This window comes from Erythranthe guttata, chromosome 11, assembly GCF_056151865.1.
Source record: "Erythranthe guttata isolate IM_541 chromosome 11, IM_541, whole genome shotgun sequence".
Lineage (NCBI taxonomy): Eukaryota > Viridiplantae > Streptophyta > Magnoliopsida > Lamiales > Phrymaceae > Erythranthe > Erythranthe guttata.
Genome location: NC_142543.1, coordinates 6,648,189 through 6,709,511, shown reverse-complemented (window position 1 = coordinate 6,709,511; position 61,323 = coordinate 6,648,189). Strand labels below are relative to the sequence as shown.

The following is a 61,323-nucleotide window of genomic DNA, read 5'->3' as shown; positions in this document are numbered from 1 at the left end:
TTATGTCTTACATGATCTCCTTATGGTGTGATTTTTATGGAATCTTTTTTATTCCATGTAATATCCTAGAAAATGTGGATTCTACCCCTGCAACGTGACATTTCTTTTATCCTATTGTTTAAATAAAAAAATTACCCACATGTAGGGGTGAGCAAGTCGAACCCATCAACCCGCTACACCCGTCAAACCCGTGAAAAACCGCCCCGTTGGGACCGGACGGATAGATTCATCCAAAGGATTGGGTCCTAAAATGGTGAAGAACCGTGGGTTTTGGTCTTAGATGGGTTCAATTTTTTTTAATACCCGTGAAACCCGTCCCGCCCCGCCATACAAAACGACGTCGTTTTGCTTACATTTTATAGTATAATAAATTAATAGTATTAATGAATAAATAAAGTATCTCTAGTGTATCAAATACATAAATCAACTAAACTATAATTGTGGAAGTAATAGCTTTAAAGATTAGGCTTTTGAGATCCTACACCGGGCGAAATACACCGGGTAGATCTCTACCATTCATATACACACAAATACACACACACACACCCACATTGGTATGAGTAGATCAACGGTAAAAAATCACCGGTGTAACCTTCACCGGGTGTAGGATAGATAAAACCTAAAGATTATGAAAATCCCTAAGAAAATGTTGGAAAAACGATATATACAACGGTCAACACACGGCAGAAAAAAAAGGAAGAAAATGGTGTTGAATGGAGCTGAATAGCGTTGGTTATGCTTGAAAATGCTGTATTTATTTTATTAAATTTTATCTTTTAAGTTATGAATTAGTTACTTTTAGTTTTATAGTATTTTTTTATTTTCTCTTGACATTTACATTATTTATGTTTGGTTTGAATTTAAGATTTTAGGTTATTCATTTTAGTTTCTAATTATTCTCTCATAAAACTTATAAATTATATATATAAAAAAAAATAGTTTAGACGATAACGGGTTTCGACACCTGAAGGTTGGGTCCTACTACAAACCCGCCATGGACCCGTCTATCGTAAACCCGTTAAAAACCCACAAGTTTGGTTCTTCAAAATCAAGAACCGTTGTTTGACGGGACGAGGGCGGGTTTTGATAGAACCCGCGGGTTTATGTCCCGCGCACACCCCTACCCACATGGGAGGTAATAGTAATACTAAAAAATTGTGAATGTGTTATTTAAGAAGAATAAATATTTCGTGTAAAGTCCCCGAAAAGATAAATATCAAAATTAAATATTAAATATCAAATAAATATTTGCAAACTCATTTTGATACTTTTGGGGATGAAATTGCTCTAAATATGTACCTAATAATATATATATCGGTGTTATAGTGGAATATAGTATATAGTACATACGATTATTATATATCTTAAACATACCAATTGATATTTTTAATCTTTGGTATTAAATAAAGCGAATAAACTAATTTAATACCAAAAATTTAAAATAACATTGTTATGTTTTGAAATATATAAAATAGGTTTGTTTATTTCTTATGAGTTGATTAAACTTAACTTTTATTATTCAATTTATTAGTATTATGAGAAGTTTTTTTTAATTAGTATATAATTAGAAGTGTCAAAACAGTTATAAATTATTACTTTTATTATTCAATTTATTAGTATTGTGAGAAGTTTTTTTTTAATTAGTATATAATTAGAAGTGTCAAATCAGTTATAAAAGTTATTGTCACTGCATCAATGAATAGAATAGAAAAATTAAAACATTAACATGAAATTCATTTTCAATATGGTAAAAAAATTGGTAGTTTATTGTACACATCGCGGGAGAAAAAGACAGTGTGTGGATTCCCGCAATATAGTAAATTCAAACATGTACTTTTTTTATATACATATAATACTAATATATAATAAATTAGGAAAAAAGAAAAGACATATTCTTTCATCATGGTCATATATATAAAATATATAAAACCAAATTATTTAACCTACAATATTTTTTAAAATCCATATCCAACTTTATGAATTAACATACAAAATTTCTGTTACAACACAGTCATGCAATTATAATGACTGCCATTTAAAATTTTAAAATAAATAGACAACGACCATATAAGAAATGTGAATTTAAATTTCACGAATCACAGCAGTAATAATGGACACAAATCATGTCATGCAATTCACATAACATTGTTTATATTAATTGTAGATAATTAAATAAGTGTTATATATATATATATATATATATATATATATATATATATATATATATATATATATATATATATATATATATATATATATATATATATATATATATATATATATATATATATATATATATATATATATATATATATATATATGCATATATATATATATATATATGCAAGTAAACATAAATTTAAGGATTACACTTATATATTCAAATGACGAAAATGACCTATTAAAACATCGTTCACTAAAATAAAGTGAAATAAAATAATTCAAAATTAACACAGAATGTTACTATTTATAAATACAAAAGGATACACAAAAATTAAAAACATGTTATGAATCAAATGTGAATGAATGTAAAAACTGAAATTGGAAAAAAATAAGTAAAACAAATTACGATAATCATTAAAAAAAAAAATTCAAGCAATAGAACAATGAAACGATATAGGTAAGAAAAAAGAAAAGAAGCACTCACTCATACATTTATTTTGAATAAAATAGGATAATGTGATGATTGATGGTATTGTACAGTTTATTTATATAGTCCTGTTTGCACGATGAAAAAAGAAACTACAAATTGAATATGGTAATGCTATCAATAACATTAAAAGAAATATATATGGACACATTTTTTAATTTGAAATTATTGGAAAATAATTAAAAATCCGGTGAAAAAAAAAGAGAGGAATAAAATGGAACAAAAAATCCGGAAAATAATATGGTAAATAAAAGTCAATAAAGTCTATTATGAGAAATGGACATATGACTTCCTTATTGGTAAGATTTGATGATCATTTTTATAATTAATGAGAGGTGGATTAATGGTAATACTACCTAATTATGTAAATGACGTGGAATGTAAATAATAGAAATTGATGACATGTTTTTTGATATTTATTTCCACCAATCAAATTGACACATAGGATGAAATTGGGGACATGTCACATAATGAAGTTGACAAATGTCAATCAATTAGGCATGGAATTCAACTTTTATATATTATATAGATACTTTCAAATTTTCTTTTTTATTGAAAGGAGTGACTAAAAATAATAATTATATTATATTATAAAATAATTATTAAAAAACATAATATTTTAAATTTTAAAAAGGATCTTGATTTTGGCACATATTTAATAAATGACATCTCATTGTTGATGGACCAATTAATTAAATATAGCCATATCAATAAATTTTAAGAACTCGATATTTATCAACTGTAATCTTAAGTATTTTAATTTATTTTAGTTCACTAATTTCCTATAATATATTTTCATGCATTGTTATAATTATATGTTATTTTGGAAAAAAATTCAATAATTTAATTTTAGTTATTTTTCAATTTTATACGACCCAATAATTATTTGTTTGTTATGTTATTTATTTTATCAAAGAAATACATTTTTTAAAATTTAAAATATTGCACTCACTTTTAATTATTTAAATTATTCTATCCAATGAATGTAGAAATATATTAAGATAATTATTATGTTTTAAATTTTAGAATACAAAATAATTAATGTTGAGGGGTAAGTGTTACAAATGACACTTGAATGTATAAACAATACATAGGATTCGAAAGCTCGTATTTGGACACAATACACTCTAGAAGTTGTCGCTTCGAGTTTTTCAGAAACAATTCTTTTGTTCATAATATATGATGTGATGCATAGACACTCCACTGTATTTTCAACAAGTGTCTCTAAATGATATCCATTGCGTCGCAAATCTTTAAAACTCAGTAGATTCTTATTTGATATACCCGATATCAATGCATTTTCAATATGCAAAGTGATACCATTAGGCAACACAATTGTTGCGTTCCCGGAGCCATATATTATTTCTGCGTAACCTGCTATGGTTTTAACTTGTTACTTGCACAATGTCACACTCGAGAAATATATTTTATTATTGAATATTGAGTGTATAGTTGTACTGTCAAGTATGCAATTTTCTCTTTTGTTAAGGTTCTCCATGTTTGCTTGAATTAAATAACATAAAATTAATAATTATTTGGAAATGATATATGATACTAAACTCATAATTTTATATATTATCAAAATATCAGCTCGACCTTGGGAATAAAATCCAAGGAAGATATGTACATGGATACATCAAAAGACAAAATAGTTCAAACTCGGGAATTATATCATCCAAGAGAGGTATGTACAAAATATATACAACGAGTAGGGCTGGGACTTTGGGATCGGGATTCGGGATCCCGTCCCGTCCCGAATGGAATTTTACTATTTGGGACTAAAACTTTGGGAATTCGGGATTACGGGATTCGGGATCGGGATTAGGAACAAATACAGGATCGGGATCGGGAATTGGTTCAATCCCGATTGGGATATTTTAATCCCGAATTAGGAATCAAGCAAAAAAAACTAATAAAACCCCACACACACACACACACACACACACACACACACATATATATATATATATATATATATATATATATATATATATATATATATATATATATATATATATATATATATATATATATATATATATATATATATATATATATATAAACTAATAAAACCCCACACACACACACACACACACATATATATATATATATATATATATATATATATATATATATATATATATATATATATATATATGTATATATATATATATATATATATGAGAAATACAATATAATATATCGTTTCAACTTATTTTTAAAATTTTAAAATTTTATTTGTTCCAAGTTTTGTGGTAAAACTAAATAGTGCAAGAACAATAGTATGTATATAATATATTCAAATTGGTTTAGTGTATAAAATAATACTAATGGAAAAAAAAAAACAATATTTCTTAGTGTTTTAGGCAAAATATGGGATTCCCGATCCCAATCCCAAATTCCCGAAATAATTAGGGATACCGATATTATCGGAATTTAATAGTATGGGACGGGATTGGGATTTAAAATTTCTATCCCGAATCCCGAAATCCCGATCCCGAAAATCCCGATCCCGAAAATCCCGAATTCCCGAAATCTCGTCCCGAACTCACCCCTAACAACGAGTACGAAATAATCCCAAAACCTATATGTTTGGGTGTGCCATCATTTGGCAATTTACACAAGAGGATCAATATCTAAAAAGAAATCTAACAACCCAAGAAATGTTTTATCTTGAATAGGATTTTCATCAAGCATGCTTCCATATGTTCTAGCTTCAAGAGCAGCAAATGGCATTTTTGCCTCAGTGACATGTGCCTGGACATTTTTTCCTTTGTCTCTTTTTGAGTCATGATACAGGTTTACCAGGTGTTGGGAAGTTCTGCAAACTTTGGCCCAGTGTCCAATCATTCCACATCTAATATACATATTTTTTGGAATTCTTTCAACGGAAATCTTGCCTTTATCGCGATTTTCCTGAAATGGTTGTCTCTGTCTGACCGTATTATTATTTCGACGGGGATATTCATATCCACCTCGGTCATTATTTCGGGCATCTTGAGGGGGACCACGTCCACCACCTCTGCGGGCACCACGCCCACATCTACGTCTGCAGCCTCTAAATCGGCTCATATTTCTATTTTGAGTAGCATATGCTTCAGGCACAGCTTGGGACCCACATGGTCTCAAATCATGATTTTTCAGTTCATTTATTTTTCTGCTGTGAGGAGTAAAAGATCAACTCCGAATATGCTTTAAATTAGCGCTGCCTATATTTCTGTTGGAGCACCAAGTTCGAGGCATGCATATTGCATACAATTTTCTCCAATTTATCATATTCAGATATTTTAACTCCACACAAGGCTAATCGGAACTCAAGTTTAAACAATGTCAAATAATAGTCGGCAACATATTTGAAGTCCTGCAGCCTTAGGTGCTGCCAGTTATATTGAGCATGTGGGAGGATCACAATCTTTGTGTGATCAAACCTCTCCTTGAGTTTTTTAGCATATTTTTTATGGCCTTTCCGATTGTAGAGATGATACGCGTAAAACCTACGTATAAATAACCGCAACAGTATCGCGTTTTGCAGAATAGTGAATTCCGGATATCGATCCACAGGGAATTAAGTTCCTAAATCTACCAAGTACCGTAATTATACTATCCTAAACTTTATGTAGACGATCGAAAGGGATGGGAAAAATGAAACCAAAAAGAAACAATAAATAAAAACAACGGTCCGCCAGTATAAGCGAGGAATTCCGACGTGTGATGGCTTCTAGGGTAAAATCCACCAATGTACTATCGATAAAGATCTACAAATCCGAATCTATTGTCAATTCTATGTTCGCTAACCCATACACTAAAATACCCTAACCCCCGTCTCCAGTGTAGTTAGAGTCTACCCACAGGTCCGACGTCTCCGTTCAGAACCTGATATTAAGAGAGCATTTAGGTCAAGTCCTTAAGGGCTACCCGAGGTACATCACGTCTCCGTTTCCACAACCCGAGCTATGTTTTCCTAAAATCAAACGAGAAATCCTCTCTCGAGTTCATCCCCATTTATAATCAATTCAACTGTTGGCCAAACAATCGAAAACATTTAATACAGGAAAACATAAACATAATCAAAGAACGACAAATAGATCACAGATCTAGAAATCAAAATCAATATATACAAGGTTTCATTTCCCTAAAAGAAAATGCTCAGTTCATTACAAACATAGCATCCAAATGAAGAACACGAGAAATTATAAACTAAACGTAAAGAAAAGCTTATGAAAAACCCGAGTCGAAACCCTCGTCGAAGCTTCCCGCGAAGAACCCTCGAAAACCGTCAAAAGTCGAAGAGGCATGAAGAATGAAAGGACATTTCTATTTATAGTGAAATGCAAAGCTTCCTCAAGAAGCTTTGCAAAACAAAATATCTTTCTCAAAAAACGTGCCCAGATCGCGATCCGGGTTGTTTGGATCGCGATCTGGCAGCTTCGGGGAACTGCCCACCGCCATGCCAGATCGCGATCCAGGAATGTGGATCGCGATCTGGATATTGACCCATTTCAGCTCTGTCGGACCCCCCAGATCGCGATCCGACTTCCTGGATCGCGATCTGGATCTTCAATCATTTCAGCTCTGTCGGACCCCCCAGATCGCGATCCGGAATGCTGGATCGCGATCTGGGCTTCTGCGCCATCTTCAAACACTGTTTTGACCCTTTTTTAGCCCGAATTTGACAATTTTGCATTTCACAAAAGTTGTAGATATTGAAGTTAGCTTTCTAAGGCCACTTGAATTAGCTCAATCGGAGGTCGTATGAAAGAGTTATTCTGGAAATACGAAACAGTGCCACAATCCGCGAGAATGCACTTTTGCACGTGTTTGGTTTGATTTTCGGCTTCGCTTCCAAAATCGTTTCGAATCGGCAAAAATAGCTTCTCTTTACCTAAAATATAAATAAAACAAAAACAACATAATATATACAAATAAAGCCGAAAACTCGGACGAACGAAGACCAAAACTCGAAGAATTGATAAGTGAAAATCATGCAAAATGAACACTTATCAAGAGACTCGTCTTTTAAATCCCCAGAAAAGATGATAACAATAAAAACATAGCATTTGCCTCATCTTTCCCGTTTGCCTCCTTGATATCTACACAATCCAAGGTTTTCACAAGATCTAATACTTGAAGGTGTAATTTGATGTCTAAGCACCAAAAAAGTTATTGCCGGCAACATCAAGGATTTTTCGATTCCGGCCATCTTAAAGTAAAATAAGTAGAAAGCAGTACAAAAATAAACTTGATTTTTATAAACCTGTACTTTTGTAGAGCGAAAGCTTTGTATTTATAACGTGTTATAAATAAATCTAAAATATATAGTGTATTATATATATAGACGAAATATAGAATATATCTATTGTGATTATTCAAACTGTAAAAGAAAGATATTGAACTAGCTAGTACATAATTGAAATTAAAGAAATACGAAACTTTCTGGTGAAAGTTAATATTTCATTTCACAGGAGTGGTCTATTTATACAAGAAATCAACAATTTTAAAGAGGACACGGAGCATCATGCATTGGATAGTCATTAGCTGACATTATTACACGTACTAATTCTAATAGGTTACAAGGCATGCATATGAAAGTCACGTGACGATCTCTTGTGGCACATGTATACAACTATTCTCATTGGTTGAGTCCATTTGTCACAATAGTCCACCCATTTTTTTTTTCATTAATTTTTTTCCCCTTTTCACTTTAAAAGATCCTTTTTCAAAATTAATATTCCCGAAATTATCCCTCAAGTTTCATTTAACATAAGTCTATTTCAAAACAAACAAAAAATCAAAACAAAAACAAAAACAAAAAAGGGAAAATAAAGAAACAAAAATAAAAGGAAAACAACCAATACACCTCTCGTCCATCGTCGGAGCTCCTTTCCCGCCGTAGTTGTAGCTCCATCGTCGTCGTTGCAGCACATTCACTGGTGGCGCAACATAATCAATTCATATTAGGAATATGCCAAACCTAGGTTTGTACAGTGATAGACACTATTCTACGATTAGAGCAATGTTGTTTGTTGTTATAACTAAAATATTATGTTTATTAATATTAACTAAATCAAATCAAGTCAACTAATCATAGCTCCGCTAACCCGCCGGTCATTGAAAAATTTTAGGCAACTAAATCAAGTTAATTTAATCAACTCAATCGCTTGGAACTCTGACAAATCAGTGTCCCAAGAAAAAATCAACCAAATAATCAAGCTGGCTAAATCGGAGCTCCAACGCCCCTCCGCCTTCGTGCCACTGTGTTAACTTATCAAAAGTGAACTAATTGAAAGGCACCTGATAGGAGCTTCGCTTATTCGCTGCCGTGCCGCCACTTTGTTGCTAATGCTAAACTGTTGGTACCTAAACCTTTTTTGAGTTTGAAAAGAGTAAATAATTTATAACACAATAACTTGGGTTCGTGTCAAATGAACCTCAGAACTAATGGAATTTGTTAAAATAAAAAAGAATGAATGGATCAATCCTATATCAACCATGTTAGAGTAGGTGACCAACAAGCCAAGTTGTGGTTGTGGTCTTTCGTATTTAATAGTAAACAATCTATTTTCGTAATTATTTTTTATTTTTATTTTTGACAAGCTATATCTATTGTCCTATTTTATTATGCATAGATATTATTAAAATGAAAGGAGGAAATTTATTAATCTGACTATTTAGAACCTCAGTCACCTATGGATATATATACACGATGATTAGAGATCTTAATTACACATCCAACTAATCAACTAACTAACTACTTAATTACATTTAATTTTCTATCAACAACTACTAATTCCAAAACTCCCCTCAAGTTGTAGTAGATAAATCAAATACTCCGAACTTGCAACAAATATAATGACTTCGATGTCCTCTAAGGGGTTTTGTGAAGATGTCAGCCAATTGATCATTTGAAGTGACGAATTGGTGATGATTTCGTTTGAAATGATTTTCTCTCGAATGAAGTGACTGTCAATCTCAATTTGATTAATTCTTTCATGGAATACGGAATTTGAGGCTATGTGAAGAGCTGCTTGGCTATCACAACATAACTTATGTGGAACTTCTTCAAACGTCAATAATTGAAGAAGATGTTTGATCCATACTAACTCACAAGTAGCCGTCGCCATAGCTCTGTATTACTCTTCAGCACCAGATCTTCCAACAAAATTTTGTTTCTTACTTTTCCATGAGATACGATATCCTCCAAGGGAGAAACGATATCCTGAGGTGCAACGTCTATCCGTAGGAGAACCAGCCCAATGTGTATCTCAATATCCAACAACTTCAGTGTTTTCTTTATTTTCACATAGTGGCCTTGTCCAGGTGCCTTCTTTATGTAGCTTAAAATTATCGTCACCGCATTCCAATGATCAACTTGTGGAGCTTGCATAAATTGACTTACAACTGCAACTGAAAAGGAAATGTTTGGTCTTGTTTGTGAGATAGATGAGTTTTCCAACCAATCTTATATATTTCTTGGCATCGGAGTAAGGCTATCCCTGATTTGGTAATAACTTGTGATTTGGATCCATCAGACTATCGATTGGTCTGCAACTCAACAATCCCATTCATCGATTGAGCAACCTCATTCCCAAGAAAATATCGCAACATTTCCATATCTTTGGTCTGAAAGCGACCAACCAAGTATTTCTTCAATTCAGAAATTTTCTTGTGATCATTCCCTCTGATGACAATATTGTCAACATATATCACAAGGTAGATACAAGTATATGAGGAATAGTGATAATAAAATACCAAATGATAAACTTCATTGCGTCGTAACCCAAAATTTTTCACAACGGAACCGAATTTTCCCAACCATGCTCGTAGAGATTGTTTTAATCCATAGAGAGAGCGTCGGTGTTTGCAAACTAACCCAGACTCCCCCTAGGCAACAAATTTTGGCAGTTGCTCCATGTAAATTTATTGTTCTAACTCACCATGAAGGAAATCATTTTTTATATCCAATTGATATAGCGGCCAATGGCAAATGGCAGCCATGGCAAGAAGCAAACGAATAGATGTAATTTTTGCCACTAGAGAGAAAGTGTCCCCGTAGTCAAGCCCATAAATTTGGGTATATCCTTTAGCCACAAGACGGGCTTTAAGGCGATAATACGTCCATCGGGACCAACTTTCACAGTATATATCCATCGGCATCCGACGGGTGTTTTTCCTGTAGGAAGAGGGACCAACTCCCATGTACCACTTTTTTCAAAGGCTTGCATTTCTTCAATCATGGCTTGTCGCATCCTGGGTGATCAAGGGCCTCTCGAATATTTTTTGGAAGTGAAACATATGATAAAGATGATACAAAGGGAAAATAGGGAGTAGATAAACGATGAGAAGACCGAGTACCTTTCCGTAGAGCAGTATAAAACTCATCAGTATTCAAAGAGAGATCCATAGCATGTGTAGTTGGGGGAGTAAGACATGGTCTTTGGGTTGAGTTACTTTCCCAACTGCTTGGTCGGATATTCGTGCGCGACGTTGATACGTAAGGAGAGGTGGTGGAGAAGACTTGATTTCAGCGAGACTATATTCATTAACTATAGAGGACATTGGTCGTTGTATAGTAGAATATAGACTAGAATAGGGAACTGGTAAAACTTTAAAGATAGTGTCACTCTCAGTTGGAGAAGAGAAGTGTAAAGTTTCCCCAGAAAATGTAACATCTGCAGAAATATAGTATCGTTTATTATATGGAGAATAGCAACATACCCTTTATGTACTCTCGAATACCCAAAGAAAACACGCTTGATAGCTCGGGCAGAGAGTTTGTCTAAGCCCGTGGAAAGATTATGGACAAAACAAGTACATACAAATACGAGGATCAACATGAAATAATGGCTCATTAGGAAATAAAATAGAATAAAGAACTTTAAGATCGAGAGAAGAAGAAGGCATTCAATTTAGTAAGAACACGCGGTTAAAATTGCATCACCCCAAAAATAAACATGCATTTTTGCGTGAAGTAACAATGTTCGTGTAGTTTCAACTAGATGACTTTTTTTTCTTTCTGCTATACCATTTTGTTGGAGCGTGTGAGGACATGTTGATTAATGCACGACGCCTTTTGATGATAAAAAGGAGGAGAAAGCTGAAGAAAAATACTCTTTGGCATTAGCACTTCGCAAAACTTCTATTTTCTTGTTAAATTGAGTTTCGATTTCGTGATAGAAAAAGGTAAAAATGGAAAAAAAATTCAGAACGCTCTTTCATTAGAAAAATCCAAATACATCTTGAGAATTCATCAATAAAAGTTACAAAATACTTAAAACTAAGAGTAGTGGATACACGACTTAGACCTCATATACATCGGTATGAATAATAGAAAAGAGAGAATCATCATAACTTCTTACCTTTCCATGAAAAGAAGATCGATAATGCTTACCTAATTGACATGACTCGCAAGAGAAAGACTCTGACTTTTGAAGACTTGGGATCATTTTCTTCATCTTTAATAAACTTGGGTGATCTAAACGCTCATGAAGAATATTGGGAGATGTATTTGCAGCACCTGTTAGCGAAACAGCTGATTGGAAGTAGTAAAGACTTGAAGATTCAAGTCCTACACCAATCATCCATCCCATTCCACATTCTTGTATGAAAAATGAGTTCGCATCAAATGCAACGGAAGAGTTAAGAGAACAATTGAGTTTGCTGAGAGATATTAAATTAAAGGGACAACCATGTATATGGATTTTAAGGGTATAGAAGTAGGTGAAGTATGACTAATTCCTTTGGCAATAACCTTCGATCCATCTGCTAGAGTAATAAAATGGGAAACTTAGGTTGAGAAATGGAAGAAAACAAGAAATTATTACCAGCAATATGAACGGAGGCACCTGAATCAAATATCCATGAACTTAGACTGAGAAATGCATGATGTTGAATTAAGAATATTGGTGGCAGTAGAAGTCTCAAGTTTCTTTGCAATGTTCAACTGAATATATTCTTGGTATTTTGTTTCTGAAAATGACAATTCAGTCTTGGAGACGTTCACTGATCTTTTCGGAAAATTATGTAGTATATAACAAGTATCCTGAGTACGACACATTCTCTTACAATGTGAGCACTGTGGACAACTACTTATTCCACCACGCCCTCCACAGTGAACTCCTCGTCCTCCATGATTAGAGACCATGACAAAAATTTCACTTGAAGTGTTAGAGCTGCTCCCATCTTTTGATGAAGGGACCCGAAGAAGTCTAGTAATTAAATTTTCCATTGATGGGATGTCTTGACTAGTTAATATTTTATCTGGTACATGGTCAAAGTTTGAATGCAGCCCACAATGAGTCAGCACCATATACAGGTTATTCAAAATTTCTTTTATACATGCAAGGCTATCAACTTCCAATAAGTTCTTGAGTTCCACAACAACAGATTGGGCATTGGACAAATAAGAAATCATGTCATGATCGGACTGTTCAAGATTCCTCAATCTTTGCACTGAGTCGTATAATCTCTGAATATCATTCGCAAAATCGATTTCTGTCTTTTTTCAAAAGGTAAAATAGGTTTTAACAGATCTAAAGTTGGCCAAAAATCGTCACCTTCTTGATTGCGGTTATCTTCCACGGTCATATTATGAAGAATTATACAACATTTCATAATTTGACCAATTTGTGCATTGTGCCATAATCGACAAGGTCCTGTAATGAACTCAAATTGAGATTGAAGAATGCCAAAAGTTCTTTCAACATCCTTTCAATATGCCTCTTGCAACCTCATAAATAATTATTTATCGCGTCCTTGTGGATCATGAATTGCTTGAACAATAGTGGACCAACGTGGATATATACCATCTACTAGATAATATGTTTGCTTGTATACTATACCATTTATAGTAAATCGAATATTTGTGGCTCGCCTTCGACAACATCATTGAAAATAGGTGAGTTCTATAATACATTAAGATCAGTTTATGCACCTGGTGGTCCAAGTCCAAGTATCATATGATGCTATGGCTTTTAGTATTATTGTAGGTTTACCACAGCGTCCAAAATATGTACTAGTCCACGAGGTTGGACAATTTTTCCATTCTCAATGCATACAACCCACACTTACTAGCATTCATAGGATTCCCTGTTGCCCCGTTTTTCTAAGTAGTCTAACAATGTCTGCATTGTTAGATCATCTAAGATACTCATTTCCATACACTGCATTGACAACACGACAAAAATGCTTCAAAGCATATGAAGATGTGGTCGCTGCTATTTTTAGATACTCGTCAGTTGCATCTGCAAGGTGTAAGCGAGTATACGAAGTGCAACGGTCATTTTGACATGGGGTGAGAAACCTTGCTTTCTCGAGGCATCCGGCTTTTGCTTAAAGTAATCGTCAATAATGCATGATATCATTCATAATTCGTAAAAATAATCATCCATAAGTTTGTAATGCGCACTTACTCAGTCCCTACTTATTGAATTCTGGCGTGATAATGTTCATCCATGTTGTGTTTTGCATTTCCCCTGTGAAGCCAACATGAGTGACTGATATTCCACGTACATCGTCGTCATCATTGTGTGGCTTTGGTTGTTGTCGTCGGAAGATGAGTTATCGCTTCCTTGTTGTGCCATTGTTTTTTATAAATATGTAGCTAGTTTGTATATAGAATGTGTGGTGATTGTGTAAGAGTTAGGGGTAACATTATATAAGAAAATGAATAGATAGTAGATAAGAATTGAATGGCCGAGATTGAACATGAAAATCCAATCTAATGGATTATAGTTGGATAGATGACGAAGATCTGGATAAGATGATGAAGATCTAGATAAGATGGTTATATAAAATTTTAATGGATAAGACCAACTAAAATCATATTAAAATCATATCCAATGGTTGTAGTTCAAAATTTCATATCTTCTCAGAATTTTTCATTTTTTGGATCGAAATGTAAATTAAAAATAATTAAGATTGTTCAAATAAAATTTAATTGTCAACAACCTCGTATATGAATAAAATTTGACCCGTAATATGATTTAGAGACTCAAAATTATAGAGCCCTCCATTGTGGAATTTTATTTTTTAGAGACTATAAAATTCTACTTGGTCTCCATATGGGTCTCCAAAACAGAATTTGGAGACCCGATTTTCTTACTCCATTAGAGATGCCCTAAGCAAAAAAATGGGAGACCTTATTCGATTCTGACTATTGGGGAACAACGGGCAGACTTTGGCGAACTAAACGGCGTTGACGACGGACACAATGGTGGTGCGTGCGGTATATGCTCTGGATTAGAAGTGGCGCGTGACTGATGTTCCGTTGACTTCATGATATTTATGACTATGAGAACATCACTAGAAGGCACATACAACCTTGAAGACTTAAGCGGCGACCAAATCCGGTGATTGGAGGTGGCGCGTGAGATCCACGCATTGTCACTGTTCGTGCGTGTGGCAGCGCGTGGCTGATTTCCTAGTGGCTAGGCTCCAGGTAATGGGTCGTCGGTAAATCCCGGATGCTTGAGAGTGATTGATTTGTTATGGATAGGCTTGGAAAGTCCTGATGTGTGAAGAACACTAGGGTTTTAAGAGCCTATGAGTTGGCTCTGATGCCATATTAAAAGGAAATGATGAATTCTATTAATCTGACTACTTAGAACCTCAGTCATCCGTGGATATATATATATATATATATATATATATATATATATATATATATATATATATATATATATATATATATATATATATATATATATATATATATATATATATATATATATATATATATATATATATATATATATATATATATATATATATAATGATTAGGGATCTTAATTACACATCCATCTAATCATGTAACAACTAACTACTTAATTACATTTAATTTTTTATCTAACTATTAATTCCTGTAAACATTTTGGTTATTATCAAATTACTATGAATTGATCTAGGAGAATCATGAGATAACTCATTAAGTAAGATAACTATAGTAGAACCTCGATAAATTAATATCCTCGCTTAAATAATAATTTCTTCCAGTTTCGAGTTGGTAAAAATGTATTAAATTATTAACTCGATAATTTAATATATTTCGCTAAATTAATAGAATTTTACTGGTCCCTACTGTATTAATTTATATATGTTTAATTGTATTAAACACGTTCCTAGTCGATAAGTTACGCCAATAATTTGGAAAGTGGCCTTTCGCGTTTAAGACTAGCACTTAGTGTACGTGAGTTGAGTCTCATCCGCTACAATGTACATTGGCATACATAAGTCGGTACTCATAGTCGATGAGTTCCCTAAACTTTCTCGTCCTATAATCTCTAAGGGATTTTTATTAATCGAGTAGATGTTCTATGATTATATTTGTACACTAATAATTCTTAGCACATTATACATCATTGCGACTTTATTAGAGGACCAACTGTGTTGTGACATATCCCTGAGTCTCCTCGAAGACCGCTCCAAGGGCCAACGTTACACGGTCCGAAATCTAGAGGGAACATGTGTGTAGTTAGGGATTTGACCTCTTGCTTAACTGCATAGATGTCCTATATGTTCTTTAAATATGTTGTCCAAGGAATCTTTGGCTGAAGTAGAAAGTGTAATGATTAGAGAAAATGATTTTTCTAAGTCACTCACGAATGTACTTTATAGTTTTGTAACGATCGCATACTTATCGAATAATATTAGAGGTCTCGGCGAAACAATGCCTTTAGTTCGATCGGGACATATATCTTGTCAAAGGGACCGTACTGTACGCAAATTATAATTTAAGGTTCTTACAGGCATGGTTGTCAAAATCGAACGATTCACGATTTTGAATCGTCCAATTCGATTCGATTCAGACTCAACTTGATTCAAATCGGTGAGTAAATCGAAAAATTAAAAAAATCGTAACCAAATCGTTTAAATCGTTGGTAAATCGCCCAAATCGTGCAATTTGTACGAGTTGGGCGATTTTCTCAGATTTGCTTTATCTTGTTAATATATTATATATTATTAAATTAGGAAGAGATTTCTAGAAGACCCACTTTCCAACCACAAAAGTTGTCTTTTGCCATTCTCCTCGATTCTCTCTTCTCTCAACAAATTCAAGAAAGAAAAATCATACCACTCCCACCGTCTGCCGTCAAAGATGCTAGGATAGGACTTCTTCTTGTTTTGGTCTTCAACCAAGTTACACATGTAATTATTTATTTTACACTTTGCACATTCTTCTAGATACATGTATTTAAATTTTGTGTATTATCACTATTTTGCAAATTTCTTATGGGGAAATCAAAGGGGAAGAAAAGCAAGAGCAGTGATGATCCAGGATGGAAACACTGGCAAAAAATTGATGAAGGAAACATGTGAGTAAGATGTGTACACTGTCAAGTTATCTATTGGGGAGATGTTTATCGCATAAAACATCATTTAGCAAGAACTAGAAAAGATGTTGAACCATGTACAAACTGTTCTGAAGAAATTCAATTTTTTTTTTAAATTATCTGGAAAGTCAAAAAACGAAAGGAGATTATGGGGATGATGGAAATTTTGTTGAAGATGATGTTGGTGAAACTCCGGGAAAAAAAAACGAACAATGAAGTTTTTAAAAAAATCTGAAAAAGAGACAGACTCTTCTAAGACTACTTTGAATACGTTATAGAAGACGAAGGACAGAGATTCCATGTGTAATGATATATGTAGATGTCTTTATGCAAAGGCTCTCCTCTTTAATTTGGTGAAAGATCCATTTTTAAAATCAATGTTGCAGTCAGTTGCAGAGTATGAAAAGAGGTTAATACCTCATTCCTATCATGAGGCAAGGGTAACTTTTTTGGAAAATGAAGTTAAGTCAATCCAAGAAATTATCGAAAGGTACAGAGATGAGTGGAAAATGACAGGGTGTACTCTTATGTCAGATGGATGGACATATAATATGAATCACTCTATCACGAATTTCTTAGTTAATAGTCCAAAGGGAACCGTGTTTCTAACAAGCATCGACACTTCTGATGTTTTTAAGAATGCTACTGAATTGTTCAAACTTCTTGACAAGTTTGTTAGACAAATTGGGCCGGAAATTATTGTTCAATTTGTTACCGACAGTAATTGTTCAAACTTCTTGACAAGTTTGTAAAAGCTGGAGAGATGTTGATCGAATCTAGAAATAATATGTTTTGGAATCCTTGCGGTGCACATTGTATGGATCTCATTCCAAAGGATATTGGAGATATGCCAATTCATAGAGACACCATGGCCAAGGCAAGAAAGATTACAGTGTACATCTATAGGTAATTCTTTTTATTTGGTTCTTAAGCTATATACTTAATGTGTAACTTATATTATTACTTTATATCCCTTTAATTTTTACCATGTTTATTTTCAGACATGCTTGGGTTTTGAACTTAATGAGAAAATTCACGCGGCACAAGGAGTTAACAATACCTGCTGTTACAAGATTTGCAACATCGTATTTAACTTTGAGACGTTTGCATGGGTCAAAGATGGCACTTACGGCAATGTATGGATCTGAAATCTGGCAAAAAAGTTCATATGCGAAGAAAGCGGATGGACAAGCTATTGGTGAGATAATTTTAGCTGACAAGAACTTCTGGTCGGCCATTCAATACTGCTTGATGTGCACACTCCCACTAGTAAAGGTGTTAAGACTTGTAGATGGGGATTCTAAGCCTGCCATGGGATATATTTATGAAGTAATGGGTCATGCAAAAGAACAAATAAAGAAATTTTTTAAAGATGTTAAAAAAATGTATGAGCCGATTTGGGAAATCATTGATCTAAGATGGGATTTACAATTGCATAGACCCCTTCATGCGGCTGCTTACTATCTTAATCCGAGGTGATAATGATTCTTACTTACTCATTATTATTATTTTATTTATTTATTTTTACAATTATTTGATACTAACTGCTTGTTTGCCTAGTCTTGTGATTATAAAGTTTGAGTTATAAATATGTGTAGCTTTCATTATTCTCCTGATTTCGAAGTGGATTATGGAATAAAGAATGGACTTTATAAGACAATCGAGCGGATGTGTCCCACTCCAGAATTACGAGAACAAATAGACAGACAACTAGAGACTTTCCATAGAGCAAAACTGATGTTTGGAATGTCCACGCCTGTTCAAATGAGGAACAAGAAACAACTAGGTAAATGTTTAAGCATGAAAATATTTTTAATTTTATATGTAGTCTTTCTAAATTGATTGATATTTGATTGCAATTGATAGCTTTATGGTGGGGATCTTATGGAGATGCTTGCCGAGAACTTCAGAAACTTGCCATTTGTATTCTTAGCCAACCATATAGTGCCACGGGATGCGAGAGAAATTGGAGCTTATTTGATCAAATATGAGGTAAACTTTATTTCCGAGTCTTAGAATGAATATATTATTGAATGCCAAATCAAAATTATAAGTTCTTTGACAGGTGCATACTAAAAGGAGAAATCGATTGGAGCAAAAAAGACTTAATGCACTTGTTTACACGAAGTACAATCTAAGGCTTGAAGCGCGACATCAAAAGAGGGTTAAAGATGGTGAGTTCTATGATCCTATTTCTCTATCTGATATGGAATCTGATAATGAATGGATAACGGAAAGAGAAGATCCAACTCTACCGGAGAATACATATTGGTTAGATATTAACAAGTGTTTTCAATTGGAAAACGGTGAATCAAGCAAAAGAAAGAAAAGAGGTAATTTATAATCATGCATTATATCCTTGGTGTACGGTCATACAATTTATTATTTGAGTTGTCTAAATACATGACATGTATTTTTTATAGGACGTAGAGATATTAATAAGAAAAAAGAAAAGAAAAAACCATTGAAGAGGAACAAGAAGAAGTAGCTCTCGAACAAATGAATGAAGTAAATGTCAGTGAAGAAAATGTTGAAAGTGAAGAGCTGCTGAATTTAAATAATGATATTACTTTCTATTTCAGTGATTAAAGACATTAGCAACAGTGCAATACTATTTTTGTATTATACTTTTTGTGGTTTTGTGTGTTGAAAAAGTGATTAATGACATTAGCAATACTATGTTTGTATTACACTTTTTGTGGTTTTGTTGTGTTGAAAAGTCCATGTTTAAAGAAACACATGATATGGATTTTTATTATATGCTACATGATTTTTGTTGAAAAATAGTATGTTATGGATATATTAATATTTATAATATTTTTTTAAAATCTTACGATTTACGATTCGATTCGATTTACGATTCACATTTTTTTATAAAACGATTTTCGATTCGATTTACGATTTAACAACCATGCTTGCAGGCACTTCATTTGTATCTAAGGAATCATGAAATGTAGTTGCTAGATGTCAATCATGATTTGTTGCGCATTAAACGATATATTCGGCGATGAAGATTAAATATTAATCGGGACGAGTCCATAATCGAATAAATGATTATTCGAATCACAAAGGGTTGTGAACCCACAATAGCTTACATCTGAACCATTGAGGGTCGCACTTCTTGTGGGGAGGATTGATTCATATGGTGAACTTAAATTAATTAGTTGATCTTAGCTAAATCGGAGTTCAGTATGATTGAATCTAAAATTTGTAATGGTTGATTATGAATTAGAAGAAGAAGAAGAAGAATGCCTTTTCATAGATTTTAAGTGAACTTTCTAAATTGGGATTTTCTCAATTTGGCAGGTACCACAGGAATAAAAGTTTCCAAAAGTGGAAATTTGAAAATTGAAATATGGTACTCGAAATGACGAGGAGATTATAATCGTCACGAATATATGATGGTTGTATTTTACGGAGTTGCCATATGAGAGTTTAGGAAACTAAGAATGAGTTCAGAAAATTTTTAATGGGCCTGAGCTATTTGAATCTAGTTTAAGTAGGAGACTTGTTCTACAAGCCAAATAACTCAATAAATAAGAGGCTTACAGTAGAGAATTAACACACAATAACAAGCTCTCTTATCTATGTCTCGGTCTCCCCTCTTTCGCCGCGTGCGTCGTTGTCGCTGGAAAATTATGTTTCCTCATTTTCTTCTTCCGTTTAATTCTTTCATTTATTAAACCTATACTTTTCTAGTGCAATCTAATCTATTTGGTGGATTAATCTTTTCAAGGTGAAATCCAATTTCGACATAAGAATTGGCGTGAAATTGTTCAACTTAGGCTTCAATGAGATCATGGGTAAAATTATGTTTGCTCATTTTCTTCTTCCGTTTCTTTCATTTATTAAACCTATACTTTTCTAGTGCAATCTAATCTATTTGGTGGATTAATCTTTTCAAGGTGAAATCCAATTCCGACAGAAGAATTGGCGTGAAATTATTCAATTTAGAACTTCAATGAGACCACGGGTAAGTAATCGAATCTAGTTTAATTAATTAGACTAATTTATTTGATTACTTGACTACTTGATTTCCCATGCTATTATATTCAATTTTTTTTAAAGACATGAATTATGCACGCTAATTAATTATGCTTATAGATGAATTTATTATTTATAAAATTCGCATCATAGAAAAAATTTAATCTTCCACTGCGTATAAACGGGGATTCTCAACAAACCTTGTATAGGTAAATTAGGGAGAGGCTATCTACAATAACTCTAAAAATAATTAAAAATAAGAATATGATGTGATTTATAAAGACAAGGCAAATATCAAATCCTCACAAAAGATAACAAATGCGCAGTTAACGGATTAAAAGTGTGTATGTGCCAAAATTTGAAATATCAAGATTTATTTTTCAGCGTATGTGGGTAGATCATAGCTCTTTTCTAGAGACAGTTAAGAAGGCATGGACTATTCCTGTATTTGGGTCTCCGTCGTATATTTTTCAGCAGAAATTGCATAATGTCAGGCGTGTTCTTAAGCGGTGGAATTGGGAAGTGTTTGGTGACCTACAAAGTAATATCAAAGCTTCTCAACAAACAATTCAAGCGCTTGAAAATGAGCTTCAACAGGGCTGGAATGACGAGATTTTGGAGCAGCTTGTGGAGACTAAGAAACATCTTAATCGTCTCGAAGACTGGGAAGCGGAGATGTTAAGTGCCAAGGCTCGACTTGCATGGGAGAAGGATGGGGATCGCAACACCGCTCTTTACCATGCGTGCATCAAAGATCGGTGTAAGCGTTTGGCCATTCAAATTAAGAGAGAAGATGGATCCATTACGACTGATCCTAATGAAATAGGTGCTATAGCGGAATCTTTTTTCGCTAATCTTTTCAAGGCGTCAGACTATCATATGGACGAGACTTTATTCCATGAGGTTACTACTGTGGTGAGTAACTCATTAAATGAATTTTTTTGCAGAGTTCCGGATCTAGAAGAAATTCTCAACGCTATTAAGGGAATGAAGGCGTCTAGTTCTCCCGGCAATGACGGATTCACAGGGCACTTTTATATAGCATGTTGGGAAATTATTAAAGATGAGCTGGCAAATTTTATTGTTGATTTCTTTCGTGGGGGTTATTTACTGAAGGAAATGTGTCTATCCACAATTGTTTTGTTGCCAAAAGTCGAGAATGCAAGGAGTATGAGCGATTTCAGACCCATTAGTTTGGGTAATTTCTCGGGAAAGATTGTTTCTAAAATTCTAGCGAACCGATTAGGCAAGATTCTTCCTTTTATTATCTCTGAGGAGCAAGCTGGATTTGTACAGGGAAGGGATATGACTACTCACATTGTTATGGCACAAGAGTTGACGCGAGATATTGATCGAAAGTGTTCGGGTGGGAACATCATTATTAAACTGGATATGGCGAAGGCTTATGACCGATTGGAGTGGAGGTTTCTCTTAAAGGCCATGCGCTCGTTTGGCTTCTCCCACAAATCATGTGATTTGATTTATCGAAATATTTGCAACATCTCTTATTCTTTTAACATCAACGGACTCCTGACCGGAAACTTCAAATCTTCTCGCGGGGTTAGGCAAGGCGATCCCCTCTCTCCTCTTTTATTCATCTTGGCACAACAAATTTTGACCATCAATCTTAATCGGAAAATGGTGACGAAACAGATTATTCCATTCAAGGTTGGTCGAAATGAAGAGGTGGTATCTCATCTCTTGTATGCGGACGACATACTTATTTTCTCGAACGGAGGGCAACAATCTATGCAAGCTCTTATGGAGGTTTTAAAATCTTACGAACGCTCTTCAGGGCAATTGGTGAATGGTTCTAAAAGCCACGTGTATGTGGGTAAGTGGGCTGAATCTGTGGGTCAGTCTATTGAACAATTGACAGGCTTTCGTCGTAAATCTCTGCCCTTTCGATATCTTGGCATACCGATTTATTCTGGTCGTACCAAGGCTGAATACTTCGAATATCTAGTACAAAAAGTGCGTGGTAAACTTCAGGGGTGGCACGGTAAACTTCTTTCATTTGCGGCAAACTAACGTTGATTAAATCAGTTATGGCAAGCATCCTGATTTATTCGCTAGCGTGCTCCAAAGTCCCGGCCTCTGTTCTTGTTCGCATAGAACAACTTATGTCTTCCTTCTTGTGGAGCTCGGGTGGAGAATCGCGGACCCAGTGGGTGAGGTGGAAAACGGTTTGTACCCCTATTGACGAAGGGGGTTTGGGTATTCGAGATCTCAAACAAGTCATGCGGTGCTTACATGGTAAACGTCTGGAAGGTGCTGCAAAATTCCTCATTATGGTCCAAATTTGCTCGGGCGAAGTATTGTGATAAACGAGTTCATATTACAAGGAGATCCGCCTCTCCATTGTGGATGTCGAGTTGTAGTCATGCGGAGAGCTTAGCGGACTGTACTCAATGGTTGGTGGGCCGTGGTGCTATTAAATTTTGGACAGATAATTGGCTAGGAGAGGTGTTAGTCGGACCTTTACCGAGCGATAATAACTTGACAATTGCGGAAGCCTGGCCCCAATTTGCAGATCTGCTGCAAATTATACCACAAGAATGGCATGAGAAGATGAAGAAGATTACTTTAGAGATGAATAAACCGGATCGTTTGATTTTTACCCTCACTCAATCTGGTGAATTTTCGAGTAAGGAATATTGGCGTCATATTAATATGCCACGTTTGCGCGTCTCGTGGACAACTCGTATTTGGCAGCCTTACTTACCTCATCGAACTAGTGGATTTTTATGGAAGTTAATTCATCATGCATTGCCGGTTGATCAACGAATAATTTCTCGGGGTATTCCATTGGCTTCAAGATGTGTTTGTTGCCAATCGCCTTGCCCGGAAGATATTGCTCACCTATTTTTGCACTCAGAGATTGCGGTACGGGTTTGGAAGCACTTCGGCTCCCTTTTCCAAGTCCAAGATCGGTTTGAGTCGCCCAAACATGCTTTGTGCGTTTGGGTCCCGCGGCCATCCGATCTCTCTCTTTATGCCATGATTAGGAATTCGGTGGTATGTCACATTTTTCGTGAAATTTGGAATGCTCGGTGCCGGGTGGTATATGCTGATGGGGATATGTCAAGTGCTGAAATTATTCGTAAGGTTTACTACCACACGCAGAGCATGGTGGCTTTGCATCGTCCCAGGCAATTTTCTACCAAGATTCAAAGCCTTCGTATTCAAGCCGCTGGTCTCCCGGTGGTGCAGCCGCCTCATAAACGGGGGGCATGGCACAAATGGGAATTTCCTCTGGCAGGAAAGTATACGCTTAATACAGATGGTTCGGCAAAAGGTGGGATGAGTTCAGGAGGCGGTATTATTAGAGATTCGAGGGGGAATATTGTTGCTGCATATTCTTCGTTTTTCGGGCATGGTACGAACAACTCTGCAGAATTTTTGGCTATAGTTTATGGATTAAGAATGTGTAGGCACATGGGGATCCTTCATGTTACGATGGAGAGTGACTCGTTGTTGGCTATTAATGCAATTAAAACCAAGGTCGTTACATGGGAGTTAGAATATATTCTTCGGCTGTGCTTGCAGGAAGTGGATTCTTCTTTTCAATTCAAGCACGTAGTTCGTCAAAAGAATACGGTGGCGGATCGATTAGCTAATTGGGCGTATAATCACCAATCAAGTCAAGAATATTTTACCGAAATTAGTCTTCCGGTGGAGGTTCGAGCTGCTTTGATCAGTGATAGGTTGGGGATTGCTAATTTCCGCCCCTAAATTGATTTGGACCAATGATGACATGTGGGTTTCTCAATTTAATAAGGGGTCGAATTGCAATTTTTGTATTGGTGAGCAGGAATATCTACTTACACATGGTTCTTATGCGTATTTGCACTTTCATCCACACATGGGGTTCTTGAGCAATTTCCGAAAATTTTCCATATTAGACATAGTAATTTTTGTTTATGTCTTTTTTAACCTGTTTTTTGGGCTTTTTTGTAATCGATTGTATAGGACTTTAATTGTCCCGTTTTTATTCCGTTCCAATTGTAGGGGTACTCTTTTCCTTGTGTAGGCCCATAAGGTTTTTAACGAGGCCCCCTTGTACTTTCACAAGTATTTAATGGAATAAAAACATTTTGGCAAAAAAAAAAAAAAAAAAAAAAAAGAAATATCAAGAGTGCTGTTGCTAAATGACCAAAATGTAGAAGATATTGATGCAAATTACCCATATATCATATAATTTAGTGTCCCTTTCAGTATATATATATATATATATATATAAATTTAATGGCTTAATGACAGTTGGGTAGATTATAAATTCAGCTCCAAAACAAAAGATGGTCACATGGCAGCACAACTAAAAGTATATACTAATACATCAGCCACTAATAATATTAAACAATTTTTTGATAGAGAAAACAGTGGACAACTCCAATTGGTGGGCGTGCGTGGGGAGCCGGGAGGGGGGTAAGGGGCTGCACTCGGGTAGGGAAGGGCTGGACTAAGAGAGCTCATCCATGGGAAACGCGCCTACTCGCGTGTGCAACCACGTTTTTCTTTTTCTTTTTCTTTTTTTTCTTTTTGGCCTTTTGTCTTTTGTTATCAAGTATTAGTGGTGATAAAGCTAGAGATACTGAAGTTTTTTACTATTATCGTGTATCAACCACAACTTATAGTAATATGTATTTAATAGTATGTCTGCATGGGTGTAGCTCAACCGGTTACGGGGTAGTAAGTTGGAGCTAAATAAAAATATTATTTATTTTTAATTAATTCGATACTAATTGTAATTAAATATTCAACGTTGTTAACATTAGCAATTAAAATTTCAATTTGCCTAGAATCGTATAAATATAGACAATTCATACAAATATAATTTTTTGTATTTGTTGTGATTATAATGTTCTACCAATATAATTTATGTGTTTAATTATATAAATTCGATATTAAAATTTTAATTAAAATACTATGTTTTAAATTTATGTGTCGTCTTCATCACCTCTCACCATATAAAAAGAATAATGTTTTATTTTTTTTACCAATATAACTTATTTGTTTAATTATATAAAGCCGATAACCTTATTTTTCTAATTTAAAGTACTATGTTATAAATTTTTATGTAAATTTTCATTTTAATTTATCTAAAAATTATTTTTTTAATAAAATTACATTTAAAAAAAAAGGAGGGGGGGACACGCTCCATGAAACGCGTCGGCAGGGTGTATCCCAGCCCAGCTGGAAACCACCCCCGGCAGCCCCCAGTTCAATGGGAGATGATCTTGGCCCACTGTTTGATTCACAAAACTCCATCACACCCAGCTCAACATTTTATTTTTCTCCTTTTATTTTTTTTATTCCTTTAATATTTAATTAATTAGTGTAAATTACAACCACCTAGGGTTGAAAGTCGGATGGATCGGATCGGAATTAGCCTTTTCGGAAAATTTCCAAAAAAAATCGGAAGTACAAAATCAATTCCAATTCCAATTCCAAAAATTTCGGAATCTAAAAATTCATTCCAATTCCAAAAGACCCGGAAATTTCGGAATTTCGGAAAAAAATCGGAAATCACATAAGCTTTAAAATTTCAAAACTTAGCCCAAATTTTCTAGGATGCTCATATTTTTTAAAAAATAAGAACATCCACATCGATAAAAGTAAAACTAATAATTACTAAATTTCAGTTCAAAAAAATAAATAAATATAAACACAACATAATATCCAATAAAACTTTTAACAACAATTCATTATGTCAAAATCCTAAAACAAAACTTATAGGCGTATTGTTTTGGAAAATAAGTATAATATAAAATATATTATTTATAGGTGTATTTTTCGGAAAAAAATCGGAAATAATATCGGAATTAAATCGGATCGGAAATCGGAAATTCCAAATATATTTTCTATAATTCCAATTCCAATCCAAAAAAATCGGAAAAATTCGGAAATCGGAATTTCGGAAGTTGGAATGAAAAAAGTTGTTCCAAAATCGGAACTTTTCGGATCGGAACTGGCGGAAATTGGAAATTCCGTTCCAACTTGCACCCCTACAACCACCCCTTAGTTGTGGTTAAATAACAAAAACCCCTCTCATGTTTGGGTAATTACAACCACCCCTCAACTATAAATCTTCTTATACGTCCACCCTTGCGGTTTCAAATTTAGTGGAATCTTCGAGATTATATAGATTATTATCACATTTGTACCCGTTTTATCCCATTCGATCTCCACATTTAGAAGCAAGATGATCATAAAATGTGTTTTTTACCCTGTATATATATATCAAATTATGGTGCATCAGAAACTGTATTTTTACACAAAACGAGTACAAACTAGAGCACATTCCACGAAATCTACATGATTATGTTGAATTTGACACCATAATGGTGGAAGTGTAAGAAAAAATCATAGTTGAGGGATAGATGTAATTATCAAAACAAGAGGGGTTTTTTCTTAATTTGACCATATTTATGGTTCCTTCGATGCTACACCCGGTGAAAAATACCAGGTGGGTTTTCTGCTGCCACGTGTTCTTTTTTTTATTTTTCTAAAACCCCTAAAGGTAAACTCTAGCGGAGAATTTATTATAAAATACAAAAAAGAGACACGTGGCAGCAGAAGACCCACCCGGTGTTTTTCACCAGGTGTAGGGTCGAACAAATCCATATTTATTATTTTAATCATCAGCTCCATCTAAGCAAAGCCAGATCTTTAAGCCGATCCGATCCTCTTTTGCAAATATAAATAATCACCTCTACTTAGTGCCTAACCACAATCTCTCTCTCTCTCTCTCTCTCTACCCTTAATCATAATTATTAATCATAATTAATATCTCCTGCTGTCACTGTCAATGTCTCTCCACTACTGAGTTCCACCACCCCTCTTCTCATCGTCATCAGTCAGGTAGGTACACAATTCCCCCTCCTCACATCTCTCAATTTTGAGTAATTTCTAATTTTCAATCAGATCACAATTTTAATTTCAGATCTAAGATTCGTTTCTGTCAAATTTCAGTTTTTTCTCCGGCGAACAGAATCGCCAGCAGCCATGGAAGCGGCGGAATCAACCGACGGCGGCTCGAAAGTAATGAACGTGGGCCTTCTACTGCTCGCCACGCTCGTGGTGGCGAAGCTGATATCCGCATTGATAATGCCCAGATCCAGCAAGCGTTTGCCCCCGGTTGTGAACACGTGGCCGGTTCTCGGCGGTCTGCTCCGGTTCCTGAAAGGACCGATCGTGATGCTGAGGGCGGAGTACCCTAAGCTCGGAAGCGTGTTCACGCTGAATTTGCTGAATAAGAAGATAACTTTTCTGATTGGTCCAGAGGTTTCGCCACATTTCTTCAAGGCCCCTGAATCTGATCTCAGCCAACAAGAGGTTTACCAATTCAATGTCCCCACTTTTGGCCCTGGTGTTGTTTTTGATGTTGATTATACCATTAGGCAGGAGCAGTTCAGGTTCTTCACTGAGGCACTTAGGGTTAATAAGCTCAAAGGTTATGTTGATCAGATGGTTATGGAAGCCGAGGTATTTATCGATTTACTGATATTTTTAACTCTCATGATTCTGATTTCTAAATTGCACTATGTGTTTTGGGGTAGTTACTGTTTTCTTTCTTTAGCTGCATTATATTTTGCTTGTTTGTTTATGCATGTCTTTAACTTGTAAATCGGAGTGAGTATATGTGAGATCGTTTAATGTTGAAAAAAAAACTATAAATAAATCATTTTTTTCGATTCTTTTCAGTTTGAATCTTGTTCTATTTGAAGGAATTGCTTGGATCTTCGATTAGTTTTAGGATGAGCAGAATAAAAGATCGTAGACCTAACGTATTAGCTGCATAACTTGTGATTGCCGACTTCTTATCGTTTTATTCATCCCGGTTTATGTTTTCTCTGTTTTCCTTGATGTGATTATCTTACGTATCCGTTCTATAACTTAGTTAAAGTGTATATTGGTTTTGATGGTTATTGGTTACTATTATGTGCTTGACTCAAGAGTCGAACTTCTCAGCATATAGTGGGTTTATTAATTTACCTACTCATTCCATGGCTGGATTTCGTACGCTATCTATATTATTACTTTAGAAAAATAGAGACGAGAATTATGAGATTGCATGTTCAGTGTGTGCATGCAATCTACAAGTGCAATTCACAGCAGCATTTTGTGGCAAATCAGCTGTTATGGACAATTGCAATTTTAGTGACTACTTTTGAACAGTCTGCATCTATGCTCCTTTTCCCTATTTATTTACCCTCCCGGTTTTACTGAGAAGTTACTGTCACCTATTAGGTAGGGGCCTTCCATTTCTTACTTTATTTATCTACTTATATAATGGACTGTGCAACTGGTTTATGTTTGAGAAACCACAAATGCACTTCTTTAATATATCCTATTCTACAAACATATGAAACCATTTCTCGATTCGTATTCTGATCAAAACATGTTTCCCTCTCTCATTCGGCAGGAATATTTCTCGAAATGGGGAGACAGCGGTGAAGTGGACCTAAAATACGAATTAGAGCACCTAATCATACTAACAGCAAGTAGATGCCTTTTGGGCGAAGAAGTGCGCAATAACCTATTTGAAGACGTGTCAGCACTCTTCCACGACCTCGATAACGGAATGCTTCCAATCAGCGTCATATTCCCATACCTTCCAATCCCAGCACATCGCCGTAGAGACCAAGCCCGCAAAAAGCTCTCCCACATCTTCTCCACCATAATAGCCTCTCGCAAAAATGCAGGCGTATCACAGCACGATTTGCTACAGTGCTTCATCGATTCCAAGTACAAGGACGGTCGCCAAACGACCGAATCAGAGGTCACCGGTTTATTAATCGCCGCCTTATTCGCCGGTCAGCACACCAGCTCCATTACCTCCACATGGACCGGTGCATACCTTCTCTGCAACCCTAAATTCATGTCCGCTGTTGTGAATGAGCAGACGGATTTGGTCCAAAAGCACGGTGACAAAGTTGACTACGACGTGTTGTCAGAAATGGAAGTTCTTTACCGGTGCATTAAAGAATCATTGAGGCTGCATCCTCCATTGATAATGCTTCTTCGAAGCTCGCACAGCGATTTCAGCGTGAAGACTAAAGAAGGGGTCGAGTACGATATTCCGAAGGGGCATATTGTTGCCACATCACCCGCCTTTGCGAATCGGCTGCCCCATATTTATAAAGAGCCGGATAGTTACGACCCGGATAGGTTTGCACCGGGGAGAGATGAGGATAAGGCGGCAGGAGCTTTCTCGTATATATCTTTTGGTGGCGGCAGGCATGGGTGTCTTGGGGAGCCGTTTGCTTATCTGCAGATTAAAGCGATTTGGAGCCATTTGCTTAGGAATTTTGAAATGGAGCTTCTTTCTCCTTTCCCCGAGACTGACTGGAATGCTATGGTTGTGGGTGTGAAGGGGAGTGTTATGGTGCGGTACAAACGCAAAGTTCTTCCGCTCAACTAGCTTCCTTCGCCACGTAATTTGCCGAAAAAGTAGATCTTGTGGCATTTTTTTAACTTAAGCATGTCTTTTAGGTTTGATTTTTACTTGGTGTTTTGAATGTTGACTTCGTCAGACTACGCTGCTTTGTTTTTTTTTTTTTTTTTCCTTCGATTAGTTTTTTGTTCCTTTCAATTTTCTGTTGTGCTGAAGACTCTTTATTGCAGTTTTGTGATTGAATTTTGAAGTATGTGTAGGGTTTTTGTTGCTTTCTTGTGGCTTTTTGGTCGCCTGTTTGATTTTAAATTCTTTTATGGATACAAGTTTAATAATTCAGAGTGATGGTAAAAGCATTAAAATGGTTTAATATGATGATCAGTAGCATTATTCCTACTGATTTCTAACAGCAAATGTACATTTCTGCATTGCTTTTGGGCACTACTTTTAACTGGACATATATTTTTTTTGTTCTCAATAACATTTAGCTCTGATGTTTTTTTTTTTAATAGCCGGCAACTGATACAACACGCATAATAACACAAAAATGAAAACACCGTTTCACAATAGCATTTACAAATTCATAATGCGTTGCAATTTACAATCGGATGCTTCGGACTGCATAAAATTTGAGCACTGGTAAGAGTGACATTGTAAAATCTCATCATGTGTTAAGCTTTTAACCTCTTCCGTTAGGCACGATTTTGATGAGCTCGATATCAAAGAGGAGAGTTTTATCAATCAAACCTTGGTTCCTTAACACGAAATCCAGTGCTCTTTGGCCCTGTCAGTAAGAAGACAACTTTCCATTCGATGATGACCAAACAAATAAATCGACTACAATTAGTAGCAACATTAGAGAGACTAAAATAGTAGAATGAATACCGAAAATGTAGTTGGCCTTGGACCTTTCTTGTTGTAGTCAGAATCGGGATATCCTAGTTCTGGCGGAACAATAATCCTGTACAAACAAACATTTATTGTGTTATTAACATTTCAAGACTCAGATTGTACTACAACATTGTTCCACAAGTATATGTATTTTGCACATGTATTATATTTCTAGGTGAACATCAATAAATTGTGGGAAAGGGTACCTTCTTATACTACCAAGAGCCATGCCTGATACAGCTTCCTCGAATGCGGGTATGACCTGAACAACATATCATCCATAACCCAACAGTGCATTACAAATCATCGTATCACCTATTTTGATATTCACAACTTACATGCTTACAACACTACAGTATATTGATGCTAAAACCACGTTTCTATTGCAAACTGCGTACCAGCACACTTACCTTGGTGAATAATATTACAACTTTACAAGATACAAATACAACTATACAAGTATGTTACCATGATATACATGTAAACATAAAGCTTCAAAGAAAGCGTTAAAAACAATATATTTTAGTTAAGAGTGATGACCAACCTCTTGTGATCCTAATCTGAATTTGAAAAATTCTTTATCTTCGCCCTGCATACTTAAAACAACACATAATAAATAAAACGAAGAGCAAAAAATCCACCAAGTTTAGAATGGCAGTCTGATTATAATATAATGACAAGAAGATAGAATACCTCGAACGAGCCACCCTTTGTCTTGTTACGAGCTTCAAATATCCGTCCATAATATCCAATTGTATAACCATCCCAATCAACCTAATATGGATGAATTTCAGTTGTCATCTCATTTTTATTTTATTTTTACCTAAATAGTGTCCCATCAAATAAACGAATACCGCTCCATCATTTTTATTTGGGATTTGAACAACTCGCAAAATAAACAAATTTAGTGAAACGATTTTAAACTTTTTAAGCCTAATGCATTGATCACATACTGTTATTATTGAAAAAAAAAGTCATATACAATGGGCTTACCACTACAATTTCTCCTGTTTTCGGAATGGGCCCACTACCTTGTCGCAAGTCCTGCAAATGTTACATGTTACATGTTATATGTGAAGGAAAATGTACAAAGTATTAATAGAAATATGCTTGTAAAAAGAGTTGACCTTATATTGGAGACCTGAATTAGTTTCGGTATAATCAGGATAGCGCATCTTTGTCTTGCCGTAATCCTTTCCACGCAAAGCTGGCACTGAATGCCCAAACAGTCAGCCTACAATTAGTCTTCAAAGCTACTAGGCTTAGGCTGCACATTATAATCATACGTACAATTATTCAAAGAACCGACCAAAACTCGTTCCACTGCCACTAGAATAAGTACGTAGCACATCAATAATCGAAACATGGAAATGACCACACCCAACTCTTAAAACCACCTTACCTACATTATATTTTCATCCACTATGTTTACTATTATTCAACGTTACCGAAACCTTATGCATAACATTCTAAAAGGAGATAAGGATAATGTCTACGTACACTTTTTATTTATACATAAGCCTGTAAATGGTGGTGATGTTTTGTTATGCAGTTACCCCACTTGTATTTATTCTAATTCATCTTTATACGTGTTGATTAGATATATCGACCAACTTATTCTCCGAGACCCCGACAACAATTAAAGACTATTTTGTCGATGCGGATGCAGATAACCCTAACAGAAAATTAATGACTTCTCCTAATTCAAAGCAAGCTTTGCTAATTTTTTTATTCGAAAAACATGCCATACAATTGTTACAAATACAGATTACAATCAAACAACAATTGGATAAAAATGTATAAAATAACAAAAAAAAAAAATTAAGTAAAAAGAAAAGGTTAAGGAGATTACTATCAGCATATTCAGATGCAATGGAATCTGGATTCCTTTGAGAATCCAAGGTTGCCGCAGCCAATAATCCAATGGATGACATCAAAATATGTCTCCGATCGATCAGTGCCCTATGCTCCAATCTTTCACTTGCCACTTCAATTCAGTGACAGAATAATAATAAAAAAAAAAATTAGATGATTATACATCTAGAAGAGGAGAATCTGTGAAAAGAAAATAAAGTGGTGGGGCTAACCAAAATAATTTGATGAGTCATCCGAACTTCGGCGGCAGATAACACGCAGCAGGTCTGGAATTATCGGCGGCGGTGGTGGTGGACCTGCGGCGGACGATTTAACACGAAAATACTTAGAAAGAGATCCGACGGCCGAAATTGACGCCATAATTTTCAGAGAGAGAGAGAAGTTTCTAGTGTCTGATTACAAACAAGCGGAGGAGGAGGAGAAAAGGAAATGCTTCGCGGGAAGATAGCGGCCTCAGATTTTCCTTTAAGCGATTGATTACTTCCAAAAGTTCCAATTCTACCCTTTTCTTTGCATATCTGTCAACTATTTTTTCTTTTGTTTTTTTTTTTTCTTTCAAACTTTATTTGTTTTAAAATCTTTTTATTTATTCTTGGGTCCATTTGATATACACCCCTAGAATGGAAAATATATAGCGATAGGTCCACCCCTAAAATTCTTCCTTTAAGATACCCCTGGAGAGGCAAAAGTACTATTGTGCCCTTAAGTGCAATTTTCGCCCAACTGCATTCATTATTTTTGCCCCTGCATTCAGCATAATGCCCAACTGCATTTAGCATTTTGGGCCTGCATTTATCATTTTTATAGATTTTTTAATAAAAAAATAAATTTTTATTAAAAATTTATATCCTATTTTGTATTTTTTTAATTTTTTAATTTTTTAATTTTTAATTTTTTTAATTTTTTTAATTTTTTAATTTTTTTAATTTTTTTTAACTTTTTATAACTTTTTTAATTTTTTTTTAATTTTTTTAATTCTTAATTTTTATTTTATTTTTATGTTTTTGATAAATTTACTGTACATAAATTGACTACATGTGACTATACAGTCATGTATAGTTATATGTAATCATGTACTGTTCTTTTATCCCTCTTTTGTCCTAAAATTAATCTACACCAATAACAAAATTCACAATTTTAATCTTGATATTATAAATCAACTAAACAAAAAAAAAAACATAATTACATGCATATAATCTTCAAAACATGAACACACATTACTATACATTAAAAAACACATAACATACATATAAATATATGCTACTACACGTGACTATAGTTATATATAATTATGTATAGTTATATAAGTGACACATAAGTCTGGAGTACTGTAGCATGAATGCAACTTCACATGGCACTTCCCTGCATCTTATTCTTTGCATCTCATAATGTTATACAAAGCAAAACCTGTGGCAAAAAAAATTCAAGTTAAAGAAAACGAAGAACAAAATGGAACAAATGAATTACATCACATGAAAAAATACCAAAAAACAATGAAAGACATTTTTGTGATAAATTTACTTTGGTGAACTATAGTTACAAGTAATTATGTGCATTATTGTTACTGCATATGACTAGATATGACTATATGTAGTCAACTATAGTCACATGTAGTTAGGTTCATTCTTATTACTACATGTGACTATATATGACTACACGTACCTGACCATATGTGACTATATATGTATATAAATAAAATTCATCTACACCACAAAAAAGTTCACTATTGAATCTATATATAAATATATAAAGGTGATGAATAGAACAATGTGGTTGAAAAAAAAATATTTACTTACTGTAGTGAAATTCTATCACAGAAAATCATTTGATTTGTTGTATGTTCTTGAAACTGAATTAATGAGATGACAAATAAACTCAGATAATAAAATGTGAAAATTAATGAGGTATGTACACATATAATTTAAATTATGAATTGTAGGTATGTATATGGAGAGTAGAATTTTAATTACAAAAAAGAAAACAAAGCAAAATCTTTTATATAACTATAAATAACAATTTTTATTACAAATATCGATTGAAAATACACGGTTATATGCGTATGTTACTATATATTACTATATGTTACTACGTATAATTATGGTTATGTATATATAATTTAAGTCAACACTACAATATAAGAAAACAATTTATATCATCAATCGACTCTTATCCCGATTACATATACAGTAATTAATTGCAAGCCAAAGACAACAAACTTTGCATCAAATCAAGCATCAACACCTAATGTCAGAACAAACAGTAAAATCTGGGAAATAACCACACAATCATTCAATCAAAATCCCAAAATTACAAATAAAAAAAAATCAAGAGATGCTCGTCAAATTACCTGACTGAATTTGAGTAATTCCACCATCACCAGATCCACAACTCAAACGATGAGCAAATTGAGACCAGCGGCACCCTCAACATCAGCGGCCAGAAGAGCAACCGTGACGAGGACGGCAGGAGCGATCTCGACGGCGGCAACAACGGAACCCCGCCGGGGGCGGTGGTGGAGGCTCTGGAGAAGGAGGATGATATATGTACACCAACAAGAGGCCGAGGGGTCGCCTAGATCTGTCGGCACCAGATCTGGCGAGAGAGAATCAGAGAGAGGGAGATATGAAGACAGAGAGGGAGAGATTAAACGACAGGCGGCGCAAGATGGTGGGGGAGCAGTGGGGGAGTAGTGGCGGCGGGCGGCGCAAGACGGTGGGACGGTGGGGAGCAGCGAGACAGAGTAAGAAAGAGAGAGAGATGAAGAGAGAGGGTGAGAATGGCGGTGTGGTTGAAACGTGTGTGAGAAGAGATAAGATTAGGGTATATATTGTATTAAAATTAAAAGGTAAAACATGTACTTCAAGTTGTTCAGAGGGAACTCACTAATTAAGATCAGAAGTTGGGTTTTTGACTAGAGTAGAAATATTTATTGGGCCTCCTCATATCTTATTAATAAAAGGAAGGTTGTTCTGGTGAAACCTTAGGGTTTTTTTTCCCGCTCATTTTATGGCTACATTTGTCATTTAATTATTTTTTACTTTTATTATTTATTATTTTAATTTTCATTTAAACTAATTACGTATCTTTTAATGATATATTATTGTGTGATGAATTCTTTTATACCATTTATTTATTTTTTTTTTTTTTTATTTCAATTTTCATTTAAACTAATTTTAATGATATTTTTATTCTAAACTAATTACGTTTTTCAAGGAATTATCCTGATTTTCTGGCTACATTTGTCATTTAATTATTTTTTACTTTTATTATTTATTTCTTACTTTTATTATTTTATTATTTCAATTTTCATTTAAACTAATTACGTATCTTTTAATGATATATTATTGTGTGATGAATTCTTTGATACCATTTATTTATTTTATTATTTTTTTATTTCAATTTTCATTTAAACTAATTTTAATGATATTTTAATTCTAAACTAATTACGTTTTTTTCAAGGAATTATCTAGATTTTTCTCCCACACCAAATCTACGTATCTTTTATTATTTTATTATTTTCATTTTATTAATCTTATTAATAAAAGGAATTTTATTAATAAAAGGAAGGTTGCATTGGTAAACCCTAGGGCAATTTTTTCCGCTTATTTGAATTTTACAATTATCAATTACTTTTATTATTTTATTTTATTTTATTTAGTAAATTAAGAATCAAGATCAAATTTTTAAATCAATCCCCTCCTTTTATCATTACGTATTCTACCTCATCCTCCTTTTTTTTTTTTGGAAATGTCTTCAATCTCAAATTTTCCGTATTTAATTTGATCCGATAAGATCCATTCGTGATTTGGTATTTTTGGTAATCACATTATCCGATTTGTGTGATTTGTTGATTAATCGCAAAAGAAACGGGATATGATGAGTTTGTTCACATTATCCGATTCAATGGTAGATAATAATTTATCAAACTTTAAAGGCAAACCTGTAATTCTATAAATTTTTTTATTTATTTTCCATTTTCTCCAACTGTCCGACTACTAAATGTCCGTTTATTGAAATATAAAATATGTCATTTTATTGTCGATTACCACTCCTTTGCACTTCTATTCAATGTTTATTTTTTGTTCTTATTCTATTATCATGTTCTTCATTCTTTCTTCATTCTTAGTAGAGCATTTTGAAAGACAAAAACTTGTACAATAACATCCCTACATACGTAAAGAAAAATATCGACCACAAGGTACGTATTGTTTTCTTAGTTTATTGTTTGTTAAACTCTCTCAAATCTAATTTTATACCCTCTTGGAATTTAAATTTAAATGTGAAATTGTCGGTATTTTTCCAATTAAGGATTTATTTGTTTCACTATTATTATTTGTTGATGGATTAAACTATTTAAGTGCTTGCAAATCAAAATTTGGGGGATAGAGATTTTAGGGAATCAAAACTTTTTCAGTTGGTTATGTTTATTCGCATGAAATTTAACCAATATTTGTATCCTTTATGAACAATGTTCTTCTGAAAATTCTTTTATTTATGTATTGAGAGTTTCCTTCAAAGAAAAGATGTGTATCGTTTCATTTGTAATTTCTTAACAACTAAACGTAAAAATTAATCTAATTTCGTCATTTGCATCATTAATGTCTACCTATACTAAATATTTTTTTCATGCGTTTGTGTTTTTTTTTTATAAAAGATTGATGAAGATTAAAGAATGCTAGCTAGCTGACAGCAGTTTGTAAGGTTCCCACAACTAGCAAGTGTTAGGGTTATACACTCAATGTATTACTCCAAAGTTGTGGCGTATAACCAAGCATCTCAGTCAAATGGTAATATGTTTTCAATATATTTATGTATCTTTTATTCTGGACATCTAATATGTTTACAAAAATTACATTTCAGTTTTATGAATAAGAATATTTTTAATTCATTTTTTTTTGTATTCTTAAGTTTTCTGGCCTGGTTGACATAATAATAATATCACTGCACTAAGTCATATACAAAATATTTAAAGAAACTTTGAAAATCTCGAATCGTGTACATTTTTCATTAATTATATTAAATATTTTTTTTTCCATATATTTTTATTTTTATGTGTTTCTTTTTAAATAATCTCTAAAAATACAAAAATTTCGTGCATCACAAATCTAAAGTTAGTTTTGTGTTTACAGTTAAGCATCTCATTTAAATGGTCATATGCTAAGTCTATAAAGCTAACTTAGGTCAACTCCCATACTCCAATCCAGTAGCATTTGAAACTGTACAACATTTTGTTATTAATATTTTGAATGTTGACTAGGTTTATGAGATTCTACACCCGGTTAAATACACCATATAGTTTTAAACCGTACATCTACATAAATAACTATCCACTAAGCGCACATACATATGGACGTGTGTGTTATTATATGTAGATCTACGGTTAAAAACTACATGGTGTAATTCACTAGGTGTAGGTTCTACAAAAATTCAACCCCTAAAAATTATATTGGTAGTGATAGGGACTACAAGTGTACAACCAAGTGATTGTTACTGTGTTAATTTTATTAGATGCATTGAATTGTTCGTTGCATGCTGGGAAAATAATCGACAATATAATTATGCAATATTTTTTTTGCTTATTATGATGTATCATGAAATTTTGACTAGAAAAGTTCTTTATTTCCATTTTTTTATGGTCTTTCTGCAATTAATAATATAAACTATTCTAATTTTGACACCTTAAATTTATGATATAAACGAAATATTATTTTGCATTAATTTTATTCTAATCCCGTGCATCGCACGGGTAAAATTACTAGTATATTTTCAAAAGTAGGGGTGTATCACTAATTTCCCCTTTATTCTTTCACTATTTTGGTATGTTTCATTTCTATATATTTTATTTACTTGTGTTTATTTTTTTGCCGATTTTTATATAAGTAAACCTCTACTTTCATACAATAGTTCCCAAATCACACGATTTATTCAAGTAATTCATAATATATGTTTTAGTTGGTATGCCTTGACGAAAAGTACAATTTCATAGAAAGTTTTGGAACCTCAAGTACACTTTAACTATATTTACTTTTTTGGATGAGATAGTATTTATAAAGGCAAAGTACAGTTTATACCCCTGAACTATAGGGGTTGTATCTGTTTGCCTCTTGAATTACAAAACGTCACAAATACCCTCTCAAGTTTATGGTTAACCATTAAATTATTAACATCTTTAATTTAAATGTGTAATTACTTCTCTGCCCTTGGGGATTTGTTGTAAGAAACTTAATAATTATATAATTAATATGTGTTGTATTTGTCGATTTTGTTATGAATTTGTGATTGAAGTGAATTAATAGTTTACATGATTTTCTTAATTGTGTTTAATTTTTGGATTCAATATATTTATTTATTGTCCTTTTGTTCAATTTTGTGTATTTTTTGTTTATGCCCTTCACTAAATGCATAACTTTTGGGGTGATTTTCGTGTATTATAAGATGTCTTGTAACACGAAGTACAAGAATTTTGTGTATTTGAGTTGTTACCTAATAAATTTTTGAAGAAAAAAACAGTGGCCTTTTAATGGTTAAATAAGGAGAAGAAAAGCGGAAATACGAGAAAAAGAAACCCAAAAATATGAAGCAAAATAACTCGAAAAAAAAAAGCAAAAAAAAGTCGATGAAAGAGCTTTAATACATATATATATATATATATATATATATATATATATATATATATATATATATATATATATATATATATATATATATATATATATATAAATAATTGAATAGAGGGGCAAAGTAGTCAGAAAATGTCCAAAGGTGAAAAAATGGCTAGAAATCATCAAGTTAAAGTGCCACATCAGCATTTACAAATAAAATTTAAATGAAGGGGGGTATTTGAGACGTTTTGTAGTTCAAGGGGGCAAACTGGTACAACCCCCATAGTTCAGGGGTGTAAACTGTACTGTGCCCTATTTATAACCTTATGCCTCGTTTGCTTAGTGTTATTAAGCTATATTAACTAAGAGGTTATTAAGATGTTTGGTTAATAAGATTTGTGTTTAGTCAATTCAACTACTATTCCTAAAGTACGCAATTAAATGCTACTATTTGATTAAATTACTAGTACCCTTCGCTTTGAGATTAATTTTATAGAGGGTGATTAGAAAAGGAAAAGACAATTTTGTCCTTAAAACATTAATTTTGTTAATTAAAAGACTTTTTTATACAATTCACATGTAGTACCAAAATTTAACAAATTTAGTATAGGGTTTAATCTAACAAATCAAATATCTTACAGACTAAATAATTAATTAATCAGTGAGGATATTAATCCAATCTCACTTAATCCAATGTGACTGATATGGGCAAGCAAACGAGGCCTTAAAGTCTTGTTCGGTTACCATTGTTAGGTTCTCTTGATTAAATAATAAGGGTTAGTAAGACGTTCGATTGACAAGTAGCATATTTAGTTAAAATTCATTACAAAAGTTAAAGCCCGCAATTAAATATTATTATTTTATTAAATTAGTAGCACCTTCTTGCAGTAAGCAATTCCGCGTTCGAGTTATCAAAAGAGCTTCATGACTCTACGAGGAATCTCCGATGCTATGTGAAGGATTTTGTGAAGAATGAGGTGGAGAAGAAGACTGATTTTATTTAGTTGTTGGGAATATTGCAATTCAATCCCCTAACTTAAGTTTTCTAAGTTTAGTAAAATTGTAATTTTTGCCCCAATTTTATGTTATCTGATGTTATTCTATTTTATTGAAGTGAATAACTAAAATCATAATGGGTGCATTGAATGATTTAAAATTTTACACAGGGTTTTTTTGCTAGTTGTTTTATCACATGGGGGGTTTTGGCACGTATGGATTACACACGGGTACTTTTTGCATATTACTCCAGAAATTAAATACTTATAACCTTGATACTCAATTGATCAGTAGGAAATTAATTATCTAATCCATGCTAGTCCAATATATGTAACCGAATGAGCTATAAATCTTACTTCATCCGTCCCATATATTATATGTTGTTTTGGGTAGTTGCGCGCATATTAAGAAATTCAATAAAATGCATAGATTATACCAAAAACAACATGGTAAATACTAACATACACTTATCATTAATTATTTTTCAATTAACTAATTGAGAGTGATAAGGGGTAAAAATGAAGCGAAAAAATAAATAAAAAATAATGCTCTATTGGAACTCTAAAATGGCAAATAATTTGAGAAAAAAATACTCCAAAAAAGAACACAAATAATATAGGACAAATGGAGTAATTATTTGTAGGATACATATATTAGTAGTATCATATGTATGAGGTTATTGCATTGGATAAAAACATAAGATTATAAAATCTCATGTTTACTAGACGTAGTGGTGTTTGCAGACGCTTTTTGAAAGTGATTATGAGTTTTTTTTTGCTCATAATTTGTTTTCAGGTGTTTGTAAAATCAACTTTTGTTTTTGCTTCTCTTAAAATAATCTGCTTAAAGCTATTTTTTTTAAAAACATCCGTTTTTTCTATTTAAGTTCATTTTCCAGAATATTTGCAAACACCCCCAACTTTTAGAAATAACCACTTAAAATTGACTTAACTCACAATCAATAACTTCTACTTTAAAATAATCATTTGCAAACACCACAATAATACAATTGACAAAAATATGGTTCATGTTTCAGTTGTTGGACATATTTCCCATTTCACTAATTCAAGTTGCATTGTAAAGCCAACAAATATATCAACTTCCATATTTTGCATTGTAAAAATCAGTCCCTCCAGGAAAATAGCACACTAAAAACATTGAATGTACTCATAGATAATAGTGAAATTGTTAAATCATTACACCAAAAACATTCTTACAATAAATACTCACCACAAACTGAACTGGTAAGGGAAGCCCAGTCACTTTATTATTATTCTAGCAATAAAATAAGAAAGATTGATCAAGAAACACTTCACAAGCTGACAAGCTTAAGAGTATTAGCCTTCTCTTGCAGACTGTCGAGCAAGCTATCGAAACTCTTCTTGAAAGAATCGACTCCTTCTAGCTCAAGCTGTGACCCCACATAACCCCAGTCGATGCCCAACTTCTCAAGTGCGCTGTAAATTCCTTCAGCCTCCGACACATTCGAGTCGATAGTCCTTGCAACCGAGCCATGGTCAAGGAATGCCAGCAGTGCTTGATCAGGCATCGTCGATACCTATAATATTAATACAGCTAATACATTAATACAGTTGCGACCAACAAAATTCTATTAATTTAGCAGAACATTAAATTACCGATTAATTAATAATTACTAATTAAGTTGAAAATGATAGTTGTACTACCACAAGTTCTTACCATGTTAAGAAAAGTACCGAGGGATGAGATTAAAAAAAAGACAATTGAATCATATTTTGCTAAGCCTTTATAAATTTATCATAAATGTATTTATTTACGTATTTAAAGAGTTATTTTCGTGCATTATTAATTAATACACAAGATGGGGCATATCGATTATCTTACAAATTTAGCGAATTATTTGTTGTCCCCGAGTCGGGGCGGAGAAAATTATCGAGGTTCTCTACTGTATTACGTAAGGAATGTTTCAAGTCATCTCATAATTTAATTTTATTGAAAAATCAAAAAAGTCTACTAAATAAGACAAACAAAAAAAAAAAAAAAAACAAGAGAGAGAGAGAGAGAAAAAGATAAGATGGGGGTGGCTTACAGTGTCAGGTCCAATAAGAGGAGCCACATAAAGAGTGTCTGGATAAGCAGGATTCTTGACACTAGTTGATGCCCAAAGTAGCCTTTGCTTCTTTGCTCCTTTCTTCACCAGAGCTTCCCATCTCGGACCCGAGAATTTCTTCTGGTACAGCTGGTAAGCCAATCCTGCTTGCGCATTTGCAGCCTGTCCAACATAATTACCATTATTACCCTCGATTTCTTCTTTTATTACTACTCTTTACAACTTTTGCAGCTAACACAAACAATTGTGACTGACGGATTTGAATTTTTTACCTTTCCTCGGAGATCGAGTGCTTCTGGTGTACCAATCTTCTCAAGCATCTTGTCGACCAGTGAATCTACTCGACTAACAAAGAACGAAGCAACACTTGTCACTCGTGACAGGTCATCGAGCCCAGATGCCTCGAGACCGTCCAGGTAAGCATCAATCACTGCTTCGTATCTCGCAAGAGAGAAGATGAGCTGCATGTATATATATAGCCCGTAACAAATACTTTTCAGTATCAAAAGATAAAAAGGAGTACTATGTTCATATTGGTTTGTCGAATAATATGAAGAATGAACTGACCGTGACATTAACGCTAATTCCTAGTGCAATGACTTCCTTGATTGAGGGAATGCAAGGAGCTGTAGCGGGAATTTTGATGTAGACATTTGAGCGATTAACCCATTTATGAAGCCATTTAGCAGCCTCTATTGTGTTTTCGGTATCATCCGCGAGTCGTGGTGAAACTTCGACAGAGACGTATCCATCAGCCCCATCTGTTTCGTCGTAAATCGCCTCGAAAAGTTTGCATGCATCTTGGATATCTTTCACCACAAGTTCCCAGTACGCACTTTCTATGTCTTTTCCGGATTGCACTAGTTCCCTGCATTTATTTATTCACATATATATGATACTGTAATTAAGCTGCAAGCCCCTTTCTCAAAAAACCAACAAAATCGATGGTAAATTTATATCAGGAAAATCGAAATAAAAAGGGTCCAAAGTTTTTTTTAATGGAATAGGGTTATTTACTCTCGATCTTATTTATGTTGTTATTTTTGGCCCACCCTGTTTTCCAGCTAAATATACATAGAGCAGAAATATAGCTACAACAATGAACTTGGAACATTTTGAAGAAACTCCGACAACTTGAAAACAAATCGAAACATGCATTTTTTTTACCTGAATTGATCATTGTATGCACTTGAAGTTGATATTGCTTTCTGGAATATCTGTATTCATACAAAACAAGAATTGTTCGATTAGTGAAAGCCAACAGAAGGTTGGTACATGCAGCATTTTTCTCTATTCAATTTCAACATTTATTTATCAGAATAAAAAGTTTACCGCAGGGTTGCTGGTAACACCTCTGACTCCACTTTCGATCAACGGAATAAGATCGGTGACGGGGCGGCATAGATTGTCGTACCACGGGCTTTGCCCTTCCTTCTCATAAAGATCATGAAGTGTTGTTTTCTTCACAGTGCTTCCATTTCCATCATTTTTTGAGCATCTTACACTGACCAAATTTAACTTCTAAATTAGAATCATCTTCATAAAATCAACCAAATTTACAAGCACCAAAATCATACATCTTCATAAAATAAATTACCTCTTTCATAGCCACTTAAAGTATAGATAGATACTAACGAGAGAGAGAGAGAGAGAGAGAGAGAGAGAGAGAGAGAGAGAGAGAGAGAGAGAGAGAGAGAGAGAAACAAGCTCCAATAAAATCAATCCCTCATAAACCATAAAAATTGAATCTTTAAAGAAAAAAACATAAGTGGACTTACACCAAAGAAGCCTTGATGGGGTGATTGGTGCCGACGGTGAGCTTTGAAGATGAAATCGGGTTACCGAAACCGGCGGTTCGTTTGCGCAGATCAACACAGCACATGGGCTGCTGCGAAGATCTGGTTGTGGGCCTTGAATTAGTAGCGGAATTAGCAAAACCTGATGCTGAGAGCTTAGAAATGGAAGACATGGTGGTGGCTGATTGATTTCGATTGCTGTGAATGACAACTGTGATCAGTTGATGCTTTTTATTATGATTATTATTATTATTGGTAGAGAGAGAGAGAGGAGAGAGAGAGAGATGAAGGTATTACTTATTAGGGCTAATTGTGGTAGAAAGAGGCAAAGATGTAATTAAAGAAAGAGATGAAGGGCTGTTTTGTGTTGACTTGGCTGTAGATGGTTGGAAAGAGCCGGTGAGGGGTAATTCTGTAAATTGTTGTACAGCCAATTTTGTTTGGTGGGTTTGGTAGGTAACTTTTTCACGCTTTCCAATAACTCTGCTGCCCTTTTCATTTAATTTTTTTTTTAATTTTTTTTTTTAATAATTATTGGTAATTTTGGTTTTCTCCCTCTCGAGTAAATGACAATTATAAGGACATTTCTAAAAGCATATTCAACAGACTTCTCATAAATAATTATGTATACGGCAAAACCTTCTCTAAAAGCATCTATTTCAATATACAACTATATCCCTCAATTATGTATTTGTATACGAAAGAATATTTCATTACACTAAGTAAATTTGACATCGTAAATGTGGACATATAAAATAATATATATTGATGATGTGATTGTAATTACCCAAACATAAGGGTGATTTTCGTGATCGTAATTTGCCCTTGTTTATAACGAAAAATATTGTTTGAATTTCGAAACGTAATTTTTAAATTCTGCAAAGTTCTGTTTATGATTTTGTTTAAGAATTACAAAAAAACCTTGTTAAATAAATAGCCTTAGGACATAAAAAACATATATTCGTTTAGTGAGGTTATATAGTTTATATCTCATTTAGATTAGGGATGGCAATTTGACCCGCCCCGATGGATCCCCGCCTCGACCCGCCCCGAATTTTTTGGGTATTACCCGCCCCAAAAAAAAATGGGGCGGGTATGGGAATTGAATTTTTTTTTACCGGGTACGGGTACGGGGATGGGTTTACCTATACCCGCCCCGTACCCGTCCCCGTACCCGCTCCACATTATTTATATATATAATATATATTTATTAATTATTATATTAAATATAAATAATTAAATAATAGTAATATATTAAATATTAGCTACAAATGAGGATTTTTAGATTTCGATTATATAATTAAATATTGGTTTATTTATTGAAATAAGCCTTTAAACTATAAGTATATTGCATATTTATTTATTAAAAAAAAAACAATGGACGGGAATTTTTACCCGTCTCGATACCTGTGGGGATTTTATTAGGTGGGTATGGGGATTCTTTTAATACCCGTGGGGATTTTGACGGGGATGGGGATGAGGATTTCCACAGCGGGGCGGGGGTGAGGATTGCAAAACCCACCCCATACCCACCCCATTGCCATCCGTAATTTAAATAGTATTCTTTTTTTTCATTTAAAAAAAAATCTTATGATTTGTATCTATATAATATATAAAGACAAGGTACACAATTGATGTTTTCACATCTCCAATTTTGACCCCACATTTATTTCATTTATTTCATTTTTTGACTTCTTCCCTTAATTAATCCTTATTACATTGTATTTTTTATTTGTTTACCTTATTTCAAAACATTTATGTATAAAATAAAATTATTTACATTTATGATTTACATGGAAATTAATATGATAACAATATAATTATTTATTTTAATATAATTTATTACAATATTGTTATTTCTAATATTTTACATTTACAAAATATAAATATTAGTTTATGTTAAAAATTGGATATTTTTACTAATATTTATAATATGTTATTTTGAATTTCAAAATTTACATTTTAATTTATTTTATATTTAAATACACGTGTTTAAAGATTATACTTCAACCAAATCTGCATTTTTCACTTTTTAAAATTTCTGATTTTATGTTTTTTTATGATTTTATTTCAATAATTTTGGAACATATTTATTTGTTTTTTTTCATTATTTTGAAAAGAAAACTAGAAAAGTCAATAATTTATCAGTTTTATTTTTGAAAAGAAAACTCGATATATATATATATTCTACACACTATTTTTTATAGTGGAATAATCATAATTATATTTATATACGGTTCATTAATTGTTTTTTTATCTCACGTTTTAATTTATTTTTCCGAAATATATTTTTCGAATGTCTTTTTGAAAAAAAAATAGAAAAGTCACTTTTTTATGATATATATTTTCAAATATAGTTTTTTTTAATAATTCTATTCAAAAATAATAATAATTGTTTTTACAAATCATTAATAGTCCAAATGATTCTATCAATAAATTAATTTATCAATATACATGGATTTTTTTTATATATTTTGCCAACTTAATATATATTTATTAATTTAATTTTAAAAATATTAATATAACAACATTTCAATTTTGAAATTTAAAGTTTAAGATTCCAAATTTTGAATTTCAAATATTTTTTTTTTACTATAAATTGTCAATCAATTTCCCAATTTTATGTCATATAATTTGATTTCTTACCTATTTAAGTTGATTGGTTAAGATTCATATGAATAAGTTATGGAAAATATCTCATCAACAATAATTAATTAAGATTATGACATTAAATGTGTATTTCCATAATAAACTTTTATTATATAAAACACAAGTATAAATACCCCTCATTCCAATCCATTTCACTCACTCATACTCTCCACCCGAATTTTACACTCACAAAAAAATAAAAATAAGTTCATATGGCTGCGAAGAGGAAAAGTTTTATTTTTTTTAACTTTTTTTTGATATATTCATAGTTTTGTATGTACTTTATTTCATTATTTTGATATAATGAATTTGTCCAATTGTTATTTACACATATACATGTATTTAGTCTAACGTGTTATTTGTTGTTTGTTTATGTTATTTTTGTAGATATTATGGATAATATCGACGTATGTGCTATGTGTGACGACATCGGTTGCATCAAAGCAGTAGAAACAATTTCGTGAATCTCATATGAATTGTGCGAGAAAAAAATACTCATTTTCTTCATTCCTTAAAAGAACGTCAACGAAGTGATAAATGTAAATAATAATATGTGCAATTTCACTATTTAAAATCTTATATATTACATTTTTTAATTGGCGGCGGTTATATGCAAGCCCATTTTTTTATTAGTTCAAAACCACGTAAAGAAGTTTATTAGTTCAAGCCCGTAAATTAATCTAATTTTATTACATCAAGACCAAAGATGACAAATATACCCTTATCCACAAATAATACTCAAATACAAATAAATCTTATTTTTAATTTGTTCAAGACCAAAAAAAAAAAAAAAATATCACGACTGCCAACCAGCGAGACTTTCACTGCACCGGTGATGACCAGCGACCAACCCACCGCACCATTACCACCACCGCACCACCACCAACAAGGAAATCCATTTTACTAAACTTTTGTTTGTAAATTTGAAAACATTAATCGAGCATCGATGTCCTTTTTACTAAATTTTTATTTGTAAATTCGAAAACATTAATCGAACATCGATTCTTGATAAATATGTATGAATGAACATTAATCTATGCTTATTTCTTGTTGGGTTGCAATGATTTGGCCGATTTTGGAAAAAAAATTGAGATTGAAATTTGTTTTTTTTTATTTTTTTTCGTTGGTTTCCGAAATCGGTTTATCCACACCGATTTTGTACACGAAAATCGGCGTCATAATACCGATTTCTGTTAACCAAATCGGCGACACAACGCCGACTTTACAAGTCAAAATTGGCGTTCTAATGTCGATTATTGAGTACAAAATCGGTTTTCGAATACCGATATTTTTTTAATTTTTTTTTAAATAATACATTATATATTTGGTTAATTGATATTTTTTAAATATTTGAAACGAAAATGTTTATCACCATTCGGTGGCGTCTACCTCTCATTTAACTCAATTGAGTAGAGCTTTCCGTATCTCAAATATTTATTCGTTAGATAATTCATTTGAATAATCCACCATCAATCCACTAGGTTGATGCACGAAAGTATGAGAAAATGGGCTTAAAAAAACAAAGATAATAAAATCGGTATTTAAAAACCGATTTTTGTAGTACAAGTCGGCATGACAATACCGATAATACAAAAACAAATCGGTGTTGTCATGCCGATTTTTACTACAAAAATCGGTTTTTAAGTACCGATTTTTATTAAAATAATCGGAATGTGGTTACCGACTTTAGTAACAAAAATCGGTATTTGCAGACCGATTTTTGGTATCGTCGAATTTTGTTCTCAAAAAAAAAAAAAAATGACCCAAAAGCAAAAATAAACGGTTAAAACATATTTCATTGTGTTCTCCACCCTCGTAAACTACCATGTCATTGTTTTTCTGGTTCCATCGTGAATGTTTGGTATGTATTTGATAATTTTGGTGTGTAGGATTTCTTTGTGGGTTTGTGAAGAAGAAGGAAAAGAAGAAGGAGAGTTTTAAGTCGTGAAATAAGGAATAGGGGTTTCTGGATCTATGTATTTTATTTGGTCTTGCACAAAAGAAATGATTTTTTTTTTTTAATGTTTTGTCTTTTTTATTTGATTTTAAATTTCATTAAGGGTAAATTTGTATTTTTATGTTGGAGGTCTTGAACTAATAAAAAAATGGGCTTGTATATAACCGCCGCCTTTTTAATTTGTGTAAAGTTGCATCACCAAAGTACACAATTGAGGTTTTCACATCTCCAATTTTGGCCCCACATTTCTTTCTTTATTTTCAATTCAGTTTACTTACCTTATATTAAACATATTCCACAAATTTGACAATTTGAATAGAAATCCATTTCACACATTCTCATTAAAAAAAAATCGTTTTGATTTATAAATATTCTAAATTGCATCATTTTATGGTAAAATGGGTCGCACCCTACCGCCATTGATCGAATCAAGATTTAAGGATATATTTCAATTGAGTTTAATTGCTTTTTGTAATGCAATTTCCACATTTAATCCATTAATGATTGCAATATTATCAAGCAATAATATTAAAATATTTGATTGTGATATTAATGACTTAATCTTTGAATCCAAATATTATAATGTTACCATAAATTAAGCAAAAATTATGCAAGTTTGAAAATTAAAAAATGTGAATGATAATTTGCTTAATTTTTGCTTGATATTATTGCAATCATTAATTACTATTTTCCTTTTTTCGATCATTCACAAAATACTATAAAATCTCTTATGCTTCACCGCAATCTCTCATTTTTTTGTAAACCATTGTTGTTCTTTTAGTAGTGTTATGTTTTTCGTTATTTACTCACCATATGTGTCTTATAATCACTCCTATTTTATTGTTATTTACGATTGATTGCTTTCAATCGGATAAATTCTTTCTAATCTATTAAATTTTTTGTGTTTTTTGTTTGCCAGGTCAATATGATGTCAAACTATGAATCTGAGAAATCTACAAGAAGTCGTTCATTGATTAATGGTTTCAAGGTGATCGAATCATGTAGTTTGTTCAAGATTTATGTCACGAAATTTCTATAGGAATGGCAAATGGGATATTGTATCTGATTTGGAAAAACAAATTATTTTCATTTTTTTGTGTTATTATTTTGTTAATTATTTAAATGTGTATACTTATTTTAATAATATTACTTTCATTACCATCACTACACACAAGATTTATAAAATAGATAAATGATAGTTTATTATATAACTCAATAATTCGTTCATTTTTTAAATTATTGTTTGGTGAATTATGTATGATGAACAGTTTATCAGCATTAGGATTATCATTAGAATTAGCATTATAGTTAGAATTATTAGGGGTATGATTAGCATTAGTATTGATATTAGCATTAGCTTTAGTATTACCATTACAATTTAGCATTAGTGTATAATTAGTATTAATATTAATCTTAGTATTAATATTAATCTTAGTATTAATATTAATATTAGGATTAGTATTAGTATTGATATTAGTATTAATTATTTTCGTTTTTAAGTTATTGTTAGGTGAATTATGGGCATAGAACAATTTAATGCTCTGACGAAAATAAAAACCACTTAAATGTTGATAAATACTTTTTAAAATATTTATATCATTATCATTAGTAGATAAAATATTTAATAGATGGATACATGACATGTATGATTTGTAAATAATAATTTTCATTTTTCATGTTATTATTTGGTTATTGTGTACGTTTATTATGTGCGTCGAATGATTTTAATTGTTTTCACTAACCTAAATCCACTTAAATGTGGATAAACAATTTCAAAATCTTACTTTCATTACCGTCACTATTCACAAGATTTATAAAATAGATAAACGATAATATATTATAACTCAATAATTCGTTCATTTTTTAAGTTATTGTTTGGGGAATTATGTACGATTAATAATTTCGCAGCATTATTAGCATTTCATTAGGATTAGTTTTAGAGTTAGAATTATTAGGAATATGATTAGCATTAGTATTAGTATTAGCATTAGTTTTAGCATTACCATTACAATTAGCGTTAGTGTATTAGTACATTATTATAAGTTTTAATATTAGTATTAAGATTATTATTATATTAGTATTAGTAATAATTATTTTCTTTTTTAAATTATTGTTATGTGAATTATGTGCGTTGAACGATTTACATTGTTCTGGCGAACATAAACCCACTTAAATGTTGATAAATAATTTTTACATTACTTATTTCGTTACCATTAGTAGATAAAATGTTTAATAGATGGATAAATGACAATTATAATTTGCGAATAATTATTTTCATTTATTGTGTATTATTATGTGCGTTGAATGATTTTTTAATTGTTTTGACTATTCTAAACCCACTTAATCGTGGATAATTATTTTCAAATATCAATTTCATTACCATCACTACACACAACATTTATAAAATAGATAAACGATAATTTATTATAACTCAATAATTCGTTTCATGTTTTATGTTATTGGTTGGTGAATTATGTACGATGAACAATTTGTCAGCATTACAATTATCATTAGGAATAATATTAGAATAAGAATTATTAGGAGTATAATTAGCATTAGTATTAGTATTATCATTAACTTTAGCTTTAGCATTACCATGAAATTAGTATTAGTATTAGTATTAGTATTAGTATTAATACTAATTATTTTCTTTTTTAAGACATTTTTAGGTGAATTATGGGCATAAAACGATTTAAATTGCTTTGACCAACGTAAACCAACTTAAATGTTGATAAATACTTTTTAAAATATTTATATCATTACCATTAATAGATAAAATATTTAATAGATGGATACATGACAATTATAATTTGTAAATAGTTATTTTCATTTTTTGTGTTATTATGTGCGTTGAAAAATTTTAATTGTTTCGACTAATCTAAACCCACTTAAATGTGTATAATTATTTTCAAAATCTTGCTTTCATTACCATCACTAGACACATGATTTATAACATAGATAAACGATAGTTTATTATAACTCAATAATTCATTCGTTGTTTATGTTATTGTTTGGTGAATTATGTACGATGAACAATTTGTCACCATTAGCAGTATTATTAGGATTAATATTAGAGTTAGAATAATTAGGGGTATGATTTGCATTAGTATTAGCATTGGTTTTAGTATTACCATGACAATTAGCATTAGCTTATTAGTATTAGTATTTGTACTAGTATTAGTATATATTAGTATTATTATTAGTTTAGTTTTAGTATAGTATTAGTATTAGTATATTATTAGTATTAGTATATTATTAGTATTAGTATTAGTATAGTATTTAGTATAAATATTAGTATTGGTATAGTATTTAGTAATAATATTAGTATTAGTATTAGTATTAGTATTAGTATTAGTATTAGTATTAGTATTAGTATTAGCATTAGTATTAGTATTAGTATTAGTATTAATAGTAGTATTAGTTATTTCACTTATTTCGGCTTATTTCAGCACTTACACCATAAAAATTAGTTTTCTTTTTTAATATTTTCTACTTCTTTGTAGTGAATATCAATAATCAATCTTATACTATCTCGATAAACCTTTTTATTTTTAAACATTTTTTTTTTTACGATGAATACCCCCGTGCATCGCACGGGTGTAGTACTAGTTTTAATTACATTTAAAGAAAGTCAAATAATTAAATGAAATGTAGTGGTCAATAAATTAAAGGATATAAAATAATATTCTAAGTGTATTTTTAAATTCATTGAATATTCTCGGGGATAATTTGCGTCATCTATATTAACTTTTATGTTAATGAATTTAAGTCATAAGTCTCACTTTTTATTAGATTAATTGTTCATATTGTGGCAAACACTCTTAATAAATAGGGTTTTGCTAGGGTCATACCACATGTGTTCTAAACTTTTATGTGATATGTATTAATCACCATTAATTTTTTAAGATTAAATCTGGATCCTAGGAAAATAACATGACATATGTTCTAAGAAATAAAGTACTTTACCAAATTATCCTTCGATTATTTTTTTTTATTAAATTAATATAAAATTGATTAACATTGAATTGTCTAATTTACCCCCTACTATATTTTAAATATTTAATTAATTTAAATTCATTGTGACCGAGTTTTATTTGATAATTAATCGAAAAAAATGCATTCATTAGGGATAGAACTTGGGACATCTTAATACATTCATCACTACTAACCATCCAAGCACATTAACTTATTATGATATATTTAACCATTATTGTATAAATACTGTTAATTAAAATATTAATTGCAACATTCATTATTATTAAATGATACTAGTAATTTGACCCGTGCGATGCACGGGATTGAACAAAACAAACATAACAATCATTAAAAAAACAGAAATATAAATATATTGAATATTTAACTGAAAAATCTAATAAAAACTATATATTTAATATTTTACTGGAAAATCCAAAGAATTAATCCGGCCACCAACAGAGTAGTTGTCTTCAACTCTTGATCATATGTCACCTGCACCATAGGACAAAAAAAGAAAAAAAAATTTATAAATTGAAAATAAATGTTACAAAGCTCATTTATAGAACTTTGAAGACAAAAAATCCATATATAAATTTAAACAAATATATAAATAACTTACTTAGCTCAGATTTTGGAAAACTTCTTTATAAACGACGTTCGTAGTAGTATTTGAGGTGTTCCCGTCGTTGTCACAAATAAGTATCTTCAAGCCTCTTCGACTCGTAACTCTTGAGATAGCAACATATAATTGTCCATGTGAAAACACTGGTTACTGAAGATATATACCCACATGTTGAAGAGATTGGCCTTGACTTTTATTTATCGTCATTGCAATCGAAAGAGTGATAGAAAATTGTCTACGCTGGAATTTAAAATGAATCATGCTATCTGATGGCGTTAGAGTCAATCGTGGAATAAACACCTTGTGACCCATGTTGGTTCCTGATATATTTTTCGCTTCCAAGACTCGATTTCCTAATCTTGTGATTGACAGTCGGGTGCCATTGCACAAACCTGAAGATTGGTCTATATTTCTCAACAACATGACTGGAACACTTTCTTTCAGTTTTAATTCGTGATTTGGAAGACCAGAAGAATTAACAGTATTCAAAAACTCGGGCGTATGAATATCATCAGGTCAGTCAATGCTTCCGTTCGCTGAACATGTACTATTAAAACTGAGATATGTCTTCATTTCCTTAGGAACCAACGATAGCATGTAATCGTTTACCACATCAACAATCTCATTTGTCGGAGCCAGTATGACCTTGTGTTACAAATAACTGATATTACCCATATTCTCTAAAAATGATGGGTATGTCTCATTTACAATTGAAGCAAGTAGATCAGCTGACTCTTTTATGAGCAAGTCATCAAGGATTTCAATGTTGACCACCCCATCATGGGGATCACCTATGGTGCCATCCCCAATACTTAACACCCATTCTGAAAAAAAATTTACTTCGGAAATCTCTGAATCTGATTTGTCGGATAGGAGTCTCATATTTTTTGTCAGTGTCAGAACTTGACAATATTCCCATAAAGGTGATGAATTAATGCTGGCAAAAACTACTTCTTGTTTCGTTCCTTTTGGGATCACAGGTAGAATCTGTCTAAAATCGCCACAAAAAACAACTATTTTTCCACCGAAAAGTTCATTTTTGCTGTTTGGATCGGAGAATTTCAGTATATCTTTGAAAGTCTTGTCCACAGCCTCAAAGTGTTTTACACTTTTACTACCGATCAAATATTACGAATGAAGTCGACCTAGTACTATCAATGACACTCACCTGAACTCTGAACCTGTACAAAAATATATATTTTATATACACATTTCGAATACCAAGAGGAATGATTGTGCAACAATTCAAATGAACTTATTTCGTAAAATATTACTAAATCAAAGTATAATTACCTTGGTACACCAGAAGCAAACTTGTCACACTCTTCGCACCAATATTTCTTTGAGACAGGTCGACCTTCTTCATACAATTTTTACACGAAGCATACCACCAATTAGCTGCCGACTCGATTTCAAGAATTTTCACCAGCGCGGATCCAACACACTCCTACAATATATATACAACAATCGATTCTTAAGCATTATATTTGTTTATGTAAAAATATATCATATATATTTTAGACAAATCAACGAACCTTTGTACTCTCAACGCACTCATCTATGGTCATTCTATCTGCCTGGAGTGGATCGTCTGATCGAGTCAAAGAAAGTTGGGACGATAATTGACTAACTGATGAGATATAGACTTAACATTTACCTAACTAAGTTACATGAAAAATCCGTGTACCAAATAATAAATATTCATCCACATTCTTATTTATTGTGTCGAAACAAACGAACTTGAAGTTGGTTGTCGGAATATTTTCGGCTACTGTATTAGTAACTACAGTCATTCAGACAAAATTGAGCTTAAATCTGTATGTAGATACTCTAAATGGTAAATTTGAATCACCCACCAAGAAATTTTGAAACATATAAGTTTCGCCTTCTTTCACCAATTCCTTAAATTTCATAATGAGATTTTTTTTATGGTAGCATGAATACGCATACCCTATTACAAAATCAATAAAATAGTTAGCTCCTAAATATTGGAAATATAAAAAGAAAATAAAAAAAATCGAAAAAGAATCCGGAAAAATAAAAACATCACATTCTCATCCAAAAAAAACCATTTCAATGCTACCCGTTTCTATTTTTCTCCACATACCTGGCACTAACCATAGACGAATTACCCGTACAATTATCTTCCAATTAATACTGCTTGTAAATTTCATAGAGCAATGAAACCTGTGTAGTTAAAATTCGTGGAGCCATAACTACTTCAATGAATAAAAATCCTTCAATGAAATAAAAAACAGGATATTTGAGATTGAGTGAAATTGGGCAAACGAACTGAGACCGAAGCAAGTGAAAACAGATTAAAGAGCAGGGACCAAAGCAAGGGAACGGAAAAAAGAACAGGACTTTCTTTACCTGGGGTGTTGGAGCAGCAAATACAGGGAGAGATAGAGAGAGATACAGAGAGAGCTATGCTTATAAAGAGTTTGTGGGGAAAACCTAAAAGATATCCACGGATCTTTTAAGATATATCTTTTAAGATATATATATCAAATTATTGTTCTCGGTAATTCTTTGGGGGAAACGTGTGATACAAAAAATTGAGGAACGTGTCATTGAAAAGTGTGGATTTAAAATGCTGAAGCATTAGTAGAAATTAATATATAATTAACCGTGCGTGTCATTGAAATATTTGATAGATTTATGCTAATGTTTAGGAGAGTGTTGAAGGATTAGTAGAAGTTAATATTTAATTACTGTTTAATTAGTAGATTATATGAAATTTAATAAAATATGAAAAAAGAGTATTATAAAATTAATTTAGATTTATGCCAATATTTAGGATATTAGTTAAATGATTAGTAGAAATTAATATTTAATTACGTGTTAAATTAGTATAGATTATATGAAATTTAATAAAATATGAAAAAAATAGTATTAGAAAATTAATTTAGATTTATGCCAATATTTAGGAGATTAGTTACCGGATTAGTAGAAATTATTATTTAATTACATGTTTAATTATTAGATTATACGAAATTTAATAAGATATGAAAAAAAAATTGGATTAGAAAATTAAATTAAATTTAATTATAAGATATCCTCCAAATGAGCGGGGAAAATTGACCTTAAAATTTTCTAGGGTTTCTCCAGGAACCTTTCTTTTGTTAATAAGATTAAATAAATTATTAACAAATTTAATATAATAAAGTTTGAAAAATATAAAGAATTGCAGTTCAATACGCCAAACATCTATCATTAATTATATAATATTAGAATTATTAATAAACTCCACCATTTAAAAATGTAAAGAATGCTCAATTAAATATAAAAAAATGCATACCTTAATTCAAACTCACTTATATTATTAAATCGATAGTGTGACAAATGCAAATAAAAAATAAAATAATATGTTTATTTAGAAGAAGAAAAATGTATAACTCATTCCAATTAGTAGTTTTCTCACTTTAAAATAAAATTATATACTACAAATACTATATTGTGAATTTTGTTTTAATATTCAATTTAATCAAATAGTAAGATTTGAATCGATTAAGTTCAAATCCTTTCAATTAGTAAACATTATTCAAATATTTGAATCGGTTGCTTAACTATTGACATAACGTGTACATAATTGATTTAACTATTTATAAGTAATGTCTAATATATTTTTAATTTAATTTTGTCATAAAAAATAATAAATTTAATTCCTAACGTAAGAACCTAATCGTAATATTTTATCAAAGCGTAATATTTGAACCAATTAAGCTCAAGTCCTTTCAATTTGTAAACATTATTCAAATATTTGAATCGATTAATTAGTCGCTCAACTATTGACAAGAACGTCTTAATCAAATTAACTATTATTAATTAAAGTGTAATACATTTTTAATTCAATTTTATCATAAAAAAATAATTCCTAAGTTACGTAAGAATCAAATCATAAGATTAATTAAAGCGTATGATTTGAATCAATTAAGCGCAAATCCTTTTAATTTGTAAATATTATTCAAAATTTTGAATCGATTAAGTTCAACCACTGACAAGAACGCATTAATCGAGTTAACTATTTATAATTAAAGTCTACTATCCTTTTAATTCAATTTTAACAAAAAAAATAATAATTTAATTCGTAAAATCGTAAGAATCAAATCGTAAATCGTAAGATTTAATCTAACCATGAACCGATTAAATTTTACGATTTTTACGAATTAAATTTTATTATTTTTTTATGATAAAATTCAATAAAAAAAATACTAAACTTTAACCATACATAGTTTGATTAATACGCTATCGTAAATTATTGAGTTTAACCGATTCAAATATTTGAATATTGTCTACGAATTGAAATGAGTTGAGCTTAATCGATCAAATCTTTGAATATTGTTTTTGAATTGAAAACACATGAGTTTAATTGATTCAAAGATTACGATTTAATTAAATCTTACAATTTACGAATCAATTCAAACTTCAAATTCTTTCGAAATTCATTTTTAAATTACACGAGTTGATCAGCATTTCCTTAGATTTTCAAAATATATTATATAAAGATTTGTTAGTATGGGATATTATTAATTTATAATAATAATTATATGAGAATTAATAATTTATTTAACATTATTTATATAAGTTTTATAACCATTATAAATTGTAGCTTTGTGATATATATCTGTATTGATAGTTTATTGTTAGTTATGTGTTGTGTCTTAATGGTAAGTATTGTTGTATATATGTTTTCAGATGGTCATAAGTTCGAATTCAGGTTGATGCAATTTTGGATGGGTGGTTAATGATTTTTATGAATAATGATATAATTGACTTTATAAATTTTAATGCACCAATAAATATAGATTTAAAATTGCATTAAAATAGAGAGGGTAAAATTGACATTTCATTAATAATTTATAATTGCCGATTTTTTTAAAATAATTATTGTACAAAGGGTATTTGCGACATTACATAAATGAGGAAAAAATAAGTTTTTTTTACTGGGACACGTGTCGCAATTTGAAGGGGTATCTCATATAAGTTTAGAACACATGATCTCATAGTAGAAACACCATAATAAATATATATGAAATAGTTAATTTGAAAAATGAGGGAAACAAATCTCATATAACATTCTTCCCATTCTTCTCTCAAGTCTCTCTCTCCTCTCACACACCTATTTCTCTGGATATTTTTTCTTCCTCTTCTTTCACGCCTCTTTTTCTCTCTCTTCTCTCTCTCCGTTTCCCTCTCAAGCCTTTTTCTCTTGCTCAATCTCGTTCTATATAATATTATTTTTTGAATATTATTTTATTGGTGCAAATTACAGTTTGTTTATTTTCTTTGTATTTTTACTTTGTTGTTACAGTTTGTTACTTGTTGTTACAAATTGTATTTTGCATTTTGTTGTTACAACTTGGAAAAACATATAATTTTGTGGATAAAATAATAGTAAAAAATAATATCGAAAAAATATGCAAATAAACGTCTGTGATAAAATCATATCAAAAAATATAGCAAATAAATATCATATTACAACAATTTTGCAACGCTAAATATGTTTCAAATTCTTTTTGTTGTTTGATCTTTGGTGTTTGCTGAAACAAATCATATTTGATGTTTGTTGTTTGCTAGAAAATCAATTAGGCAAACGCGAACATAAATTATAAAGTATATTTTAAATAAAATACTGAGAGAATGGGGGAGAAAGAGATACGTGATACTAGAGAGAAAGAGAAAGAGAAAGAGAGAAGAGAAAGACATGAAAGAGAGATAAGAGTTGTGAGATGAGAGATAAAGTGAATGATATATGGGATTAAAGAACTTTCACACGCCAACTGTTCGACAAATTGTCCAAACCAAAGTTCAAGCCAAATTTGCCTCCCTAATTCACATAATGATATCACCGGCAAACAAGATCCAAAAAACGGGTGAGACCTCCAAGAAAGTCCGAATCGAGGGATCGGGAAAAACTCCGGCCAAGGGAAAAGGGAAAAAAAGAAGAAGAAGGACAACACTCAAGCCAAAAGAGGGCAACACGGCACTTCTAGCTCACCACCACATTTTGGCGTGCTGGAAGAGCAAGCCGTTCCACGGACCAGTAACGTGCCACTCCACACAAGCTCCCGTGCTAATCAATGCAAGATTGTGAATCGAGTCACCTTTGAGGAGCACGATCAAGACATTTACATGAATGTCGAAGCCAAGAGAGAATACATCGACCGCCTCACTCGATTGATTGTCCCAGAGCGGGAATTGGATGTGCACACGATTGGATGTGCCTCTGTGGTCAGGATCATCCAGGATAGGCATTGGAGAATCTTGGTTGACAAGCCGGGAAGCTACAACGAAAACCCGGTCCGGCTCTTCTATGCCAACGCCGGTCACTGCACAGGCTCAGTGGTATTTCTCCGAGGTGTGGAAGTTCACTATGACGCCGCCGCCATCAACCAAGTCTACGGACTGCCCCACCATCAACCGACCGAGCCATTCCAAAATTTGAAGATGGAGATGACCTACGAGCATCTCATCCAGGCACTGTGCCCGAAAGGTTCTTATTGGGCGCTGGGAGACAAATGATTCTTTCGAGCAGAGCTTGCGAGGGAGGCTAAGATTTGGATGTACTTTATTTGCTCCCGTCTCATGCCGACGGTTTCAACGGCTAGAACTTATGCCACACACCTCACGCTGATGTACGCTATTATGAAAGGAACCCCTCTGAACGTGGGCACCATTATTTACACAGAGATTCGACGATGCATGGGTGACACATCCTTGGGCCCGATGTTACCGTCTCTCATCACTGCCTTATGAAAATCGGCTAATGTCACAATTTTGCCGACGACAAGGTCAGTAAAGCACCGAAGCCTATTTTTCCATTCGACAAGATCCAGCCAGCTAGCGGTCCACAGGGCAAGGGCGATGGCCATGTGCTAGATGCACCAGGACCCGCAGGTGTCCGACCAGCACCACGAGGCGGGAAACGACAGCAGGCAGCGGCAGCTCCGCCACTTCCCGAGTATATGGGTGAGTGGATGGACGTTATGGAAGAGAGTGTGGATGGTTCAACAAGATGATGAAGGCTATGGCAGGAGCGCTCTAGTGCAGGACCGACGACATTGTCGAGACACGGCCGTTTCCACCACGGCCTCGATTTGACGGGGCATCAACCTCTAACGAAACTGCCGAAGAAGAAGCACAAGCGGCATCCACTACACTGGTGGCGCAGGCCTGGGAGGAGCATGAGAAAGGACATGGGGAAGAGGAGGGGGGAACCAATGATGGATGACAAACTGAGGAGGACCATGACGACTAGGGGACGTTGTGTTTTCTTTCCATTTTATTTTTTATTCTGCTTTTGAGCATAGGTACTATGCTAGAGTTTGAGTTTGAGAGTGGTGTTTGTTGAACCTATTTTTTTGGTTTTGTATTTTCGTTTGTTTTGGATGGTCTTTGGATTGTATTTCGTTTACGATTTATCTTTGCTAGACTTTGTTTTTATTTTATTTTATTTTATTTATCTTATTTTAATTTGGTCTTTTGCATGCATATGATATAAGTTAGT

The 61,323-nt window shown here is 32.6% G+C and overlaps 4 protein-coding genes, 1 long non-coding RNA gene and 1 pseudogene across 8 annotated transcripts; 3 read left to right on the top strand and 3 right to left on the bottom strand.

Annotated features, from left to right (window-relative positions):
• Positions 1-17,794: 17,794 nt before the first annotated feature.
• LOC105967965 (uncharacterized) lies at positions 17,795-19,465 on the top strand. Its single transcript, XM_088825855.1, has 6 exons — positions 17,795-17,883; positions 17,979-18,452; positions 18,576-18,735; positions 18,844-18,969; positions 19,043-19,310; positions 19,401-19,465. Exons 1-6 carry the CDS (start codon positions 17,795-17,797, stop codon positions 19,463-19,465), a joined length of 1,182 nt encoding a protein of 393 aa, XP_088681981.1.
• Positions 19,466-27,617: 8,152 nt separating this feature from the next.
• LOC105968057 (obtusifoliol 14-alpha demethylase) lies at positions 27,618-30,636 on the top strand. Of its 2 annotated transcripts, XM_012992663.2 has the most exons (3): positions 27,618-27,825; positions 27,937-28,449; positions 29,390-30,636. In XM_012992663.2, the coding sequence occupies exons 2-3, from the start codon at positions 27,970-27,972 to the stop codon at positions 30,386-30,388; spliced, it is 1,479 nt and encodes a 492-aa protein (XP_012848117.1). In that variant the 5' UTR covers positions 27,618-27,825; positions 27,937-27,969; the 3' UTR covers positions 30,389-30,636. The 2 variants fall into 2 exon arrangements, with proteins under 2 accessions (XP_012848117.1, XP_088681192.1); XM_088825066.1 differs by lacking the exon at positions 27,618-27,825 and having other exon boundaries at positions 27,828-28,449.
• A 70-nt stretch (positions 30,637-30,706) lies between these two features.
• On the bottom strand, positions 30,707-33,629 carry LOC105968058 (FKBP-like peptidyl-prolyl cis-trans isomerase family protein). Its single transcript, XM_012992665.2, has 9 exons — positions 33,340-33,629; positions 33,105-33,239; positions 32,380-32,465; positions 32,246-32,296; positions 31,946-32,026; positions 31,797-31,841; positions 31,459-31,514; positions 31,247-31,322; positions 30,707-31,145 (listed from the first exon to the last, which is right to left on the bottom strand). Exons 1-9 carry the CDS (start codon positions 33,485-33,487, stop codon positions 31,041-31,043), a joined length of 783 nt encoding a protein of 260 aa, XP_012848119.1. The 5' UTR covers positions 33,488-33,629; the 3' UTR covers positions 30,707-31,040.
• Positions 33,630-41,866: 8,237 nt separating this feature from the next.
• On the bottom strand, positions 41,867-44,783 carry TRA2 (Aldolase-type TIM barrel family protein). Its single transcript, XM_088825756.1, has 7 exons — positions 44,593-44,783; positions 44,147-44,318; positions 43,982-44,031; positions 43,382-43,682; positions 43,087-43,275; positions 42,794-42,976; positions 41,867-42,283 (listed from the first exon to the last, which is right to left on the bottom strand). Exons 1-7 carry the CDS (start codon positions 44,781-44,783, stop codon positions 42,038-42,040), a joined length of 1,332 nt encoding a protein of 443 aa, XP_088681882.1. The 3' UTR covers positions 41,867-42,037.
• LOC105968063 (uncharacterized) lies at positions 42,806-45,091 on the top strand. 3 transcript variants are annotated; one of them, XR_016034520.1, is made up of 4 exons: positions 42,806-42,946; positions 43,046-43,642; positions 44,052-44,081; positions 44,152-45,091. It is a non-coding gene; the product is annotated as an uncharacterized LOC105968063 (long non-coding RNA). The 3 variants fall into 3 exon arrangements; XR_016034519.1 differs by lacking the exon at positions 44,052-44,081; XR_016034521.1 differs by lacking the exons at positions 44,052-44,081; positions 44,152-45,091 and having other exon boundaries at positions 42,809-42,946; positions 43,099-43,830.
• Positions 45,092-53,769: 8,678 nt separating this feature from the next.
• On the bottom strand, positions 53,770-55,381 carry LOC105967962 (uncharacterized; annotated as a pseudogene).
• Positions 55,382-61,323: the final 5,942 nt, after the last annotated feature.

Bases quoted from the DNA above. Each gene is read 5' to 3' on its own strand.
- TRA2 (XM_088825756.1), bottom strand. From the start codon at position 44,783: ATGTCTTCCATTTCTAAGCTCTCAGCATCAGGTTTTGCTAATTCCGCT. The intron at 44,319-44,592 runs GTAAGTCCACTT...AAATTTGGTCAG, and splicing joins CCCATCAAGGCTTCTTTGGT to TGTAAGATGCTCAAAAAATG. The intron at 43,276-43,381 runs GTCAGTTCATTC...ATATACATGCAG, and splicing joins GAATTAGCGTTAATGTCACG to CTCATCTTCTCTCTTGCGAG.
- LOC105967965 (XM_088825855.1), top strand. From the start codon at position 17,795: ATGGATCTCATTCCAAAGGATATTGGAGATATGCCAATTCATAGAGAC. The intron at 17,884-17,978 runs GTAATTCTTTTT...GTTTATTTTCAG, and splicing joins ATTACAGTGTACATCTATAG to ACATGCTTGGGTTTTGAACT. The intron at 18,970-19,042 runs GTAAACTTTATT...GTTCTTTGACAG, and splicing joins CTTATTTGATCAAATATGAG to GTGCATACTAAAAGGAGAAA.
- LOC105968058 (XM_012992665.2), bottom strand. From the start codon at position 33,487: ATGGCGTCAATTTCGGCCGTCGGATCTCTTTCTAAGTATTTTCGTGTT. The intron at 33,240-33,339 runs GTTAGCCCCACC...ACTGAATTGAAG, and splicing joins TGACTCATCAAATTATTTTG to TGGCAAGTGAAAGATTGGAG. The intron at 32,466-33,104 runs GTAATCTCCTTA...TTGGGCATTCAG, and splicing joins TGCATCTGAATATGCTGATA to TGCCAGCTTTGCGTGGAAAG.
- LOC105968057 (XM_012992663.2), top strand. From the start codon at position 27,970: ATGGAAGCGGCGGAATCAACCGACGGCGGCTCGAAAGTAATGAACGTG. The intron at 28,450-29,389 runs GTATTTATCGAT...CTCATTCGGCAG, and splicing joins AGATGGTTATGGAAGCCGAG to GAATATTTCTCGAAATGGGG.